Source organism: Somniosus microcephalus, chromosome 1 (assembly GCF_052327205.1).
Source record: "Somniosus microcephalus isolate GS21.2 chromosome 1, FLI_Smic_1.0, whole genome shotgun sequence".
Classification (NCBI taxonomy): Eukaryota; Metazoa; Chordata; class Chondrichthyes; order Squaliformes; family Somniosidae; genus Somniosus; species Somniosus microcephalus.
In genome coordinates this window covers 102,887,902-102,959,990 of record NC_140987.1, presented here as the reverse complement: position 1 = coordinate 102,959,990, position 72,089 = coordinate 102,887,902, and positions in this window count along the sequence as shown.

Genomic DNA, 72,089 nt, shown 5'->3' with positions numbered 1-72,089 from the left:
CATGGACTTAAGTTAGGCTTTTGACAAAGTCCCACATGGGAGACTGGTCAAGAAGGTAAGAGCCCGTGGGATCCAGGGCAATTTGGCACATTGGATCCAAAATTGGCTTAGTGGCAGGAGGCAGAGGGTGATGGTCGAAGGTTGTTTTTGTGGCTGGAAGCCTGTGTCCAGTGGTGTACTGCAGGGATCGGTGATGTGTCCTTTGCTGTTTGTAGTGTACATTAATGATTTAGATATGAATGTAGGTGGTATGATCAGTAAGTTCGCAGATGACACAAACATTGGTGGAGTGGTAAATAGCGAGGAGGGAAGCCTCAGGCTGCAGGACGATATAGATGGGATGGTTAGATGGGCAGAACAGTGGCAAATGGAATTTATCCCTGAAAAGTGTGAGGTGATGTATTTTAGGAGGACTAACAAGGCAAGGGAATACACAATGAATGGTAGGATCCTAGGAAGGACAGAGGATCAGAGGAACCTTGGTGTGCATGTACATAGATCCCTGAAGGCAGCAGGGCAGGTAGATAAGGTGGTTAAAAAGGCATATGGGATACTTGCCTTTATTAGCCGAGGCATAGAATATAAGAGCAGGGAGGTTATGATGGAGCTGTACAAAACGCTAGTTAGGCCACAGCTGGAATACTGTGTGCAATTCTGGTCACTACACTATAGGAAGGATGTGATTGCATTGGAGAGGGTGCAGAGGAGATTCACCAGGATGTTACCTGGGCTGGAGCGCTTCAGCTATGAAGAGAGACTGGACAGGCTAGGGTTGTTTTCCTTAGAGCAGAGAAGGCTGAGGGGGGGCCTGATTGAGGTGTACAAAATTATGAGGGGCATAGACAGGGTAGATAGAAAGGAACTTTTCCCCTTAGTACAGGGATCAATAACCAGGGGGCATAGTTTCAAGGTAAGGGGCAGGAGGTTTAGAGGGGATTTGAGGAAAAGCTTTTTCACCCAGAGGGTGGTTGGAATCTGGAACTCACTGTCTGAAAGGGTGGTAGAGGCAGGAACCCTCACAACATTCAAGAAGCATTTAGATGAGCACTTGAAACTGTTGTATCCGTGTGTTAATGAAGACACGAAATGCAGGAGTTGGTTTACAGGTGTTTACTGAACAAAGTCTGGAGGTGAACTAAAAGATACAAGACACTATACAGGCTTATATAGCCCGAGTGGCCACTACCGGCATTACAGTACACAGGGGCTCGTAAAGGCACATACACCACAATTCCTCCCCTTTTAGACAACCAGTACATAACATTTTAAGTAATCATTAATTAACATGTTTACAAGAACAATAATCTACACATTTGCTGCAGTTAATCAATTATAAGTCAGTCTCTCTGGAGGCTTCCTGACTCGGTCCGGATAACGCCTCGGTGGTGTAGTCGTTTTCGGTGGTGTAGTAGGTTCTTTTGGCAAGGTCGATTCGGCTTGAATGCCAGTGTCGGGTTCATCTGGTTCCAGTATCACCGGATCGGAGGTAGTTACTATGGGTATCTCTGCTTCATCATTAGGCGTATAGAGTTGTGGTGTATGTGGTGTATGTGCCTTTAAGAGCCCCAGGTGTACTGTAATGCCGGTAATGGCCACTCGGGCTATATAAGCCTGTATATTGTGTTGTATCAGTTAGTTCCCCTCCAGACTTTGTTTAGTAAACACCTATCAAACCAACTCCTGTCTTCAGTGTCTCTATCAACACACAGACACAACAGTGGCGACGAATTGGAAACGGACTTACCTGCAATTCGGCACCACCTCAAGGACATCGATTCCTCTGGCGTCCAAAGTTGAAGAAAAATCAAGAAAAAGAAAAAGCTGTGGTTTCACCAGCTAGCCAAGCTGGTGGCAGGTACTGCAATAATCCTTCCTGGGCGTCGGGCTGGGGCTCCAGCAGCTGGCTCTACAGCTAGGCCAAGCACCGAAAGCGGAGGCAAGCAGTAACAGACGGGGAGGGAGCACTCGGGAGACGGCCGGCGCTGCAAGCAGGTCGGCGTTCAGACCTAGAGAGAGAGTCCGGTGGGAACGAGTCTCCAACTGTAAATAAATAAATAAAAAGAACGGAAACCGCGGGAAACAGCGTTGTCATCGGCAGCAGTGGCGGGGAAGCGCGGGAAGCGCCATATCTTTTCTGCAGTAAAAAAAAAATCGCGGGAAGCGCCATTTTATTTCTAGGATGCCTAAGTCTGGCAATATTGATGCTTTTGATAACGAGATAGAGGGTTGGACCACATATGTGGAAAGAGTGGAGGTATATTGCACCGCAAATGGAATAGAAGATGAAAAAAAAGCTTCAGTGCTGCTAAATCTAATGGGCGCAAAGACATGCGGGCTGTTACGAAATTTAATCACTCCAGCCAAACCAAAGGTCAAGAATTTTAAAGAAATTGTTGATGCCCTACAGGAGCACTTAAACCCAACACCGCTGCTGATAGCGGAACGATTCAAATTCTTCAAGAGAAATCAACACAAGAATGAAAGTAACGCTGATTACCTCACCGAATTAAGAAAGCTCTCAAAACACTGCCAATTCGGGGCAGGACTAGCAGATTATCTTCGAGACAAATTCGTCTGCGGTCTCTTAAGTGAAGGAACACAGAAAAGGCTGCTTTCTGAAAAAGATTTAACACTGGACAAGGCTTTCAGTATGGCTGTATCATACGAAGCAGCCGCAAGAGGAGCTGCAGAGATACAACAAAAGACACAGGACTTCGGCACCCATGAAATGACATAGGGTTTCGAGAGATGTTATCGCTGCGGCAGATCCACCCATGACCAGAGGGACTGCTGGTTCAAGGACAAAGCATGCAGGCAATGCGGAAAGATTGGACACATTGCACGGGTATGCCGATCTGGACAAAAAAATCCACAGACAGGAAAAAAACAATCAATAAAGAAAAGTGCAGAAAGGTACAAATGATGACAGACAGTAGCTCCGAAGACCAGAAGAGCGATAGCGACTCCGAAAACAAGAGACTAAGCTGTCTCAAATTACATAATGTAATTGCCAAAGATGATTACCAGACCATTTGGGTTACCCTCACGATAGCAGGGTCCCCAGTTAAAATGGAGCTAGATACAGGATCAGCTCTGACCGTCATAAATTGACGGGATTACGAGCGGCTATTTCCGCATATACCTTTAAAAGACGCATCCATTATCTTGAAAACATATACGGGGCAGAAAGTATACCCCAAAGGAAAAATAAGGGTGCCTGTTGTATACAACGGCAAGGAAATACAAAAGTTGTATTTATACATTCTACAAGATGGTGGTCCACCGCTGTTGGGACGTGAATGGATCAGGAAAATACGTTTAGACTGGCATTCTATTCAGGCACTGACAGTGACCAGTAAGAAAAAAAACGATGATGACGTCATACCTGAACGATTAAAAGACATCTTGGCCAACGCCAAAGAAGTGTTTCAAGAGAAACTAGGAACCTTGAAAGGCATCACCGCCTCAATAAAAGTGGAAGATGCAGCAATTCCCAAGTTTTTTAAGGCAAGACCGGTGCCATACGCAATTTGTCCAGCAGTCGAGGCAGAGCTGCAGAATTTGGAAAAGGCAGGCGTATTATCCAAAATAGATTGGAGCGAGTGGGCAACACCCATCGTTCCAGTCATGAAGAAAGCATTGAATAATGATAAATCTGAAGAACAGAGAAAAATTCGCATCTGTGGAGACTTCAAGGTGACTGTAAACCCGGTCCTTCACACGGTACAGTATCCTCTTCCGAGGATAGAAGATATTTTCGCCTCACTATCCGGAGGGAAACGTTTCACCAAAATTGACCTTGCACAGGCATATCTACAGATGGAGGTTGAAGAGGCCTCTAAAAATATCTCACGATAAATACACACAAAGGTCTGTACCAGTACAATCGACTGGTTTTCGGAGTAGCATCCGCTCCAGCTATCTGGCAAAGAGCTATGGAGCAAGTCCTCCAAGGGATTCCGGGGACTCAATGCTACCTAGACGACATCCTTGTAACAGGAGAAAACGACAACGAGCACCTTGCCAATTTGGAGCAGGTGCTCACTAGGCTGAGAGAACGGGGCCTACGAGCAAGTCGCCCCAAGTGCGAATTTTTCCAAAATCAAATATCATATTGTGGCCACATAATTAATAAGGAAGGGTTGCATAAGTCACCTGAAAAAATTGAAGCGGTCATAAAAGCCCCAGCACCTGAAAATGTTTCACAATTAAGGTCGTTCCTGGGATTAATAAATTACTATCATAAATTTTTACCGAACTTATCAACTCTTCTACACCCTCTTAATGAACTGCTACAAACAGGAGTAATTTGGAAATGGAGCGAAGACTGTAAACGTGCCTTCCATAAATGCAAAGAATTAATCACGTCCAAAGAAGTTTTGGCTCATTACAACCCATCACTGCCAATCAGACTGGCGTGCGATGCATCCCCTTACGGCGTAGGAGCAGTATTATCGCATAAATTCCCTGATGGCTCGGAACGGCCGATAGCTTTTGCGTCACGCTCATTGAACTCAGCTGAGCGTAACTATGCCCAAATCGACAGGGAAGCACTCAGCCTGGTATGGGGAGTGAAGAAATTCAACCATTACCTACACGGACAAAAATTTACCTTGTTGACCGACCATCAACCCCTCATCTCCATATTCAACCCTAAAAAGGGTGTTCTCATTATGACAGCGCAAAGGCTACAGAGATGGTCCCTTTTTCTAGGGGCACACCAATACAACATAGAATACAAAGGATCAAAACAGCATGGGAATGCTGACGGGTTATCGCGCCTACCGTTGCCAACATTAGAAAAAGCACCTACCGTAGACCCAGTGGAGATTTTCCACTCTACCATAGTCGAATGTCTACCAGTAACAAATTCTGCCATTGAAAGGGAAACTAGAAATGACCCGACACTCTCACGAGTCTACGATTTAACAGTGAAGGGATGGCCAGCACATGGCGAACCACTGTTGCCAGCATTCTCGCAAAGAAGAGAACAGCTGTCAGTGTACTGAGGAACGTTGATGTGTGGATCGAGAGTGGTGATTCCACCCAAACTCCAGGATAAAGTTCTAAAGGAGCTTCACGAGGGGCATCTGGGTGGAGTGAAAATTAAGAACCTAGCCAGGGCGTTTGTATGGTGGCCAGGTATCGATGGAGACATCAAAGAAATGACCAAGAGCTGCCTAGGATGCCAGAAGGTCCAAAACGCTCCACCCCAAGCCCCTCTACATCCATGGGAGTGGCCCTCATCTCCATGGCAAAGGGTACACATCAACTTTGCTGGTCCCTTTATGGACTCAATGTTCTTAATCGCGGTTGATGCACACTCCAAGTGGCCGGAGGTAATAAAGATGTCCTCCACCACCACGGAAAAATCCATCACAGTATTAAGGGCCATATTTGCCAGGAATGGGCTGCCTGAACAGATCTGTTCTGATAATGGACCGCAATTTGTGTCCGAAGAATTCAGGAAGCTCTTAAAAAACAATGGGGTTAAGCACTACACGTCCGCCCCATACCATCCCGCCACCAATGGATTGGCTGAAAGGTTTGTCCAGACCTTCAAGAAGGCCATAAAGGCCATGGGTAATGAAGACATAAAACTTCAGCACAAGGTGGATAACTTCTTGTTCGCATACAGGAATGCAACACATATGGTTACAAACCAAACTCCTGCCATGATGTTCTTCAATAGAAGCCTAAGATGCCGGCTGGATTTGATCAAGCCCAACATCAGAAGGGACGTGGAGAACCGACAATTTCAAGGCATGAATGAAAGGCCAACTAGAACCTTCCAGATAGGTCAACAAGTTTTGGCCCGGGACTACCGTACCGAGAAATGGCAGCCTGGAACTATCTGTACACGACTAGGACCGCTGATGTATACCGTGGACATCGGAGAAAGCAAAATAAGGCGCCATGCTGACCAAATCATAGAGTTATCCGAAATGGGACAACCTATACCACAACTCTATACGCCTAACGATGAAGTAGAGATACCCATATTTACCTCCGATCCGGTGATACTGGAACCCGATGAACCCGACACTGGCACTCAAGCCGAATCAGCCTTGCCAAAAGAACCTACTACACCACCAGAAACTACTACACCACCGAGGCGTTATCCGGACCGAGTCAGGAAGCCTCCAGAGAGACTGACTTATAATTAATCAACTGCAGCAATATGTAGATTATTTTCCTTGTAACATGTAATTAATAATTACTTAAAATATTATGTACTGGTTGGCTAAAAGGGGAGGAATTGTAGTGTATGTGCCTTTAAGAGCCCCAGGTGTACTGTAATGCCGGTAATGGCCACTCGGGCTATATAAGCCTGTATATTGTGTTGTATCAGTTAGTTCCCCTCCAGACTTTGTTTAGTAAACACCTATCAAACCAACTCCTGTCTTCAGTGTCTCTATCAACACACAGACACAACAGTGTAGGTTGTCCATTTTCGGATGACTCTATGATCTGGTCAGCATGGCGCCTTATTATGCTTTCTCCAATGTCCACGGTATACAACAGCGGTCCTAGTCATGTGCAAATAGTTCCAGGCTGCCATTTCTCGGTACGGTAGTCCCGGGCCAAAACTTGTTGACCTATCTGGAAGGTTCTAGTTGGCCTTTCATTCATGCCTTGAAATTGTCGGTTCTCTACGTCCCTTCTGATGTTTGGCTTGATCAAATCCAGCCGGCATCTTAGGCTTCTATTGAAAAACATCATGGCGGGAGTTTGGTTTGTAGCCACATGTGTTGCATTCCTGTATGCAAACAAGAAGTTATCTACCTTATGCTGTAGATTTATGTCTTCATTACCCATGGCCTTTATGGCCTTCTTGAAGGTCTGGACAAACCTTTCAGCCAATCCATTGGTGGCGGGATGGTATGGGGCGGACGTGTAGTGCTTAACCCCATTGTTTTTTAAGAACTTCCTGAATTCTTCGGACACAAATTGCGGTCCATTATCAGAACAGATCTGTTCAGGCAGCCCATTCCTGGCAAATATGGCCCTTAATACTGTGATGGATTTTTCCGTGGTGGTGGAGGACATCTTTATTACCTCCGGCCACTTGGAGTGTGCATCAACCGCGATTAAGAACATTGAGTCCATACATAAATGAACCAGCAAAGTCGATGTGTACCCTTTGCCATGGAGATGAGGGCCACTCCCATGGATGTAGAGGGGCTTGTGGTGGGCGTTTTGGACCTTCTGGCATCCTAGACAGCCCTTGGTCATTTCTTCGATGTCTCCATCGATACCTGGCCACCACACAAACGCTCTGGCTAGGTTCTTCATTTTCACTCCACCCAGATGCCCCTCGTGAAGCTCCTTTAGCACTTTATCCTGGAGTTTGGGTGGAATCACCACTCTGGATCCACACATCAAGGTTCCTCGGCACACTGACAGCTGTTCTCTTCTTTGCGAGAATGCTGGCAACAGTGGTTCGCCATGTGCTGGCCATCCCTTCACCGTTAAATCATAGATTCGTGAGAGAGTCGGGTCATTTCTCGTTTCCTTTTCAATGGTAGAATTTGTTACTGGTAGACATTCCACTATGGTTGAGTGGAACATTTCCACTGGGTCCACTGTTGGTGCCTCTTCTACCATTGGCAACGGTAGACGCGATAAACCGTCAGCATTTCCATGCTGTTTTGATCCTTTGTATTCTATGTCATATTGGTGTGCCCCTAGGAAAAGGGACCACCTCTGTAGCCTTTGCGCTGTCATAATGGGAACGCCCTTTTTATGGTTGAATATGGAGACGAGGGGTTGATGGTCAGTCAACAAGGTAAATTTTTGTCCATGTAGGTAATGGTTGAATTTCTTCACTCCCCATACCAGGCTGAGTGCTTCCCTGTTGATCTGGGCATAGTTACCCTCAGCTGAGGTCAATGAGCATGACGCAAAAGCTATCGGCCACTCCGAGCCATCAGGGAATCTATGCGATAATACCGCTCCTACGCCATAAGGGGATGCATCGCACGCCAGTCTGATTGGCAGTGATGGGTTGTAATGAGCCAAAACTTCCTTGGACATGATCAAGCCTTTGCATTTATGGAAGGCACGTCTACAGTCTTCGCTCCATTTCCAAATTACTCCCGTTTGTAGCAGTTCGTTAAGAGGGTGCAGAACAGTTGACAAATTCGGTAAAAATTTATGATAGTAATTTATCAATCCCAGGAACGACCTTAATTGTGAGACATTTTCAGGTGCTGGGGCTTTTATGACCGCTTCAATTTTTTCAGCTGACTTATGCAACCCTTCTTCGTTAATTATGTGGCCACAATATGATATTTTTTTCTGGAAAAATTCGCACTTGGGGCGATTTGCTCGTAGGCCCCGTTCTCTCAGCCTAGTGAGCACCTGCTCCAAATTGGCAAGGTGCTCGTTGTCGTTTTCTCCTGTTACAAGGATGTCGTCTAGGTAGCATTGAGTCCCCGGAATCCCTTGCAGGACTTGCTCCATAGCTCTTTGCCAGATAGCTGAAGCTGTTGCTACTCCGAAAACCAGTCGATTGTATGGTACAGGCCTTTGTGTGTGTTTATTGTGAGATAATTTTTAGAGGCCTCCTCAACCTCCATCTGTAGATATGCCTGTGCCAAGTCAATTTTGGTGAAACGTTTCCCTCCGGATAGTGAGGTGAAAATATCTTCTATCCTCGGAAGAGGATACTGTACCGTGTGAAGGACCGGGTTTACAGTCACCTTGAAGTCCCTACAGATGCAAATTTTTCTCTGTTCTTCAGATTTATCATTATTCAACGTTTTCTTCATGACCAGGACGATGGGTGTTGCCCACTCGCTCCAATCTATCTTGGATAACACGCCTGCCTTTTCCAAATTCTCCAGCTCTGCCTCGACTGCTGGACGAATTGCGTATGGCACTGGCCTTGCCTTAAAAAACTTGGGAATTGCTGCATCTTCCACTTTTATCAAGGCGGTGACGCCTTTCAATGTTCCTAGTTCCTGTTGAAACACTTCTTTGGCGTTGGCCAAGATGTCTTTTAATCATTCAGGTATGACGTCATCATCATTTTTTTCTTACTGGTCACAACAGCGGTGGACCACCATCTTGCAGAACGTATAAATATAACTTCTGTATTTCCTTGCCGTTGTATACAACAGGCACCCTTATTTTCCCTCTGGGGTATACTTTCTGCCCCGTATATGTTTTCAAGATAATGGATGTGTCTTTCAAAGGTATATGCGGAAATAGCCGCTCGTAATCCCGTCGACTTATGACGGTCAGAGCTGATCCTGTATCTAGCTCCATTTTAACTGGGGACCCCGCTATCATGAGGGTAACCCAAATGGTCTGGTAATCTTCTTTGGCAATTACATTATGTAATTTGAGACAGCTTAATCTCTTGTTTCCGGAGTCACTATCGCTCTTCTGGTCTTCGGAGCTACTGTCCGTCATCATTTGTACCTTTCTGTACTTTTCCTTATTGATTTTTTTTCTGTCAGTGGATTTTTTGTTTCCAGATCGGCATACACGTGCAATGTGTCCCATCTTTCCGCATTGCCTGCATGCTTTGTCCTTGAACCAGCAGTCCCTCTGGTCATGGGTGGATCTGCCGCAGCGATAACATCTCTCAAAACCCTGTGTCATTTCATGGGTGCCGAAGTCCTGTGGCTTTTGCTGTATCTCTGCAGCTCCTCTTGCTGCTGCTTCGTATGATACAGCCACACTGAAAGCCTTGTCCAGTGTTAAATCTTTCTCAGAAAGTAGCCTTTTTTTGTTCCTTCACTTAGGAGACCGCAGACGAATTTGTCTCGAAGAGAATCACAGAATCACAGAATCACAGAAACCCCACAGTGCAGATAGAGGCCATTTCGGCCCATCGAGCCTGCACCGACACATATCCCACCCGATCCCCGTAACCCCTACACCAACACATATCCCACCCTATCCCCGTAACCCCACGTATTTAATCCCCCTAACACTAAGGGTCAATTTTATCATAGCCAATCAACCTAACCCGCACATCTTTGGACTGTGGGAGGAAACCGGAGCACCCGGAGGAAACCCACGCAAACACGGGGAGAATGTGCAAACTCCACACAGACAGTCGCCCGAGGCCAGATTCGAACCCGGGTCCCTGGCGCTGTGAGGCAACAGTGCTAACCACTATGCCCCGAACTGGCAGTGCTTTGACAGCTTCCTTAATTCGGTGAGGTAATCAGCATTACTTTCATTCTTGTGCTGATTCCTCTTGAAGAATTTGAATCGTTCCGCTATCAGCAGCGGTGTTGGGTTTAAGTGCTCCTGTAGGGTATCAACAATCTCCTTAAAATTCTTGTCCATCGGTTTGGCTGGAGTGATTAAGTTTCGTAACAGCCCGTATGTCCTTGCGCCCATTAGATTTAGAAGTACCGATGCCTTTTTATCATCCTCTATTTCATTCGCTGTGCAATATACCTCCACTCTTTCCACATATGTGGTCCAATCCTCTACATCACTATCGAAAGCAGTAATATTGCCAGTCTTAGGCATCCTGAAAAAAAAATGGCGCCTCCTGCGCTTTCCCGCCGCTGCCGCTGCTGACAACGCTGTTCTCTGCGGTTTTTATTTATACAGATATTTTTTAATAGTTGGAGACTCGTTCCCGCCGGAGTCTCTGGGACTTTTCCCTCCCTCTGCTTGGTCCGAACACCGACCTGCTTTGCAGCGCTGGCCGTCTCCCGAGTGCTCCACCCTCCGTCTCTGTTTGCCTCCGCCTTCACTGCTCGGCCCCGCTGCAGAGCCAGCCGATCGAGCCCCAGCCCGCCGCCCAGGAAGGATTATTGCAGTACCTGCCACCAGCCCGGCTAGCTGGTGAAACCACAGTTTTTTCTTTTTTTTTCTTCAACCTTCGTCTGAGGAATCGATCTCCTTGAGGTGCTGCCGAATTGCAGGTAAGTCCGTTTCCAATTCGTCGCCACTGTTGTATCCATGTGTTAATGAAGACACGGACTGCAGGAGTTGGTTTACAGGTGTTTACTGAACAAAGTCTGGAGGTGAACTAAAAGATACAAGACACTATACAGGCTTATATAGCCCGAGTGGCCACTACCGGCATTACAGTACACAGGGGCTCTTAAAGGCACATACACCACAGAAACGCCATAGCATACAAGGCTACGGATCAAGTGCTGGAAAATGGGATTAGAATAGACAGGGCTTGATGGCTGGCGCGGACACGATGCGCTGAAGGGCCTCTTTCTGTGATGTATAACTCTATGACTATGACTCTTTACGTGCAATTGGTGTGTGATCATGCCCAGCACATCACGATGGTGAATGCTCGGTATCCTGGCAGCAGTTATGATGCCTTCATCCTGCGCTAGTCCGCTGTGCCAGCAATCTTCCAGCCACCATGTCAAACCCGAGGGTGGCTGCATGGTGACAAGGTATATCCGCTCTACACCAGGCTGATGACATCCCTCCACAACCCCACCACTCGTGGCCAGCAATCATATAATGAGAGCCATGCTGTCACGAGGAACCTCATCGAGCAGACCATCGGGGTTCTGAAGCCTTCACCACTCGGGAGAAGCCCTCCAGTACTCCCCAGAGCGGGCATCCCAATTTTTGGTGATCTGCTGCATCCTCCACAAGTTGGCCATCATGAGGGCACAGCCCATGCCACCACGGGTTCTGTGACCACCTCAGGGGGAGGAGGAGGAAGAGGAAGAGGAAGAGGAGGAGGAGGAGGAGGAAGGGAGGAGGCAGCCTGCAAATCCCCATTACAGATGCGCTGTCCATGATCGCATCATCAGATTCCAGTTCCACTAACTGAAACCCAGATCCCCGTTGTTCAACACTTCCCCATCTTGCCATCCCTCTGTCACAGGTCATCACAGCATCCTTTTGTCACAATGCTGAAATGAAAGCCACCACAAAAGAAACATCCCAAACATAATTTATGAATTTATCATTTCAATATAACAAAGTTACAAAGTCAACTAATCACCCTTCTGCATTCCCTTAATGTCTGTCTTTCATGTTCCTTTGCCTATTCTAGTGCTTCTACGCAGTGCTACCACGCAGTGCTACCCCAGTAGTTGCACATGGCTGGCAGAAGGCTGAGGACTTTCATTGGGGGACACTGCAGATGGCCTTGCAGGATGACCTCGAGCAGCTCTGGGCCTAGAAGGACCGGCTGTAGACTGTGCCATCTTGGCATGGACAGCAGCAATGGCACTGGCAAAGTGACAGGGGTGGGAGTACGAATGCTGTCACCCTGAGAGAGGACAGCAGGTTCTTGCTCCACAGATCAACTGCCACTCCCCTGGGGTGGCGCCGCAACATTCTTAGCCATCAGTCTGAGCTTGCGTGACTGCATGAGAGCAGTCTGAGCATGCGTGCCAGCAAGCTGAGCCTGCATTTCAGAGGTCTGAGCTTCCCCTGCAGCACTCAGACATTGGGTTGCTTCCACTTGTGCTGCAATGGAAGCTACGACATCGACCATCACACCCAACATTATGGTTGGGTCCACAAGTTCTCTTAAGGAGTTGCCCATCACTTCCATCCTGGAAATCATGGGCTCCAAGCTCCGCACAAAACCCCGTGCAATTTTGGAGCCGGTCTCTTCCATGCTCCTTGACAGTGACAAGAGGCTCTCTGGCAGGCCTGCCATTGCACCAAGCATTTCTGCGTGCATGCCGATCACCCTTTTTATGGATGTCGCCCATCAACGTCCTCATCTGAGTCCTTTGCTACAGAACTCGTGTGCGACCTGGCACCTGCGCTACCCTTTCCCCCTGCCCTGGCTGCAGCCCACTCGTGCCCGGTGACTCAACACGTGCAGATCACGCCATTATACCACTCTCTAATGTACACGCATTGCCATTTTCTGAGCTGGTGCCTGTGAGTGTCAGATTGAGTGACGGTGCCTCTTCTTCTCCATCACTCTCCTCCTTCTTGCTGAAGAGGTTGGGCTGCTGGCAGTTCTTGGGTATCTGAAAGGAGAAAGGCACAAGGGTCGGGTTGTAGTGAGGGGAAGGGGGCAAAGCAAGATATCCATGCATTCACCATCAACAGCTTGTAAGTGAGAACAGATTGTGGGATGAGTGGGAAGTGGGATGCGAGAAGAAGGATTATGTATGAGCATACCGTCATCATCAATGGTTTCAGCCTTGCCCTGTGCCACAGCCTCAGTAACTTCCCCTCCATTTAGCTCCAGCACAGCCTCCTCCATGGGGGTTAGGTTGTGCAGCCATGCTTACTCCCTGCCTATTTTTATCTGCTCTCTCCGATTGTGAGTGACTATTACCTGCAAGAGAAAGGGAAGTGAGTCAGTGAGTGTGGTGCAATGTGTTTGGATGATGTGCCTTTCATGGTTGAATAGCTTGTGTGCAAGGTGTGAGATGTCGGTGTGAGGCTTGCAGCAGTGTTAAGTGTGTGAGAGTGAGGTGAAGCTTTGATTGTGAGCTTCAGATTGTGATTGCTAGAGATTGTGGGTAGGTGAGTGATGGGGTGTGGTGCATTGAGCAGTATGTGAGGCTAGTGGTGCAGTTGATAGGATAAGGCATTTGAAGATGCATTCACTCACCTTGACCACTTGAGTGAGGTCATTAAACTCCTTTCAGCACTGGATCCAGGTCCTGGTGGTGACACTCATGGCACTGATGGCTTCTGCTATTTCTTCCCACTGCCTTCTTCCAGTGTGCCTGGAAGACCTCCTGCCCCCATACGGGTGCAGGACCTGTCTCCTCCTGCACACACCCTGCACCAAGGCCTCCAGTGTTGCGTTGGGGAGCCGAGGTGCACGCTCTCTCCCCTGTTGAGACACGTTTAATGCGCTAACTCCATCAACAATGACTACCTCCACCAACAATGAGGTCCTTCTGAATCAGAGAACCTCCCCTTTAAGAAGTGCAGAACAGCCTGTGACTCTGCAGGCAACCTTTAAATGGAGAGCAGACTGCACAGGATTTTATGCCGCCTGTTGAGCACTGAGCCAACCAGCAGTGAGTTTATCACTGAGCTCAGCACTCCAATCATGGTAATGAGCAGGCATCATGAATTTTGCATGCTGCCTGCACTACTTCTAATAAATCACCTCTTAATCTCCTCTTTTCTAATAAAAAAGTCCCATTTTTTTGTCTTTCTTCATACTTGTATTTCCTCATACCAGGCAGAAATGTGTCAACGTCTTTTCTGTAGTGTGGAACCTAAAATTGCACACTGTACTCTATCTAACTAAGTCTTACGAAGGCTTTATATAGATTCATCATTACATCTTTACTTTTATATTCTATACTTCTTGCCATAAGATCCAGTATTTACTTAGCTTTTTTATTACATTATCCATTTGAGGTGCTGCTTTTAATGTTTTATGAACCTGAATCCCCAAATCCCTCTGCTCTTCCGCATCACCCTCCAGTCAAATTATATAATTCCTTTCATTTTCTTTTCCTAAAATGTACCACCTCACATTGGCTGACATTGGAATCGGTGTGCCACTTTTTTGCCCATTCCACCATCTTATCAAAATCCCTTTATAGCTTCTTTTGGTCCTCAGAATTATTTACTAAACCTCCTATTTAGTATTATCGGCAAATTTGGATAGCACTCACTCTAGCCCTATATCCAAATCATTGATGTACACAGTGAACAGAAGCGGTCACAGAACAGAACCCTATTTCCAACCACTTTGAGAAAATCCCTTTAACACCTACTCTCTGTTTTCTCCTAGTTTTTAATTCAATTTTCTACCCTTCTATAACCCTTAATCTTCTCCAATAGTGTCCTGTGTGGTACCTTGTCAAAGGATTTGAAACTCCATGCACAGAACATCCTATGCATTTCTCCCATCCGCCATATCTGTCACCTCCTCAAAGAAATCTATCAGGTTTTTCAAGCGTGGTTCTGTCTGAAATTCTTGTTGGCTGCTTCTAATTATTTTCTCTTCATCTAGATATTTACTGAGTTTATTGTTAATTAAAGATTAAAAAATGTTCTCTACCATGAATATTAAAGTAACTGGCCTGTAATTACCTGGGTTAGCTCTGTATCCCTTTTTGAAATTACATTGGCTACTCTCCAGTTCTCCAGCAAATATCCACTCTTAATAGAACCCTGAAATATTCTAAAGCCTTCACTATTTCTCCTCCATTTCCCTCAAGATCCTTGGCTGTATCCCGTCGGGTCCCGGCACTTTGTCCTCCTTTAGATTAAATAACTTTTCAAATAGTTTCCTATTATTTATTGTAACTCTCATTTCACTTTTAATAACTTTGTGCTTTATCTCCTCCCCATTATACTTCTCTTTTGTACTGGTCACGGATTTATGGACAGGTTTGAGTTTATAGATGGTGGTCTTTGGGAGGCAGCAAGGAAGACAAGGGAGAAATCCAGCCCCATACATACATTTCTTTTGGCTTAAATAGAAGCTTTTCATATGGAACTTAATAAAATCCTTTTGAAAGACCCAATAAACCATATGATAAGAAATTCCACTGCCTACCTTTTGAATCCATTGGGATACTTCTATTGACATTATTTGTGGGTTGAAATGTAATTGTTTGATATTAATAATGAACGTGTTAGTTTGATTGTAAGAAATTCCTTTGTCTCCTATTTTGACAAGGGCGGTAACCTATTTATTCTAAACTAGTATCATACAGTGCAATTTAAACCCACTGCTGTTATAATATCTGAATGGTTTGTGCCTTGTCATACAATGAATAGAGTTCAACATTAACCTGACTTCTATTGTCCAGCATTTACAAATTGATTGCTGTTTGAGCAGCAACATCAGTGATGTTAAGATGTAACTAGTCTCATAGCATCTGAGTACTGTATAAACAGTAGTATCTTTGTTACAAACCAGAAATTCCTGATGAAGGACACGTGTCTTCAAACAGACATTGTCAAACAGAAAGCATGGTATTATTTATAGTAGTTACCACTCTACTCTGTTTATAGATTCCTAAAAAAATCTAGGGTCTTATTATCTTCTATTAACTTTGGTATAAAATCTTAACATATATGGTAAAGAATAAATGTCTAACCATTACTCCCAATTGTTTCAGGGTTGTTTGAAAAAACACTACCTTAAAAGGTAAGGTAAATCCACTAACTGACCAGCTTTAAAAGAAACAGAGCCTGTAAGTATGAAGACAAATGTTACTGGTGTCAGTGTTATTCAGCAGATGAAAGTCACTGTACGAACAAACTACATGGTAGAGCATAGCATCAAAAGTTGGCATACATAACATGTTTCCTTGTTACATCTGCAGTAGTAAACCATGTAACTTTTTTAGCTAAAGTTATAGTGCAGTATTCCATTATTTTTACTGCACTATAACTGGAGAGCTCTGTGCATTGACCCTCGGCATGCATAAAACCTCAGTAGTTTCAGGTCACAATGCACTCTCATGCAGAAGGTTGGGAAGAGGGGTGTGGGGGAGGGGAGTGGGATACTGGACACTATCCACAGATAATTTCTCTATGTGGTAAGCCCATTGGAAAAGCTCATTCAGTTGTGAATAATTGTTTGCTTTGTCAGTCAGAAGGAAGAGACTAGAATTACCCGTTGAGATCTACAGTAACATTTAGGAACTAAACATTTTAAAATGTAACCAGATTATCCAGAATTACATTTTCAAGTCAAGAACGTTCTGTGGCTCTGTCGAATTCTATCTGCCTTAAAATCAGTCAAACATTATCTACAGAAAGCGATTTTGCAGTTGGGTCTGATATAAATAATATACATTATGCACTTTGATAATCATTAAAGAATTCTGGAGTGATAATCTATAAAAGCCCCTAGTACCATTTAATCAATGCGGAATTCCCTGAACTGATAACAAACTTGGAGAAGTTTGGAGCTGGATCATGATTTGGCTGGGGTCAGTTTGAGTCAAGTTGATCCAAAAATCTGAACCAAGGCCACTTCACTCATCCCTACAACTATCTGTTGGTTTGATCTATGCATAAATGTGCTTTATTTTTCAGCGTATTGTGAGGACAAACATATCACTGATTTGCCTGTTCATGATGGCTATCACTCTGTGTATGGACGATTGCACGATTTACTCGCACAACCAGGGGAATTCCTGGCCTTCTGCCTGAACAAAACTTTCAATTTATATTCCCGTTTTTGCTTTATTTCCAGCCATCAAAGTAATCTTGCATTCCCAGTGAATAATGAATACATGAAAAAAAAACACTGAAATGATTTATAATGGAAACAAGAACTTTATGAAGATCACTATAAACTATGTTTAACTCCATTTAAGGGGATCAATGCTCGGGATTTTATAGAAAACAATGAAAGAAAATCAAGATGGCAACTGCTTCCATTTCTTTTGTAGTATTTAAATCTGTTAACATTAATGGACAAAATCAGCTTTTGGCCAATCAGATCACCCCTGTAATAATCTTTGTTTCACATTGCTCCAGTAAATCAATTCCCAATTAAACAGCATAAATCATGAATAATTTGAACATTTGATTGTGCGGTGGCCAAACCTTAGTGGAAATGGAGCAAAGAATTCATGAAGTCTGTTTTAAACTTGACAACCTTTGCAGTGTTCTTCTGAAATGCACTGAGCATTCTGTCTGGGGTGGTGGCTGAGAAACATACTCCAGGTTCAAAAAGCCTGGCAATGCATCACAGGCTGGGTCAACCATTCCCAGGACCCAGGAGAAGGTAAGAAAGAGTCATACGTTGTATGCTTATTTTTATATTTCCATTATAAATTCCTATGTCCACATTTGTAATGGAAACTGCCTATATAAACTTGACACACTAATTACACTGTCCTGTTTGTGCTGGCACTGCAATTCTTTCACTGGGGTGGGGGGGGGAGGTGGTGGAAGGTGCAATTTCAGCGTGACGAGTTTACATAGGCAGTTTCCATTATAGAAGTAGACATTGGAGTTTATAATGGATATAATTGACAGGAAGCACACACTGACATAGAGGGGAAATTCTCCTCCAAATCTCGCCCCACTTGGAATACCCACTATCAGCCACGCCAGGACTGCCACTGATCACTCCTTTCCCACCAGCTACAACAACAACAACAACAACGTGTACTAATATAGTGCCTTTAACATAGTAAAACATCCCAAGGCGCTGCACAGGAGTATTACAAGACAAAAAATTTGACATCGAGCCACATAAGGAGAAATTAGGGCAGGTGACCAAAAGCTTGGTCAAAGAGGTAGGTTTTAAGGAGCTTCTTAAAGGAGGAAAGAGAGGTAGCGAGGCGGGGAGGTTTAGGCAAAGAATTCCAGAGCTTAGGGTCGAGGCAACAGAAGGCACGGCCACCAATGGTTGAGCGACTATAATCAGGGATGCTCAAGAGGGCAGAATTAGAGGAGCACAGATATCTTGGGGGGTTGTGGGGATGGAGGAGATTGTAGAGATAGGGAGGGACGAGGCCATGGAGGGATTTGAAAACAAGGATGAGAATTTTGAAATCGAGGCGTTGCTTAACCAGGAGCCAATGTAGGTCAGCAAGCACAGGGGTGATGGGTGAACGGGACTTGGTGCAGTTTAAAAGTTAAAAAATCTTTTAGCAGCAGAGATAGAGAACAGCAGGTAAGTCTTACAGTGTAATCCAGTGTAGTCCAGTGCAAGAATGTAGTGGTGTAATCCAGTGCAGTTCAAGGCAGAAACATAGTCTAGATGCTTAGAGAAGTCCAGGAGATCGGAAACCAATTTGAGAAAAGAATTCAGCAGCATAAGACTTGAAGTGACTGAAAAACAGAGCAGAGTCACAGCCACTGAGTCAAACAGTGTAGTCAGTAGAGCATCGTAGTCCTGTTGGTAGAGGAATCCAGTGATGGAAGTCAAGTTTCAGCAGAGTTCCGGGTCAGTGAGAACAATGACATGCCGGGACAGGGGATGGGCCGTGGACTCTGCAGGGGTAGCTTTAAACTTGTAGTTTGAACTTGTAGTTTGGACTGAAATGCCTTCACTATCAGAGCCAGGGGCCTAGATTTTCAGTATAGACAGTTTTGGGGCGCTAACCATAGCGCCCGCCCGAAGTTAGCGCCCGCCCCAAAGTAGCGCCCCGTTGCCGGAAATTCAGTGGCTTCGCCCTAAGAGGTTGGTGGAGCGCTAAAAGAGGCGTTCCACTACTATCTTTAGGCGCTAAGCCGGCGGTGCAGAGCGCAACACCCGAGCTCGGGCGCAGCGCACGGCAGACACTCTGGTGCCAGTGAGCTCTTAAAGGGGAAGGGTGCATGTGTTTTTTGCAAAGGCAGAGTCTGGGGGGGAAACGGAGGAGGAGGAGGAGGAGGAGGAGGAGGAGGAGGAGGAGGAGGAGGAGGAGGAGGAGGAGGAGGAGGAGGAGGAGGCCGGAAACATAGATACACCATTCAGAACACACTGGTTCCTTCCATTATAGTGCAGGAGGAGGGCCCTTTAATTTGCGCTCCCCAGGGTGTGTTGCGTTCCATTTTACAAACGCACTGGACGCCAGCCGCACAATTGGGCGGTCCGACTGAAGTTTGTATTCGGGGCGGCCAAAGGGCGTTGCACGAGGATGTGACGTCATGTTCTGCGCGCGCATCCGGCCGGCCGCTAAACTTTGCGCCGGCGCTAACGGGCAAAGGGTAAATCGTGCTTGACTAATCTATTGGAATTTTTTGAGGGAGTAACTGGTAGAATAGATGGGGGAGAGCCAGTAGATGTGGTGTACCTGGACTTCCAAAAGGCCTTCGATAAGGTCCCACATAAAAGATTAGCATGGAAAATTGAGGCTCATGGGATAAAGGGGAAAGTTTTGGCGTGGATAGGGAACTGGCTGTCAGATAGAAAACAGAGAGTTGGAATAAACGGCTCATTTTCTGAATGGCAGGCAGTAACAAGTGGGGTACCACAGGGATCTGTCCTGGGCCCCCAGCTGTTCACAATTTACATTAATGACCTGGATCAGGGAGTCGGATGCAGCATTTCCAAATTTGCAGACGACACTAAACTAGGAGGTGGGGTGGGCTCAGAGGAAGAGACCAGGAAGCTCCAGAGCGATTTGGACAGACTGGGCGATTGGGCGGATAAATGGCAGATGCACTATAATGTGGACAAGTGCGAAGTTATCCACCTTGGGTGCAAGAACGGGAGGGCAAATTATTATTTAAATGGCAATAGATTGGGAGAGGGGGAAGTACAGAGAGACCTGGGTGTTCTTGTACACCAGTCACTGAAGGCGAGCATGCAGGTGCAACAGGCGGTCAAGAAGGCAAACGGTATGCTGGCCTTCATAGCAAAAGGGTTAGAATACAGGAACAGGGATACCTTGCTGCAGCTGTACAGGGCACTGGTGAGACCACACCTCGAGTACTGTGTACAGTTTTGGTCGCCTCATCTGAGGAAGGATGTTCTTGCCATGGAGGGGGTGCAGCGGCGATTCACCAGGCTGATACCAGGAATGGCGGGAATGACCTATGAGGAGAGACTATGTAGTTTAGGGATGTACACACTGGAGTTTAGAAGATTGAGAGGGGACCTCATAGAAGTGTATAAAATTCTGACAGGTCTAGACAGACTGGATGCAGAAGGAATGTTTCCCTTGGCGGGTGAGAACAGAACTAGAGGACATAATTTAAGGATAAGGGCTAAACCATTTAGGACAGAGATGAGGGGGAATTTCTTCACTCAGAGAGTGGTGAACCTGTGGAACTCATTGCCACAGAGGGCAGTGTACGCCAGCTCATTAAATATATTTAAGAGGGAATTAGATATATTTCTACGGGCAAAAGGGGTTAAGGGTTACGGAGAGAAGGCGGGGACGGGATACTGAATTAAAGGATCAGCCATGATCTCATTAAATGGCGGAGCAGGCACGAAGGGCCGAATGGCCTACTCCTGCTCCTATCTTCTATGTATCTATGTATCTATGTAACTTAATTTGGGGCGGGGCACAAACTGCGCTGCGCCCGGGCGCTACACGCATAGCGCCCGAAAATCACTTCTCTTAAGGCGCTAACTGCTGGCGCAAGCAACTGAAAATCTAGCCCAGGGTATCTTAAGCAATGGAAGGAATGAGATTGGGGAAAGAAAGGGCAAAGGATGGCAATGGATGACCAAAGATACAGTTGAAGAGAAGAGCAACTCAGTAAGGAGCTGCCAGCCCAGGAGCTATCTTGAAAAATACATACAACTAGTACCATGGGGAGAGGATCTGGGACACTGGCAGGTTTACCATCTTCCTCAACAGTTACCACCACATCCTGGACCCGCCATAGTGGCAGGTAGCAGCCCCCTCTCCCTCCAGGCAATCCCAGAAACTTACTTGCTGAAGGTCTCGGAGTTGGCCGAGGCCTTCTGTGCGAGCATTGAATCTAATCTTTGGGATGCATCGACCCCTTTAAGGTTCCTCGCCACCACACTTGGTGCTGCAATGACATCCCTGTTGAGTCTGTGTTTACAAGTGCAGTTATGATGAATAACAGGACACAGACAACAGAAGTAAGTAAACAGGTCTTTAGTGATTGAGGGTCAAGGCGGGAACTGAGGTACACTTGCTCCGCAGGGTTTATATACCGGTGTGGTCACCACCGGTACTACAATGTACAGGAGCCATTAAAAAGTAGTCCATCATTTTAAGGTATCCTCTTAAGGTAGTACAGGTTACATACACTACAATTCCTCCCCTATTAGCTTAACAGTGGACACCCCAATTAATACACTACATGAATAATATACATATATACATTTTACACACAAGAACTGTTCAAAGATTCAGTCTCTGAGGAGGCCTCCTGATCCGGCCCGGATAACGCTTTTCAGGGATCTCTGGTTCCCGTTGCTGGGGTGACTAATCCAATTGATCTCCTATGGATTCAACATCATCCAATACGTTCGAGTCTGAGGTAGATGCTACAGGCTCAATAAGTTCTTCAACTGGTGTCTCTGCCGTAGACATGGGGTCGACCCTTGTTCTCGATTCCACAAGTTGGTCAGCATGACATCGTATTACGTTCTCTCCAACGTCTACCGTGTACATCAAAGGTCCCTGTCGTGCACAAACTGTTCCAGGTTGCCATTTATCATCCCTATAGTCCCTGGCCATCACTGGTTGTCCTATTTCAAAACTACGAGTGGCCTTTTTATTTACATGCTGGAATTGCTTGTTTTCGACTTCCCGTCGCACATTGGGTTTTAACAAATCCAACCGGGACCGCAACCTTCTGTTATAGAACGTTATGGCAGGGCTTTGATTTGTCACTGCATGCGTGGCGTTTCGATACGCCATTAGGAAATTGTCCACCTTGTGTTGTAGTGGAATATGATCTTCACTCATGGCCTTTATTGCCTTTTTGAATGTTTGTACAAATCTCTCGGCCAACCCATTTGTAGCCGGATGATATGGGGCAGATGTATAGTGTTTCACCCCATTCTTTTTCATGAATTTCTGGAATTCTTCTGACACGAACTGTGGTCCGTTGTCTGAACATATTTGCTCCGGCAATCCATTCCTTGCAAATATGGTTCTTAGAACTGCAATCGTCTTCTCAGAGGTAGTGGTCGACATCTTAATCACTTCTGGCCATTTAGAATGTGCGTCTACTGCTATCAAAAACATGGAATCCATGAATGGACCTGCAAAGTCGATATGCACATGTTGCCATGGGGCTGAAGGCCATTCCCACGGATGCAGCGGTGCAATTGGAGGTGCGTTCTGAACTTTTTGGCACCCTGAGCAGCTTTTAGTCAGATCCTCTATTTGTTTGTCTATACCTGGCCACCACACGTAAGCCCTAGCAAGGCTTTTCATCTTGACTCCCCCCAGATGACCTTCGTGCAATTCTTTTAGAACTCTCTCCCTTAATTTAGGAGGAATAATCACCCTTGTTCCATACATCAATGTTCCTTGACATACGGACAGCTGTTCTCGTCTGGCTGAGAATGCTGGTAACAGTGGTTCGCCATGTGCTGGCCATCCCTTCACTGTCAAATCGTAGACCCGAGACAGTGTCGGGTCATTTCGGGTCTCTCTCTCAATACCCGCATTGGTGACTGGTAAGCATTCGATGATGGTCGAGTGAAATATCTCGACAGGGTCAACTGCCGGTGCCTCTTCCGCTGTAGGTAGTGGCAGGCGCGACAGCCCATCAGCATTACCATGCTGCTTTGTACCTTTGAACTCAATATCATACTGATGTGCCCCTAGCAAAAGGGACCATCTCTGAAGCCTCTGCGCCGTCATTACCGGAACACCCTTCTTAGTGTTAAAAATGGAAACTAACGGCTGGTGATCTGTCAGCAGCGTAAACCTTTGGCCGTGCAGGTAATGGTTAAATTTCTTAACTCCCCACACGAGGCTGAGAGCCTTCCTATCTATCTGAGCATAATTGCGCTCAGCGGAGGTCAATGATCTGGATGCAAAAGCGACTGGCCTTTCCGAGCGATCTGGAAACTTATGTGAGAGCACTGCCCCGATACCATATGGAGATGCATCACAAGCTAAGCGAATAGGTAGTGTTGGGTTAAAGTGAGCCAACACTTCCTTAGAGGTGATCAATGCCTTGCTCTTTTGAAAAGCCCGCTTACAATCATCGCTCCACTTCCATGGTATTCCCGTTTGCAAAAGAGTGTTTAGTGGGTGTAACACCGTGGATAAATTTGGAAGAAACTTGTGGTAATAGTTAACCAACCCGAGGAACGACCTCAACTGGGATACATTTTCCGGTGCTGGAGCCTTGACTACAGCTTCGATCTTGTCAGGGGACTTATAATTATGGAGCCCCTCCTGGTCAATGATGTGGCTGCAGTACGAGATTCGCTTTTGAAAGAACTCGCATTTCTGGCGATTAGCTCTTAGCCCATATTCTTTCAATCTGATGAGCACCTGCTCCAAATTCGCGAGGTGATCACTATCGTTATCTCCTGTAACCAGGATGTCATCCAGGTAGCATTGTGTGCCTGGGATTCCCTGCAATACCTGCTCCATGGCCCTTTGCCAAATCGCTGGAGCCGATGCCACTCCAAAAACCAGCCTATTATACTGATATAAGCCCTTATGTGTGTTGTTCGGGAGATACTGTCGTGACGCTTCCTCAACTTCCATCTGTAGGTACGCCTGCGCCAGGTCTATCTTGGTGAAGTGCTTTCCGCCAGAGAGCGAAGCGAAGATATCTTCGATCCGCGGAAGCGGATATTGCACCGTGTGAAGAACTGGATTAACAGTGATCTTGAAATCGCCACAGATGCGAACCTTCCCAGGTTCCCCAGGCTTGTTGCTCAACGAACGCTTCATGACAGGAACAATGGGTGTAGCCCATTCGCTCCAGTCCACCTTCGACAGTACCCCTGAATGTTCTAGCCCTTCCAGCTCTGCTTCCACAGCAGGTCGTATCGCATAGGGCACCGGTCTGGCTTTGAAAAATTTTGGGTTTGCTTGTTCTTCAACCTTGATGGTTGCAGTAATTCCTTTCAGTGTTCCCAGTCCCTGTTGGAACACCTCCCTAGCATCGTCTAAGATTTTGGACAGTCGTTTAGGTTTGACGTCGTCCTCCTTACAGGCATCCACAGTCAGTGCTTTTATGGAATGCCAGTCCAATTTTATTCGCCTGATCCATTCCCGTCCTAGTAGTGGCGGACCTCCATCAGGTAACACGTACAAGTCCATTTTCTGACTTTCTTTACCATTGTAGACCACATTTACTTTTATTTTTCCTTTGGGGTATACTTTTTGCCCCGTGTATGTTTTCAATACAATCTTCGTATCCCTCAAGGGAAAATGCGAGAATAACCTTTTGTAGTCTTGCTTATTTATGACCATTAATGCCTACCCTGTGTCCAGCTCCATCTTCACTTGGACTCCTGCTATCTGGAGCATGACCCAGATAGTTTGGTGGTCTGCTGTGTTACCCACATTATGTATTTTCAGACAACCCAGTTCCTTGCTGCTGGAGTCTGAATCCGTCTTCTGTTCATCCGAACTGTTCTCTGTCGCCTTGTGTACTTTTTTGTACTTCTCCTGTGGTGACTTTTTGCTGCTGGTCTTCTTTCCTGACCGGCATACTCTCGCTATGTGACCAAGTTTGCCACATTGCCTGCATTCTTTGTTTTTGAACCAGCACTGGTTCTGGTCATGCGTTGTCCTTCCGCAACGATAGCACTTTACTGCGCCCAATGCCATTTCATTGGTGCTGAATTCCAGTGGCCTTTGCTGTATCTCTGCAGCGCCCCGTGCTGCTGCCTCATGGGATACTGCAATGCTGAAAGCTTTGTCCAGTGTAAGATCCTTTTCCTCTAGCAGTCGCTTCTGGGTTCCTTCCCTTAGGAGCCCACACACAAACTTATCTCTCAGTGCGTCTGCTAGTCCTGTTCCGAACTGGCAGTACTTTGCTAACTTGCACAGTTCTGTTAGGAATTCAGCGTTGCTTTCTGCTTTATGTTGAATTCTTCTGTAGAATTTAAACCGTTCCGCTATCAACAGCGGTGTGGGGTTTAAATGCTCTTGCAGGATAGTAACAATATCCGCGAAACTCTTTTCTACCGGTTTGTCTGGGGTTACCAGGTTCCTTAATAACCCGTACGTCTTCGCACCCATCGAGTTTAATAGGGTTAGTGCTTTCTTATCATCCGGTACATCATTCGTACTACAGTAAACTTCGATGCGTTCCACATAAGTGGCCCAATCTTCCACATCGTTGTCGAAGGCAGTGATGTTACCCGTTTTCGGCATCCTTGCTGAGTTTCTTCTTTCCCTTCGGATATTATTTAATATGATGACTTTTTAAAAAAATTAAAGATGGCGGCTTTTCCCGCGCTTGGCGGCTTTTCCCGCGCTTGTCTTCTTGCCCCGCCGACTCAAGATGGTGATTTCCGCGCTGTTGCTGTCCATGCCTCCCAGCTGTCCTTCCTGCCTTTCTTTTCCCGTGTATACGCTTCCTTGCGCTGCTGCTCTTGTTGCCCCGCTGCTCCCGCAGTCCTTGAGGCAATAAAGCGCCTTCCTGGCTGCTGCGCGTCTCTGCCCCGATTGCAGTTTATTTTAAAACTGCTTTTTAGCGCTTCTTCTGCGCTGTTGCGCTGTTGCCCCGCCGCTCCCGCGGTCCTTGTGGCAATAAAGCGCCTTTCTGGCTGCTGCGCGTCTCTGCCCCGATTGCAGTCCGGCCCCTGACACCGGCTGCGGTCGTATCCTCCGCCCTTTCTCTTTGTTTTTCCTCCCCTTCTCCCTCTGACAACTTGGCTGACTTCCCCGCCGTGCCGCTCGATCGGGCTTGGTAGATCGGAACAGGTAGTTAATAGGCAGTTTGTAGCCTAATCCCTAATTTTATTGCTGGTGTGGGATTCCCGACGGCGCCAAACCACGCCAAGTTAGCAAGGCGGACCATCGGGCTGAAGGGCTTGGAGGGTTCGAGATGTCCGGTGTTCAGGTGAATGATGCGTGCATGAGTTCAGAGGTAAGTGTGTTTGGTGTGTGTAAAGTGTTTAAAGAAGTTTTACTTACACTTACTTACCTTTACAGCCTTCCTTCCTTCAGGTCTCGGGAGTCCCTCATTTCACTGGCACAGAAAGCAGAATGGCCGCGAGCTGTCAAAAGTTGCAGCATTCAGCTTTCTGTTCTGGAGAGATCTCTAAATCAGCCTGAGAGGATGGAATTAACTTGGAGTACAGATTGTCAGTGTGTGACAGCTTCAAACAGCTGTCAAACGCTGATATTTCATCTGTCAAAAGCTTTTGACAAATGAAATGTCAATCTGTGATGTCACCTGTTGCTGGGTGGCCCTCAATTGGCCTGCTGAGCCCGCTGGGCGGGTTCAACAAAGTCAATCAAGTGAAAAATCGTGTGGGTTGGCCACAACTCGATGGAGGCAGGACTACAATCCCGAAAGTTGTAGTCCTGCCTCCTACACGCCTCCTCCATCAAATCCAGCCCTATGCCTCTATTTATGAAGCCCAGGATCCCATATGCTTTTTTAACCGCTTTCTCAACCTCCCTTGCCACCTTCAATGATTTGTACACATATACCCCCAGGTCTTCCTGTTCATGCACCCACTTTAGAAATGTACCCTTTAGCTTATATTGCCTTTCTTCGTTCTTCCTACCAAAATGTATCACTTCGCACTTTTCTGCATTAAATTTCATCTGTCCGTCCATTTCACCAGCCTGTCTATGTCTTCTTGAAGTCTATTACTATCCTCCTCACTATTCACTGTACAGGAAACTCGATTTACCGGCACCCAAACAACCGGAAATCTCGGTTAACCGGCAAAATTCAGGAGTGGGTTCAGTTAAGTTTTTCTTCATATTAGTGGCTGTTTCTTGATTCTTGGCTGTGTAATCGGGGGTTCCTGCACTTGTTGCTAAGCAACAGGGATGCTTGGTCTGTGGCCGGGCTTCTTGCACCTGTTGCTAAGCAACAGGGAAGCCTGGATTTGTTACTGTGTACGGAGCTCTCGTACCTTTTAACTATAACTCTCTGTAATCCGGACTTTTAGATAAACCGGCACCATGCTGGTCCCGTCAGTGCTGGATAAAAAAGAGTTTCCTGTACTTCCAAGTTTTGTATCATTTGCAAATTTTGAAATTGTGCCCTGTACTCCCAAGTCCAAGTCATTAATATATATCAAGAAAAGCAGTGGTCCTAGTTCTGGCCCCTGGGGAACACCACTGTATACCTTCCTCCAGTCCGAAAAACAACCGTTCACCACTACTCTCTGTTTCCTGTCACTTAGCCAATTTTGTATCCATGCTGCCACTGTCCCTTTTATTCCATGGGCTTCAACTTTGCTGGCAAGCCTATTATGTGGCACTTTATCTAACGCCTTTTGGAAGTCCATATACACCACACCAACTGCATTGCGCTCATCAACCCTCTCTGTTACCTCATCAAAATAATTAGAGGGGTGAACAAAAGCTTGATCAAAGAGATAACTTTTATGGAGTGTCTTGAAGGAAGGGGAGAAAGGAAAGATTTTAGGTATGTAAATATAGAGCATGGTGCCTAGACAGCTAAAGGCATGGCCACCAATGGTGGAGCAAAGAATGGGAGAGATGCACCAGAGGCAGCACAGTGGCATAGTGGTTAGCACTGTTGCCTCACAGCGCCAGGGACCCGGGTTCGAATCCAGCCTCGGGCGACTGTCTGTGTGGAGTTTGCACATTCTCCCCGTGTTTGCGTGGGTTTCCTCCGGGTGCTCCGGTTTCCTGCCACAGTCCAAAGATGTGCGGGTTAGGTTGATTGGCTATGATAAATTGACCCTTAGTGTTAGGGGGATTAAATACATGGGGTTACGGGGATAGGGTGGGATATGTGTTGGTGTAGGGGTTACGGGAATCGGGTGGGATATGTGTCGGTGCAGGCTCGATGGGCCGAAATGGCCTCTATCTGCACTGTGAGGTTTCTGTGATTCTGTGATTCTGTGACAGATTCGGGATGCATCAGAAGACAGATACCGAGGACTGGGAGCTTGGGTTGGAGGGGTTGTCGACTGGAAAAGGTTACAAAGATTGGGATGAGCAAGGCTATAAAACGATTTAATAACAAGGATGGGAATTTGAGGCACTGGGGCACTGGGAGCCAGTGCAAATCAGCAAGGACAAGGGTGATGGGTGACCAGGACCTAGTGTGGGATAGGATACAGGCAGCAGTGTTTTTGATAAGCTGAAGTTTATGGAGGGTGGAGGATGGGAAGCCACTGGAAAAGTCAAGTATGCAGAAGACAAAGGTAGCAGAGAGGTTGAGGAAAATGAAAAGGAATAATGCACGACGATGGTTAGGGCCATTTCCATGCTGTGGCAGAGGTGGAAACCTGATTGGAGAGAGTCAAACAGAGGGTTGTGAGAAAGTTGGGCACAGGTTTTGGAGGTGACAGTATGTTGAAGGACTTTGGAAAATGAATAGAGGTTGGAAATGATGCTTTAGATTTCAAGGAAAGAGGGTGGGTTTTTTGAGGAGGGAGGCGGTGACTTTGGTTTTGAAAGCGAAGAGGACAGTTCCTGAGAAGAAGGAACCATTTATAATGTCAGCTAGCATAAAAGGTACAATACAGTCGACATTTCTACTACAGTCACGTTGCAACACAACACTGGTTCCCTGCAACAGCGATTCTGTTGCTCAGATAGATCAGGGAGTGCTACGGTATAGTTCAAGCAAGGCCTCCAACATTATTATTGCCTCGTGCATGATGCGCTACCTTGCTCTGTAAAAGGGCCTAACAATGAAACAGGCAGAAGAAGAAAGACAGTCACAAGCAAATGTAGAAGATGAGGCTGACCAAGAGACAGAGTCATTTGCTGCATGGCAAGCTACTTAGTCTGCCAATTGTCAGACAATGTCTAGTCAACTTTAATTAAGTGCTTTATGACATCAAAGCACAACAGTTACCTCCACATATGCCCAATTCCCTTGTTAAATAACAATTCACCTCCATTGAGTCCAGCATTACACTCATACCCATAAATAATACATAATTTCTTCCCAACAATCTGAATTTGCCTCATACAAAAATAAATATCAGAGCATGTTCCAGTATCAGTCAAGGCTACTTTTATTAAACACAATGCATAGAGCAGATGAATTCTGTATGTTTTGCCCCAGTGCTTTCCCTTTGTGAAAATGTATGGTGTGTGTCTTCTACTTCCTAACTGTGTAGTCCTTCTAGGTGTTCTTCCAGTGGAAGGATGAAGTAAGGTGCTTGGTCAGCAATTACCTCTTGGGATGGAGGTAGTCTAGTTGTGCTGGGTCAAAAGATGACCCTATAATTTCAGGTTTCACACAAGCTTATATCCAATCAAAACATATAACCTGAGTGTCAGAAAGCATGTTGCAAATATTCCAATTACAAAATGTACTGCTGCGTTCCTCTTGCCTATAACTCAGTAAGTGGGGAAAAAGGTGTATAAAGTGCTCCAGGCCTAGATGTCCCCAGTAAGACAAACATTGTTTCCTTATGTCTCTTGACTTCAAAAAGTTTGAACTAATATACAGAAGGAAGTCTCCAACTTTCAGAAGAGGATCACCATCACTTTTCCCTATACTCATGTTGGTATTTCTATGTAATAATCTGTAGTGGTCAATGATCTGGTTTTTGTAATGATATCAGCAAATAGTGATGGTATTTGCCTGTTTGATTATGATGCCTTACCAGCATATTTGCCTGATTGATTACTTATGCCTGACCAGCAGAGGGCATGTGACAGAGACAAGCAGTTTAGTTTTAGTTTCGCTTTTAGATGGATCACTAGCATGGTGTCTCCTGTAATGCTGTTAAAAAGAGTTGAACAGACTTTAGATTAAAAGACATTCTCTTTCATAAATGTCTCGTCATTGAACCCACAAAGAAATCAATACATGGTGTCAGAAGTGATTGAAAGAGATGAAGAGGAAAAATCTGAAGTTAAATCAGCTCTCCACATATTAGCAAGCCAAAAGAGAACATCGTTACTTACCATTGGAGAATAGCTAACGAAGTGAAAAATGGAAGGATTACACCCACCGGCGACGCTTCAGTTGACAGGTAATGTGGCTGAAAATTGGAGAAGGTTCAAACAACGTTTGGAATTGTATTTAGCAGCAATCGGAGCGGACGAGAATCACAGAATCACAGAAACCCCACAGTGCAGATAGAGGCCATTTCGGCCCATCGAGCCTGCACCGACACATATCCCACCCGATCCCCGTAACCCCTACATCAACACATATCCCACCCTATCCCCGTAACCCCACGTATTTAATCCCCCTAACACTAAGGGTCAATTTATCATAGCCAATCAACCTAACCCGCACATTTTTGGACTGTGGGAGGAAACCAGAGCACCCGGAGGAAACCCACGCAAACACGGGGAGAATGTGCAAACTCCACACAGACAGTCACCCGAGGCCGGATTTGAACCCGGGTCCCTGGTGCTGTGAGGCAACAGTGCTAACCACTATGCCACCGTGCTGCAGTGGCAAAAGTGATAAAGTGAAAGCGTCAGTGTTCTTACATGTCGTGGGTGATGAAGCGCTGGATGTGTATAATAACTTCACATTCGCTGCTGATGGAGACAAAATTAAGCTGGATAAAATAATGGAACAGTTTGAGGCCTACTGCATACCTAAACGTAACGTGACGTTTGAGAGGCACAGATTTTTCACATGTGTACAGAAAACGGGAGAGTCTATTGATCAGTATGTGACTGAACTGAGAAACCGAAGCAAAACATGTGAATTTGGGGGACTGACAGGCTCGCTGATAAAAGACAGACTGGTGTGTGGTATTCCAGCACGGTGGCATAGTGGTTAGCACTGTTGCCTCACAGCGCCAGGGACCCGGGTTCGAATCCGGCCTCGGGCGACTGTCTGTGTGGAGTTTGCACATTCTCCCCGTGTTTGCGTGGGTTTCCTCCGGGTGCTCCGGTTTCCTCCCACAGTCCAAAGATGTGCGGGTTAGGTTGATTGGCTATGATAAATTGACCCTTAGTGTTAGGGGGATTAAATACATGGGGTTACGGGGATAGGGTGGGATATGTGTTGGTGTAGGGGTTACGGTGATCGGGTGGGATATGTGTTGGTGCAGGCTCGATGGGCCGAAATGGCCTCTATCTGCACTGTGGGGTTTCTGTGATTTCTGTGATAATGGTCTAAGGGAAAGACTGCTAAGAGAGCAAAATCTAGACCTGGGAAAAGCCATAGCACTGTGTAGGGCTACAGAGACTGTGAAGTCGCAGGCAAAGGAGCTGTTCAGTGACAGTAGCTGCAACGTGGATGCAGTGAGAAAGAACGGACACAAACCGTTTAACAAAAAGAGCGCCAATGTGAAAAAAGAGGCGTGGCCAGCGAACAAAAATGAAAGGGACAATCGAAAGTCATGTAGTCGATGCGGTACACAGCATCCACCAAAAAAGTGTCCAGCATATGGTATAAAATGCAATAGTTGCAACAAAAACAACCATTATGCCCGTTGCTGCAAGAACCAAGCGCAACAAAGCAAGGTCCATGCAATAGATGAAAGCGAGATAGAGGAGTTCTATGTAGATGTTGTGTCTGAAAACAAAGAAGAAAAAAGAGACTGGATGTTGACACTAAAAGTGAATGACATACACATTCCATTTAAATTGGATACTGGAGCACAAATTAATGTGATATCAGAGATTGATTTTAAGAAAATTAGACCCAGACCAAAGATACATGGAATAAAAGTGAAAGTGACAGGATACTCAGGTACTGATATACCAGCGAAAGGAAGATGCATTGTCAAAGTGACACACAAGGACAGAGAGCACACGCTAGCATTAATCGTGGTGCCAAAGGATGTGCAAGCCATACTAGGTTTAATAGCCTGTGAGAGACTGAACCTGGTAAAGAGAGTCCTCGTGGTGGAAAGCGAAGGAGAGACAGTCTATGATGAACTCATGAAAGAGTACAACGACCTATTTCAGGGTCTAGGCTGCCTTCCAGGAGAACACACGATCAGAGTAGATAAAAGTATGCCAACGGTCATACATCCATGCAGAAAAGTTCCATTTGCTCTTCAAAAGCAACTGAAGGCAGAGTTGGACAGGATGGAAAGCCTGAACGTGATTCGGAAGATAGATGAGCCAACTGAGTGGGTGAGTTCCCTCGTCGTTGTGGACAAAAAGAATGGAAAGCTCAGAATTTGCCTGGATCCAAGAGATCTAAACAGAGCAATAAAGAGAGAGCACTTCAAGCTTCCTACACGTGAGGAAATCATGTCACTGTTTGCAAATGCAAAGTATTTCAGCAAGTTAGATGCATCATCAGGATTTTGGCAGATGAAATTGGATGAGGCAAGTTCAAGACTGTGCACATTCAACAGTCCATTTGGCAGATACAGATTCCTAAGTTTACCATTTGGCATTGCCTCAGCTCCTGAAGTGTATCACAAAACTATCCATATGATCTATGAGCATCTGGAGGGAGTTGATACCTCAATGGATGACATCATAGTATGGGGAACCACGAGAACTGAGCATGACGAGAGACTGAAAAAAGTGCTGGAAGCAACAAGGAAAACAAACCTGAAGCTGAATAGAGAGAAATGCCAGCTCGGGGTGACAGAACTGACATTCATGGGAGATATCCTTAGCGGTGAGGGCATCAGACCAGATCCCAGAAAGGTGTCCGCCATTGAGAATATGCCAAAGCCACAATGCAAAAAGGACGTGCAGAGGTTTAATGGAATGATCAACTACATGGGTAAATTCATATCCAACCTCTCAGAAAAGATGGCGCCACTGAGAAGACTAACTGAAAAGAACATAGAGTGGGAATGGAATCATGAGCATGAGAAGTCATGGAGCGATCTAAAGAAACTGCTCACAGAGGAACCAGTTCTGAGGTTTTATGACCCAGCGAGACCCATCAAGATATCATCAGATGCATCACAGAGTGGGCTCGGTGCCGTTCTTCTGCAAAAATATGACTACTGGCAACCTATTGCATATGCATCGCGCTCAATGACAGATGCGGAGACGCAATATGCTCAAATAGAAAAGGAGCTGCTCAGCATCACATACGCCTGTGAAAGATTTCACCAGTTTGTGGCAGGACAACCAATCAGTGTAGAGACTGACCATAAGCCCTTGATTGCATTGTTCCAAAAGCCACTAAATAGCTGTCCGCTTAGAATACAAAGAATGATGATCAGGCTGCAACGCTATACACTGAATGTTGTGTACACACCTGGTAAACTGATGTATACAGCAGACACGTTGTCCAGAGCTGTTGACCCAAGTGAGCCCGCAAACACCAAAATGGATGAAAAAGTGAACGCCTACGTGGACATGATCACAAGTGCACTGCCCATAGCAGATGCAAAAATGGAGCTCATAAAGGCTGAGACAAACAAAGATGAAACAATGAGACGACTGAGGAAAAGCATCTTGGATGGATGGCCCAACATGAAGCAAGACTGCTCACCTGACATGGCAGAGTACTGGAACTGCAGGGCGGAACTATCAGTGGTCGAAGACATCATCTACAAAGGAAGTAAAATAGTTATCCTAAAGAGTCTGAGAAAAGAGATGCTAAAAAGGATCCATGGAGGACATCTGGGAATCGAAAAGTGTAAGAAAAGAGCACGAGAGGTGATGTACTGGCGACGAATCAACCAAGATGTGATAAATGAGGTGTCAAACTGCACAATATGCCTGAAATATCGAGCAAGCAATCCGGTAGAACCACTAAAGCCACACCCAGTGCCAGACAGACCTTACCAGAAGGTAGGCGCTGACTTATTCATATGTCAAGGGAAGGACTATCTTGTAGTTACAGACTATTACTCCCTGTATCCAGAGGTTTGTAGACTGTACACCACCACTGCAGATGCTGTGATAACATGTATGAAAGCCATATTCTCCAGACATGGCGTGGCAAACGAGGTCTTCACAGACAACGGACCCCAGTTTTACAATGCAAGTTTCCGACACTTTGCCAAAGAGTGGGACTTTGTCCACACAACGTCAAGTCCTCACTTTCCACAGTCCAATGGACTAGTGGAAAAATCGGTCCAGACAGTGAAAAGACTGATGTACAAGGCAAAAGACAGTGGAACTGACTTCTACCAAAGCATGCTTGTATACCGCACAACGCCGCTCGAGTGTGGTATGTCACCAGCCCAACTCCTTATGGGACGGCGGCTAAGGTCAAACCTACCCATCCCGGAGAACCTCCTGAAAACAAAAGAGGGGGAGAAAGTGAGGAAGTTCAAAGAACAACAGAAAGAAAAGCAAAAGTACTACTATGACAGAGGAACACAAAACCTACCTGAACTCCACACTGGTGACCAAGTAAGGTTCAAAGACAAAACAAACATATGGACTCAGAAGGGAACTGTCCTGAGTGAAGTCCAACCAAGACCATACACCATTCAGACAGATGAGGGTGCTGTTCTGCGAAGAAATCGTCGAGATCTTCTCATGGGACCAGCCACAGCAAGTCAAAAGACTGATACTGTTGAACAACCTGATCACACAGCAGGTCAAAAGACTGATACTGTTGAACAACCTGATCACACAGCTGAGAACTCATCATCGGAGGCAACAACTCAGATTCAAGGACAATCAATCAGGAAATCCTCAAGACATGTGAAGCCTCCTGAGAGACTCATTGAGCAAGTTTAAGGACTCTTGTTATAGAAGGAAGTAATGTAATCTTATTCTTTCTTCAAGTTCTAGTGTATTTACATATTTCATGTGAACACACAAAGCAAGGTTAAAAAACCTTGATCATGATAATGATAATGTAAGTTCATTAAGTGTTACAGTTAAAATGCAGATTAATACAAAGAAAACATGTTGTTAGTTAAAAGTAAAATACTTTTGTTTTAAGAAAAGGAGATGTAATGATATCAGCAAATAGTGATGGTATTTTCCTGTTTGATTATGATGCCTTACCAGCATATTTGCCTGATTGATTACTTATGCCTGACCAGCAGAGGGCATGTGACAGAGATAAGCAGTTTAGTTTTAGTTTCGCTTTTAGATGGATCACTAGCATGGTGTCTCCTGTACTGCTGTTAAAAAGAGTTGAACAGACTTTAGATTAAAAGACACTCTCTTTCATAAATGTCTCGTCATTGAACCCACAAAGAAATCAATACAGTTTTCAGAGCTGATTATTAAGAAAGTGCTCCAATTGAGTTTTAAAATAAAATAGAAGTCAGGGATAAAGAATGGAAATGTGGGATGAATAGGTATACTAGGGCTATGAATTTCCTCGGAGCTGCTCCCCCTGTGCCACTGTAACTTTGCCGGAAAGGCGGTGGAAACCCCACTTAAACGCGTAAGTGGAGCAGGAAGAGCTCGGAGGAAGTTCCTGGCCTAGGGATTACCTTTAGGAGCCTCAGGCAGAAACAATGCAGATTTTTCCTTCAAGGAATTAAATATGTCAATAGACTCCACAATAAAGCAGATCATATCATATGGAGATACAGCGGGGGAATGGGACTGACTGGATAGCACTACAGAGAGCCATAACGGACTCGATGGGCCGAATGTCCTCCTTCTGTGCTGTTATGACTCTATGACTATGACTATATGTGATCTGTGAAATAAGTGAACCAAATGACCTTCTCTCATTCCATAATTTATGTTCTAGTTAAACTTTTGTATCCTGAAAGCTTGTGTGTCTGGTCCAGGAAGGTAATCATAGGCAGAACACAATCTCTGAGAATGTCCCACCTTTCTGTCATTGTGTTTAAAAAAAATGTTTTAAATATTGTTAGAATGGAAATCAATGGCAGTGTATTGCAGCGATTATTCAATTAGTGGGTAAATAACGGCAACTGAAGACTCCTATAATTATATTGCCTGCTATGGTCAACAAAATTTGATGAGTAACATGTGTATAGAACATACATTGCAATTCCTCCAGATGAGTGTTATATGTGGTATTTTAGGGAAATTCTAAAGCTGGTAGTGTATCCTCAATACCACCTGGAGATAGCATGTGCCTATTCAAAAATTTATATCCATGTCCAAGCATTCTGATACATATCATTTGATGTGGTCTATATGGATTTTAGCAAGGCTTTTGATAAGGTCTCACATGCCAGACTGGTCACGAAAGTAAAAGCCCATGGGATCCAAGGCAAAATGGCAGAGGCAGGAAACAAAGGGTAATGGTCAAAGGGTGTTTTTGAAGACCTGGACTCCAAGGTCTCTTTGTTCCTCTACACTTATCAGTGTCCTACCATTTAATGTGTATTCTATTGCCTTGTTAGCCCTCCCCAAATGCAATGCCTCACACTCCTCCGGATTGAATTCCATTTGCCACTGTCTGCCCACCTGACCAGTTCATTGATATCTTCCTGCAGTCTACAGCTTTCTTCTTCATTATCAACCACACAGCCGATTTTAGTATCATCTGCAAACTTCTTAATCATACCCCCACATTCAAGTCTAAATCATTGATATATACCACAAAAAGCAAGGGACCTAGTAATAAGCCCTGCGGAACCCCACTGGAAAAAGCCTTCCAGTCACAAAAACAGCCATCAACCATTACTTTTTGCTTACTGCCTCTGAGCCAATTTTGGATCCAATTTGCCACTTTGCCCTGGATCCCATGGGCTTTCACTCTCATGACCAGTCTACCATGTGGGACCTTATCAAAAGCCTTGCTAAAATCCATATAGACTACATCAAATGCACTACCCTCAACGACCCTTCTTGTTACCTCCTCAAAAAATTCAATCAAGTTAGTCAGACACGACCTTCCTTTAACAAATCCATGCTGACTGTCCTTGATTAATCCGTGTCTTTCTAAATGAAGATTTATCCTGTCCCTCAGAATTTTTTCCAATAATTTTCCCACCACCGAGGTTAGGCCGACTAGCCTGTAATTACTCGCTCTATTCCTTTCTCCCTTTTTAAACAAAGGTACAACGTTAGCAGTCCTCCAGTCCTCTGGCACCACACTTGCAGCCAGAGAGGATTGAAAAATGATGGTCAGAGCCTCTGCTATTTCCTGTCTTACTTCTCTTAACAGCCTGGGATACATTTCATCCGTGACTGGGGATTTATCCACTTTCAAAGCTGCTAAGCCCCTTAATACTTCCTCTGTCACTATATTTATTTCGTCTAATATTTCACACTCCTCCTCCCTGATTGCAATGTTTGCATCGACCCTCTCTTTTGTGAAAACAGATGCAAAATATTCATTGAGAACCATACACACGTCTTCCGCCTCCACGCACAGATTATCTTTATGGTCTCTAATAGGCCCTACTCTTTCTTTAGTTATCCTCTGTCAAATTAGGTAACCACACCTCGCCCCCCCTGACCCTGAACACGGGGGCCCCACAAGGATGTGTGCTGAGCCCCCTCCTCTACTCCCTCTTCACCCACGACTGTGTGGCTGTTCATGGTTCCAACACCATCATCAAGTTTGCGGATGATACCACGGTAGTAGGCCAGATCACCAACAACGATGAGTCAGCCTACAGGGAGGAGGTCCAGCATCTCGTGAAGTGGTGCGCCGATAACAACTTGGCCCTTAACATCAAGAAAACCAAAGAAATCATTGTGGACTTCAGGAAGTCTAAAGGCGGAAGTCACACCCCCATCCACATCAATGGGGCTGTGGTGGAAAGGGTGGACAGCTTTAAGTTCCTCGGAGTCCACATCACGGAAGACCTCTCCTGGTCCCTCAATACCTCCTCTCTGGTGAAGAAGGCCCAGCAGCGCCTATATTTCCTAAGGAGGCTGAAGGGATGTAACCTGTCACCCCTGATCCTCTCTAACTTTTACCACTGCACAATAGAGAGCATCCTGACGAACTGTATCACAGTATGGTATGGCAGCTGTAGCCACTATGACTGGAAAGCCCTGCAGAGGGTAGTCAAAACTGCCCAACGCATTACCGGCACCCGGCTACCGACCATAGAGCACATATACCAGAAACGCTGTTTACGGAGGTCACGGACCATCATCAAAGACCCTACCCACCCCAGCCACAGTCTGTTCGCCCTCCTGCCATCTGGGAGATGCTACAGATGCATTCGCACCCGTACAACCAGATTTAGGAACAGCTTCTTTCCCAGGGCTGTCATCCTACTGAACTCCACAAATAAACTCTAAAGCCTGCACATCTGCCAATGCACTTTATTATGGGTATGTTTATGTTAATGTATTACAAGCCAAATGAATGTTGAATGTTTAAATGTCTTAATCTAAATGTACACTCTCGGGAGCCGCAAGCCTACATTTCGTTGTACTGCACTTGTGCACGAACAATGACAATAAAGTTGATTATTATTATTATTATATTATTATTAATATATTTATGAAACATCTTTGGGTTTTCCTTGATTTTACTCGCCAAAATTTTTTCATGCTCTCTCTTTGCTTTCCTAAACACCAAAACAAAAGATTTTTTATTCAGTCCATAGAGGCGATGCAGAGAAGAATCACAAGGCAGCTTTTATGACCATTAAAAACAGATGACTGGGAAAGGATGTTCCAGAGCTATAAAAATACTAAATGGTATAAATAATGGCCCAGAAATTTGGGTCGGGGGCTTCCCGTGGGTGTAAGCCCCCGACCTGCACTTACCTTGCGCACCGGCCGTTGTGCTGTGGGCCCCCGTGGAATTGCGATTCTGGGCCTCCTCCAACTGCTGGCGCACAGTGCTTGCATATCCCAGGGGCGCAGTTAGTTCGATGCGTCCCCTGGCATCACGTGGGCCATGGAGAGCCAATCGGAGCAGGGAATGCTTCATTCATAAGTTTGACAAGAAAGGCTGTCAAACTTATAAGTATTATAAGCCCCAAAACATCATGAAATCTTCAAATAATTTTTTTTTTAAAAATCACATTTTTTAAATAAACACTAAATTACATGAAGTAACTATTTTAAACAATAATTTACATTTTTGAAAAAAATAATTTTATTTTCTAACGGGGCTAAAAATAAACTTACCTTTCTTTAAAGTATTTAAAAATAATAAACCTGTGGAAAAAATGTTTTAATTTTAATTAATTCACCATTAACTTGTAAAAAGCAGGCCTTGCGACTGCTTTTTACATGTTTAACTTCTGGAGACTTACCCTCCCGGGAGAACCTGCAAAAAAAACATAAGTTCGATGCGCACGCGCAGCCTCTCCTGCGCATGCGTTCGACCTCTGAACCCCTTCTTTCAGGGGAACAGAAGTTCCGGATTCCCGTGCATGCGCAGTGCATGCAGGAAACCGGCACTTCCATTGGGCCTACGGGTGAGTACCCTGTGCGTACTCACTCGTGGAGACCCGAATTTCTGGGCCAATGCATCTCTATTTCAAGGTAAGCTAAGATACGGGGCATGGGCTACAAGTGGCAAAAGATCAATCTCAGACTCATGGCAGGAATGCCTTCCTGGTAATAGAGGTGAAAAATTTACATTCATTCAAAGTCCAGTTAGGAGTCATGATGGGAGACTTTAGGTATTTTTCCTAGATAAATGAGCTAAGATAAGCCAAATGGCCTCCCTTTATCTTGTCATTTTTGTGACAGGAATAGCAGGATGATATAAATTGGATACATTTAGCTAGTGCGCCAAAAGAAAAATTCCTTCATAAATTCAGATCTCATCACTCACCTCTCTTCAGGGCTGCTAATAACCTCTGAGGTTTGCCATTATTCACATCGGTTGATGTCATTCCACACTTTAATTTTTGGTTAACCACCAAGCTTCACCTTATATGTAAAGCACAGAGAATGCATTGTGGTAGTACTGAAAGATCATGAAACATGATTTCACTTGTTGCTTTCCCCCCATAAAACACTTCTGTGTCATGCTTCCATCATATAAAACATCGTACCAAACCAACCTATAAAAACCCTATCAGTCTGGCTTCTCGTTATGTCTATAGATTGGGAATCTGTTTGGCTTAGATCTAAATAGTTCTGTGCAAACAGAATTTGGAAGCAAATTGCTTTGACAGAATGCTGTGTGGAAAACCGGCAGGCTATGATTCATTACAGCTGTATTTATTTTATTTTCTACCTGAGAGATGAATGCTATGCTATAAAGTCACATAATTACAAACAAACCCAGGGATCATTTCATTTCAGAGTTAACTGAAAGGCCAGCAACTTGCCTTTAAAACTGCAAGAAAAACCTTTTTCTTTATTTTTTTCCTTCTTTTGGAATTACATCATAACTCTAGAATCAGAAATGTCAGCATAGAAGGAGCCAGTACTAGCTCCACTTTACAGCTGCCTACTCAAATTCTATTTCTCTGTCCTTTCCTCATCTCCTTTATTATTTTTCCTTTAAATGTTGTAAAATGTGCTTCAATAGCCACTTGTGGCAATATATTCCATATTATAACAACTCTATGTAAAAAAAATGCTTCTAACCTCATCCTTTACTTTTGATACGAATCCTAAATTGATGCCCCTTCACCCCTTCACTGACCATTGGAAATAATCTTTCACTACTTGCCCTAGCAAACCCTTTCAAAACTTTGTACACTTCTATTAGACACCACACTCCCCCACTTTAACCTTCACTGCTTTAGTGAAGACAGTCCCAGTTTTTTAAGTCTCTCATCGTAATTAGGTCCCCTCATTCCTGACACGCACCTTTTCCATCCTTTCCAAAATAGAGTGCCCAAAATTGTATGCAGCACAGCTAAGTGCTGGCATCATTGCACCGTCATGCACGTAAATAAATTTGATAAGGTTTTGAGTAAATAAGCTGTACTTAGTATTTTAGATCATTATTACATAGACCTAAATACAATAGAAATAACCAGCTCTTCCACACGTTGTAATGGCTCAAACAGCCAGCACATTATATATATTGTTAATGTTATGTAATACCGTTAGTGGTCTACCGAACAATAAAATTAATTGATAAAGACTTTCCAATTCAGCTCCCCCAGTGCCCTAGTGGATAAAGCTGGTGTGGTATGAAGCTATACAGGCCAGAGGGCTCAATTCCTAGAGGACTAAATTGGATAGCATCTGAAAATTGGCGCGGGGATCGCGATGCGTGATTAACCCGCGCCCGTTGATTGCAGTGCAGCCAACACGCCAACTTTGTGCTGCCTACTCATTTGAATGATCTCTGTAGCCAGCCAGTGCTAACCATTCTGTTCATTGGCTGGACACACGGTCAAAAGGCAGTGGGTGCAGATAGCCATGGATGCCAGGAGTCCAGCCCCAAGGACCTGGATGCAGTGCCGCAAGAAGTCCAATGACCTCACATGAGTGGTCAAGGTCAGTGAATGCATCTTCAAATGCCATATCCGACCAATTGCACCACCAGCCTCAGACACACCTCAATTCACTTCACCTCCATCACTCACCTAGCAACAATCTCTATCAATCATGACTCATACCTCACATTCATAGCTTCATCTCACCCTCACTAACTAATTAGTGGGGGGGAGGTTTTAAGAAAGCGAAAAATAAAAATGACAGCGGAGAAGGCAATAGAGCAAGGTAGCAGTGGGGGAATTAAAAACCAGAGCGTGTCAGGAAGGGACAGAATGTATGATGATAAAGGTAAAGTAGTAAAAGGGGTAAAAGCAGGAATAAATTGTCAGAAAACATATTTGAAAGTTCTTTATCTGAATGCACGCAGCATTCGTAACAAAATAGACGAGTTGACGGTACAGAAAACTACACATGGTTATGATCTGGTGGCCATTACGGAAACATGGCTGCAAGAGGATCATGACTGGGAACTAAACATACAAGGGTATTTGACAATTAGGAAGGACAGACAGGAAGGAAAGGGAGGTGGGGTTGCTATGTTAATCAAGGATGGAATCACTGCAATAGTCAGAAATGATATTGGGTCAAAGGATCAGGATAGTGAAACAGTTTGGGTGGGGATAAGGAATAATAAGGGGAAAAAGTCACTAGTGCGCGTAGTCTATAGGCCTCCTAGCAGTTGCAACTCTGTTAGTTGGAGTATAAATCAGGAAATAGTTGGGGCTTGTAATAAGGGAACAGCTATAATCATGGGGGATTTTTGTAATGTATATAACTTTAAGGGAGAGAACTACTTTTTACAGCTCCTGTATACTGTAATACCGGCAGTGACCACACCTGTATATAAACCCTGAGTAGTGATCTGTACAGTTAGTTCTAGAGTAACCCTCATTCAGTAAACACCTGTTGTAGCGTTTCTCCTGCAGTCTGTGTCTTATTATACACAGACACAACAGTGGCGACGAGCAAGTTCGAACCTACCTGCAACTCCGCATCACCTCCCAGGGATTCGCTCCTGGAGAACAGTGGAAGAAGGTCGAGTCCAGAAGCACGGGCGTCGACCACGGGCAACCGCCCATGCATCCAGCGGAGATTTGAGCATCGCAGGGGAGGCTGTCGAGAGCCAGGCTTGGCTTTCCAGTAACGGTGGTCCAGCGAAACGGGCTGGCAACAGGTACTGCGCAGACCCTTCCCGGACAGCGACGGGCTAGAGCCCGACCGAGCGGCACAGAAAAAGGCCGAGCAGCGTCGACGGGGGAGAGAGAGAGGGCAGAGCGCACAGGGCGCAGCTGGTGTTCAGGACTGAGCGGCGTCAATGGGGGAGAGAGACGAGAGAGAGCAGAGCGCAGCCGGTGTTCAAGGGCCGAGCAGCGTCGACGGGGGAGAGAGGCGCGAGAGAGCAGAGCGCACAGGGCGCAGCCAGTGTTCAAGGGCCGAGCAGCGTCAACGGGGGAGAGAGATGAGAGAGAGCAGAGCGCAGCCGGTGTTCAAGGACCGAGCAGCGTCAACGGGGGATAGAGGCGCGCAGGAAAACGTAAGGCGCTGCCATTGCCACGAGGACCGCAGAGAGCGGCATTGGCAGCAGCGCAGGAGCAGCGCACGAAACCCACAGGGCGTTGCCATTTGCCACGAGGACTGCCGAGAGCGGCATTGGCAGCAGCGCGGGAGACGCCATTTTAAGCCGCAGCGGGGAAGAAAGGAAAGCGCGGGAGACGTGATTTTAAGCCGCAGCAGGGAAGAAAGGAAAGCGCGGGAGATGCCATTTTAAGCCAGTCTAACCACACCCAAAAATGCCGAAGAGTGGCAGTATTACAGCGTTCGACAATGAAGTCGAAGATTGGACGACATATGTCGAATGCATAGAAGTATACTGCAAGGCGAATGAAGTGCCAGATGACAAGAAAGCGCTGGTATTGTTGAATTCAATGGGTGCAAAAACGTACGGCTTACTACGAAACCTAGTAACCCCAGAGAAGCCAGTAGAAAAGGATTTTGAAAACATAGTGTCAATCCTACAGGACCACTTAAACCCCACACCGCTGCTGATAGCAGAAAGATTTAAGTTTCACAAAAGGAACCAGCATAAAGATGAAAGTAATGCTGAGTATTTAACGGAACTGCACAAGCTATCGAAACACTGCCAGTTTGGAACGGGACTAGCAGATACTTTAATGGACAAGTTTGTGTGTGGGCTTCAAAGTAAAGGAACCCAGAAACGGCTTCTATCAGAAAAGGATCTTACGCTGGACAAGGCTTTCAGCATTGCAGTATCACACAAAGCAGCAGCACGGAGCGCTGCAGAGATACAACGGAGACCGCAAGAATATAGCACAAATGAAATGTCATACGGAACAGTGAAGTGCTATCGCTGTGGAAGAACAACACACGACCATAAGGATTTCTGGTTCAAGGAGAAAGTGGGCAGACAGTGTGGAAAAGTAGGACACATAGCAAGAGTCTGCAGGTCGGGAAAGAAAACCAGTAGCAAGAAATCTCCACAGGAGAAGTACAACAAGGTACATAAGGTGACGGAGAGTAGTTCAGACGAACAGAAGAGTGATACAGACTCCGGAAGCAAGGAGCTGGGTTGTCTGAAACTACATAATGTGATCAAAATGGAGGATCACCAAACTATCTGGGTCACACTCAAGATAGCAGGAGTCCAAGTGAAAATGGAATTGGACACAGGATGAGCCCTAACAGTCATAAACCGAAGGGACTACAAGCGGCTATTCTCACATATACCCTTGAGAGATACAAAGATTGTCTTGAAGACGTACACGGGGCAAAAAGTCTACCCCAAAGGAAAAATAAGGGTGAACGTTATATATAACGGCAAGGAAACACCAAAAATGGACCTATATGTATTGCCAGATGGAGGACCACCACTACTAGGACGTGAATGGATCCGGAAGATACAGCTAGATTGGCATTCCATACAGGCACTGACTGTGGCTGACAAAAAGGATGACGACGTCACACCTGGGCGACTGTCAAAGATCCTAACTGATGCGAAAGAAGTGTTCCAGCAAGGACTCGGAACACTAAAAGTCATGACAGCGATGAGTAAAATTGAAGAAAACGCAAGCCCAAAATTTTTTAAGGCCAGACCATTACCTTATGCGATCCGCCCAGCCGTCGAAGCAGAGCTGGAGAGTCTGGAACGTTCAGGTGTCCTGTCCAAGGTAGACTGGAGCGAGTGGGCTACACCCATTGTCCCTGTGATGAAAAAGTCATTGAGCAGCACGCCTGGGGAACCAAGGAAGGTTCGCATCTGTGGGGACTTTAAGGTAACAGTGAACCCAGTCCTTCACACCGTACAATATCCACTACCGCGGATTGAAGATATTTTTGCCTCGCTATCTGGAGGGAAATGCTTCACTAAGATTGATCTGGCCCAGGCGTATCTGCAAATGGAGGTAGAAGAAGCATCAAAAAAATACCTCACAGTCAACACCAATAAAGGTCTTTACCAATACAACCGGCTGGTATTCGGGGTAGCATCAGCTCTGGCTATTTGGCAGAGGGCAATGGAACAAGTCCTGCAAGGGATCCCAGGGACCCAGTGTTATTTGGACGACATCCTGGTCACGGGCGAAAATGACAGTGATCACCTTGCCAACCTGGAGCAAGTGTTCACTAGATTGCAGGAATATGGGCTCCGAGCTAACCGCCCCAAATGCGAGTTTTTTAGAAAACAGATCTCGTATTGTGGCCACGTTATCGATAAAGAGGGGTTACATAAGTCCCCAGAGAAGATTGAGGCAGTAGTCAAGGCTCCAGCACCGGAAAATGTGTCACAACTGAGGTCGTTCCTCGGGCTGGTAATCTACTACCATAAGTTCTTGCCAAATTTGTCTACAATACTACACCCACTGAACACCCTACTGCAAACTGGGGTGCCATGGAAGTGGAGTGACGAATGTAGACGAGCTTTCCAGAAGAGCAAAACACTAATCACATCGAAAGAGGTATTGGCCCATTACAACCCGGCCTTACCAATTCGGTTGGCATGTGATGCGTCACCCTACGGCATTGGAGCGGTGCTGTCGCACAAATTCTCAGACGGCTCAGAGTGGCCAATAGCCTTTGCGTCACGATCACTAACCTCAGCCGAGCGTAACTACTCCCAGATTGACAGGGAGGCACTCAGCCTAGTGTGGGGAGTGAAAAAGTTCAATCACTATCTGCACGGGCAGAAATTCACCTTGCTGACTGATCACCAACCACTTGTCTCCATCTTTAATCCAAAGAAGGGCGTTCCGGTGATGACTGCGCAACGGCTACAAAGATGGTCCCTTTTTCTAGGGGCGCACCAATATGAAATCGAGTATAAGGGCATGAAACAGCATGGAAACGCTGATGGGCTATCACGCATGCCACTGCCTACTGTGGAGGAAGCACCATCAGTGGATCCTGTCGAAATATTTCATTCGACTATAATTGAATGCTTGCCAGTAGCTAACGCTGGTACAGGTAGACTATCCTTTATCCGAACTTCCGAAAACCGAAAACCTCTAAAAACCGAAAGTTTTTTCGTTCAGCGTAAGTCGTGCGCACGACATGACCAGAGTGGCGCACAACTTACGCTGAGCAGGGCAGAGGGTCACAGAGTTCCCTCCTGGGTTGGAGATTGCAGGCCGAGCCGGGCAGTGTGAAGCAGGTACCGGGAGAGTGAACCCAACAATACAGCGGCCCGTCCGATAGCTGCAGCAGCCCGTCCGATATTCTTTTCTCCCCCCGACCCGACCCGAACCGAACCGCGGCCCGTCCGATATTCTTTTATCCGCCCCCCCCGACCCGACCCGACCCTTGACCCGAACCGCGGCCCGTCCGATATTCTTTTCTACCCCGCACCCCCCCCACCCCGACCCGACCCCCCCACCCCGACCCGAACCGCGGCCCGTCCGATATTCTTTTCTCACCCCCCCACCCGACCCCCGACCTGATTTGCGGGCCAGCTTAGTAGGAGTCAGCCGATATCCGGCTTTCCAGAGAAGCAGGAAGGGGAATGAGACACGGAACAGTCACAAGAGGTAGCCTGAACTTTTAAAATTTATATTAAATACAAATTTCCCAGTCTTATAATAATACCTTCTGAAATCCGAAAAATTCCGAAAACCGAAACTCAGCTGGTCCCAAGGCTTTCGGATAAGGGATAGTGTACCTGTATAGAGAAGGAGACCCGAAATGACCTGACACTGTCTCGGGTATATGATTTGACGGTGAAGGGATGGCCAGCACATGGCGACTCACTGTTGCCAGCATTCTCATCCAGAAGAGAACAGTTGTCAGTATGCCAGGGGACCTTGATGTGTGGATCCCGAGTGGTAATTCCACCCAAGTTAAGGGAGAGAGTGCTCAATGAGCTTCACGAGGGTCATCTGGGAGGGGTGAAAATGAAAAGCCTTGCTAGGGCTTATGTGTGGTGGCTGGGGATCGATCAGCAAATCGAGGACCTGACAAAGAGCTGCTCAGGATGCCAGAAGATCCAAAATGCACCACCACATGCCCCTCTACACCCATGGGAGTGGCCCTCATCTCCATGGCAATGGGTGCATATTGATTTTGCTGGTCCATTCATGGACTCAATGTTTTTAATAGCCGTGGATGCGCACTCGAAATGGCCCGAGGTCATCAAAATGTCCTCCACCACCACGGAGAAAACTATTGCAGTCCTACGGACCATTTTTGCCAGGAATGGCTTGCCAGAACAGATTTGTTCCGACAACGGACCACAGTTTGTGTCCGAAGAGTTCTGGAGGTTCTTGAAAAAGAATGGGGTAATGCATTACACATCCGCCCCGTATCATCCAGCCACAAATGGATAGGCTGAGAGGTTTGTACAAACCTTTAAGAAGGCAATAAAGGCTATGTACAATGACAACATTCCGCTGCAGCACAAGGTGGACAATTTCCTGTTCGCCTACCGGAATGCGACACATGCAGTCACCAACCAGGCCCCAGCCATGATGTTCTTTAACCGAAGGCTAAGATCTCGCCTGGATTTGCTCAGACCAAACGTACGAAAAGATGTTGAGAGTAAGCAATTCCAGCACATCCATGAGAAGCCAACAAGGAGCTTCAATGTAGGGCAACCAGTCTTGGCCCGCGACTACCGAACAGAAAAATGGCAGCCAGGAACGATATGCACACGGCAGGGCCCACTAATGTACACAGTGGACATTGGGGATAGCATCGTGAGACGCCATGCTGACCAGATCCTAGAGTCACAGGAACAAGTCAACCCCATGCCTCTCCCATACGTACCTGGTGATGAACCCGACGTACAGGTCGCATCTACCCCAGAAACAGTAGCATCGGAAGCTGATGAACCAACCGACGACAGGGGGCCAGAATCGCCTCCGCACCAAGAGCAAGACACTCGGGAAAGGCGCTATCCAGAAAGGATCAGGGAGCCTCCCCAAAGACTGAATTTATAAATAGACTATTTTCAGCTAATGTTGCATGTTAAAAGTGTTAATTGTAATTAGTTTGATATTTAATTGTTAAATGAGTGTTATGGTACTGTTAATCTAAAAGGGGAGGAATTGTAATGTATGTACCTTTAAGGGAGAGAACTACTTTTTACAGCTCCTGTATACTGTAGTACCGGCAGTGACCACACCTGTATATAAACCCTGAGTAGTGATCTGTACAGTTAGTTCTAGAGTAACCCTCATTCAGTAAACACCTGTTGTACCGTTTCTCCTGCAGTCTGTGTCTTATTATACACAGACACAACAATTTTAACTTTCATATTGACTGGGCTAATCAAATTGGGCATGGCAGCCTTGAGGAAGAGTTCATAGAGTGTATTAGGGATGGGTTCCTTGAGCAGTATGTAACTGAACCAACCAGGGGGCAGGCAATCTTAGATCTGGTCCTGTGTAATGAGACAGGATTAATAAAAAATGTCCTGGTAAAGGATCCCCTTGGAATGAGTGACCATAATATGGTTGAATTCCGAATTCAGTTTGAGGGTGAGAGAGTTGGATCTCAAACCAGCATATTGAGCTTAAATAAAGGAGACTATGAAGGTATGAGAGTAGAATTGACTAAAGTGGACTGGGGAAACAGATTAAAGTGTAAGACGGTACAAGAGCAGTGGTCTACATTCAAAGAGATATTTCACATCTTTCAAAAAATATATATTCCACTGAGGAAAAAGGGGAGTAAAAGAAAAGACAGCCATCCGTGGCTTAGTAAAGTAATAAAAGATAGTATCTGACTGAAAACAAGGGCATATAAAGTAGCCAAATCTAGTGGGAGGATAGAGGATTGGGAAGCATTTAAAAACCAGCAAAGAATAACTAAAAGATTAATTAAGAATGGGAAGATAGATTATGAAAGTAAACTAGCAAAAAATATAAAAACAGATAGCAAGAGTTTCTACAGCTATATAAAAAGAAAAAGGGTGGCTAAAGTGAACATTGGTCCCTTAGAGGATGGGACCGGGAAACTAGTGGTGGGGAACATGGAGATGGCAAAGACGCTGAACAAATATTTTGTATCAGTCTTTACAGTAGAGGACACTAAAAATATCCCAACACTGGATAAACAGGGGGCAATGGGGGAGGAGGAGCTAAACATGATTAAAATCACTAAGGAGGTGGTACTCGGTAAAATAATGGGACTTAAGCCGAATAAATCCCCCGGACCTGATGGCCTACATCCTAGGGTCTTGAGAGAAGTAGTGGTAGGGATTGTGGATGCATTGGTGATTATTTTCCAAAACTCCCTGGACTCAGGAAGGGTCCCGGCAGATTGGAAAACTGCTAATGTAACACTCTTATTTAAGAAGGGAAGTAGACAAAAAGCTGGAAACTATAGACCAGTTAGCCTAACATCTATGGTTGGTAAAATGCTGGAGTCCATTATTAAGGAAACAGTAACAGAGCATTTGGATAAACATAATTTAATAGGACAGAGTCAGCATGGTTTTATGAAGGGGAAGTCATGTTTGGCAAATTTGCTCGAATTCTTTGAGAACGTAACATACAGGGTGGATAAAGGGGAACCAGTGGATGTGGTGTATTTGGACTTCCAAAAGGCATTTGACAAGGTGCCACACAAAAGATTACTGATCAAGATAAAAAATCACGGGATTGGGGGTAATATACTGGCATGGGTGGAAGATTGGCTATCTAACAGAAAACAAAGAGTTGAGATAAATGGTTTGTTTTCGGGCTGGCAATCAGTAACTAGTGGTGTTCCGCAGGGGTCAGTGCTGGGACCCCAACTCTTTACAATCTATATTAACGATTTGGAGGAGGGGACCAAGTGCAACATATCCAAGTTTGCCGATGATACAAAGATGGGAGGGAAAGCAGTGAGTGAGGAGGACATAAAAAACCTGCAAAAGGACATAGACAGGCTAAGTGAGTGGGCGGAGATTTGGCAGATGGAATATAAGATTGGAAAGTGTGAGGTTATGCACTTTGGCAGAAAAAATCAAAGAGCAAGTTATTATCTAAATGGAGAGAAACTGCAAAGTGCTGCAGTACAAATGGATCTGGGGGTCCTGGTGCAGGAAACACAAAAAGTTATTATGCAGGTGCAGCAGGTGATCAGGAAGGCCAATGGAATCTTGGCTTTTATTGCAAGGGGGATGGAGTATAAAAGCAGGGAAGTCTTGCTGCAGTTATACAGGGTATTGGTGAGGCCACACCTGGAATACTGCGTGCAGTTTTGGTTTCCAAATTTAAGAAAAGATATACTTGCTCTTGAGGTGGTTCAGAGAAGGTTCACTCGGTTGATTCCGGAGATGAGGGGGTTGACGTACGAGGAAAGGTTGAGTAGGTTGGGCCTCTACTCATTGGAGTTCAGAAGAATGAGAGGCGATCTTATTGAAACATATAAGATTGTGAGGGGGATTGATCGGGTGGATGCGGTGAGGATGTTTCCACTGATGGGTGAGACTAGAACTAGGGGGCATAATCTTAGAATAAGGGGCTGCCCTTTCAAAACTGAGATGAGAAGAAACTTCTTTACTCAGAGGGTAGTCAATCTATGGAATTTGCTACCCCAGAGAACTGTGGAAGCTGCAACATTAAATAGATTTAAAACGGAGATAGACAGTTTCTTAGCAGATAAGGGAATTAGGGGTTACGGGGAGAGGGCAGGGAAGTGGACGTGAGTCTAGGTTCGGATCAGCCATGATCCTATTGAATGGCGGAGCAGGCCCGAGGGGCCGTATGACCTACTCCCGCTCCTACTTCTTATGTTCTTATGTTCTTATGTTCTCACACACTTAGCACTGCTGCAAGCCTCACAATCACATCCCACAGCTTACACACACTGCCAGCTATTAAACCAAGTCAGCCACATCACCCAAACACATTGCACCACACTCACTAACACACTTCCCTCTCTCTTGCAGGACAAAGTGACACATAACCAGAGGTAGCAGGGGCTACCCGTAGGGGAAACCAGGAAGGAGATGCTGCTGGCCATTATTGAAACGACCATTGCTGAGCCTGTAGCTGACGACGGGACTTAATCAATTGTGGTTGACAGGATCTTCATCCATAATCCTTCTACTCACATCCAACTTCCTCCACGTCCCACAATCTCTTCTAACTTACAAGCTGCAGATGGTGTAAGCATGCACCTCTTACTTCCCCGCCCCTCTGGGCCCCTCACCACAACCTTACCCTTGTGCCTTTATCCTTTCAGATAGCCAAGAAGTGCAACCTGGCCAGGCAGTGGAGGAACACCAAAAAGAAGAAGGAAAGACTTGCACCTTTCATGACCACACTGGATGTCTCAAAGCGCTTTACAGCCAATGAACGACTTTTGAAGTGTAGTCACTGTTGTAATGTAGGAAACACAGCAGCCAATTTGTGCACAGCAAGCTCCCAAACAGAAATGTGATAATGACTAGATTGTTTTTTAGTGTTGTTGATTGAGGGGCAAATATTGGTCAGGACACCGGGGATAACTCCCCTGCTCTTCTTCGAATAGTGCCACGGGATCTTTTACATCCACCTGAGAGAACAGATGGGGCCTCGGTTTAACATCTCACCCAAAAGACGGCACCTCCAACAGTGCAGCACTCCCTCAGCGCTGCACTGGAGTGTCAGCCTAGATTTTTGTGCTCAAGTCTCTGGAGTGGGACTTGGACCCACAACCTTCTGACTCAGAGGCGAGAGTGCTACCAACTGAGACACAGCTGACACAGCTGATAACAAGGAGACAGTGATGTTGAAGACGTACCGTCACTCTATTTCACACTCGCAGCCACCAGCTCAGATACTGACACTGCGCGTAATTTAGAGGGTAGGATAAAGGCAGGACCTGTACGTGGTGAGACACCAGGTATGAGTGGCCTATAGCCAGGGCAGAGGCCAAGGATAGTGCAGGTGCCAGCTCGCCAGAGGCAAGGTCGCACACAGGTTCCGCAACAGAGGACTCAGATGAGGACTTCGATGGAACAGCCTACAGAAGGCGATGGGTATGCACAATGAAATGTTTCGTGCATTAGGAGGTCTGCCAGAAAGCCTGCTTTCAATGCCAAGAGCATGGAGGAGTACAGCACCAACTTGGCACAGGGTTTGCACAGAGCTTAAACCCCATCCTTTCCAGCATGGAAGTGGTGGCCAACTCTGTTTGCACACTTATCAAGCAGCACTTACTCACCAATAACCTGCTCACTGATGCCCAGTTTGGGTTCCAGACCTCATTACAGCCTTGGTCCAAACATGGACAAAAGAGCTGAATTCCAGAGGCGAGGTGAGAGTGACTGCCCTTTACATTAAGGCAGCATTTGACCGAGTGTGGCATTAAGGAGCCCTCGTAAAAGTGAAGTCAATGGGAATCGGGGGAAAATTCTCCTCTGGCTGGAGTCATACCTAGCACAAAGGAAGATACCATTGAATGTCAAGGGGAGGGTGTTAGACTCTCGCTTGTTGGAGCTATCATTGCCTGGCACTTCTGTGGCACGAATGTTACCTGCTGTAAAGTCTGTGGGTTATATGGTGAATTAATACACAGACTACAAGAGTAACTTTAACAGGACTTTACTATTCGAAGGTCAGGGCGAATCTGCCCAATAAATCCTTACACAGCACTTATATACCGGTGTGGTCACTCCCGGTATTACAGTATACAGCAGCCAAGATAAAGTAGTGCAACACCTAAAATAGTTCTCTTAAAGGTGGACGGTTACATACAATAGTTCTCTTAAAGGTAGAACGGTTACATACACTATAATCCTCCCTTTTTAGCTTACAACATACTTATTCCCCATTAAACATAACATATATCCAACTTCATGTAAAAACAGTTCACAAATGTAGTCTCTGCGGAAACAGTTCACAGATTCAGTCTCGGTGTAGTCGGTTCACGTTGCTGGAGTGACTCATCCAATAGTCCTTCACTGGACTTAACAGCTTGAACTTCCGTCACTTCTGAACCAGCATTGTTGACTTCTAAAAGCTTGAGGGCTAGATTTTCAGTTGCTTGCGCCAGCAGTTAGCGCCTTAAGAGAAGTGATTTTCGGGCGCTATGCGTGTAGCGCCTGGGCGCAGCGCAGTTTGCGCCCCGCCCCAAATTAAGTTGCCCGTTAGCGCCGGCGCAAAGTTTAGCGGCCGCCCGGATGCGCGCGCAGAAAATGACGTCACATCCTCGTGCAACGCCCTTTGGCCGCCCCGAATCCCAACTTCAGTCGGACCGCCCCATTGTGCGCCTGGCGTCCAGAGCGTTTGTAAAATGGAACGCAACACACCCTGGGGAGCGCAAATTAAAGGGCACTCATACAAAAGGCAGTCTGCATGTGTTGTGTGGAAGTAAGCTGTGTGTTGTTCTGAACGGTCTATTTATGTTTTCGGGCACCAATTCCTCCTCCTCCTCCTCCTCCTCCTCCTCCTCCTCCTCCTCCTCCTCCTCCTCCTCCTCCTCCTCCTCCTCCTCCTCCTCCTCCTCCTCCTCCTCCTCCTCCTCCTCCTCATCGTCGTTTCTCCCCAGACTTTGCATTTGAAAAAAATACATGCACCCTTCCCCTTTAAGAGCTCACTGGCACCAGAGTGTCTGCCGTGCGCTGCGCCCGAGCTCGGGTGTTGCGCTCTCCACCGCCGGCTTAGCGCCTAAAGATACTAGTGGAACGCCTCTTTTAGCGCTCCACCAACCTCTTAGGGCGAAGCCACTGAATTTCCGGCAACGGGGCGCTACTTTGGGGCGGGCGATAACTTCGGGCGGGCGCTAAGCTTAGCGCCCCAAAACTGTCTATACTGAAAATCTAGCCCTGAGTACCTTGGGAAGTTTTTCTACTTCCAACTGATTTGGCTCCGTACGGAGAGACCACGTGCGTGACCTGGTAGAGGTGATAATGGTTCAGATGGTCATCATCTTCTGCTTCGTCTTTTCCTTTTCTGCTTCTTGGAGACTCTCTGGGCTCCACTGTCAGCTGCCAGCTGCATGCACCGCTCCTCCTTCTCGTCCTCCTTTTTCCGTAGTAGCGCCACCATCTCCCGATGTTCCTTAGACTTTAGGTGATTCTTCATGGTTTCTGCACTTTGGGAGTTTTCATCACAAGCTGGGCAGAGCAGGTCATCGTAATATTCGGTGTCGTCCAACAGGTCATGGTAATATTCGGTGTCGTCCTGAGCTAGGCCAGCGAGAGGATCTTCTATTTCCTCCATACCCAGCTGGACGTTAGCCAGCTTTTGTTCCAAATCCAGACATCTTTCCTGAAGAGACTTCTTCATGCGTTCAGTTTCATCCAGCTTTTTCTGGGCTTCCTACAAGTCTTTTACTAATGACCTCATTCGTGATTTCAATACTTCAACTTCATTGGGAGATTGATTGATTGTATTATTCAATCCCTCTACTGGAGCAGCTGTTTCAGCATTCTGTTGTTCAACATTGACGTGAATCAGCGTACTTTTGGCATCCAAGGTTTGCTCTGCTGCCATCTTCTCAGTCTGTGTTGCAACCTCAGCTATTCCAATAACTTTTGGGAGCTCCAAACCCCTCTCCTTTGAAGATTTAGACTCATGTCCAAATTGTTCCCATTTCAGAGTCTTGTCCCTCAGCATATAAAGGAGTTGGCTGACCGTTGACTCTTCTGACCTCATCTGTTTCCCAGTAGCTGCAGGGCTGTTTATAACCTTGCCCTGGGGCTCCTTTGCTGTTTCTACTTCACCATCATCCGCAGCCTCCACCATTCGAATTTCCACAAATGAATCATCCGGTGATGCTGCACCCAACTTCAGTAGGAGCTCGGAATTCATGGTGACCAACTCAGCCTTTTCTGCCTGCAATCTGCTAACAAGCGCCTTCAGTTGCTGAACATCTTGCTCCACCAGATTAGAGCACGCACCTTCAGAAACCGAATCAGCTTTGATTCGTTTGGCCTCCTTGCGCAGACGGTTTGTGTGCTCCTGCTCCCTTTTCTCCCTCAGCTGTTTCTGTTGTCTTTCCAGATTCTCCCACTCTGTGTCAAAGAACGTTTTCATTGCTTTTATCTCTTGCTCAAGACGGCAACTCAATTGTTCTAATTGCTGTTGTAATTTGAAATGGAGTTGAGTTCGAGCCCGGTGTTCCTCAGACTTGTGCATGTCTGTAAACTGGACAGACTCAGAATTCTCTGCCAAACTATGTTGTTGTTGTTCAGTGGAATTCTGTTCTGAAACTTTGTTCTCCTTTGAAGCATTAGTATTTATGCACTCCTTCATTTTTCCAACCTTAGTCAGCAAGTCCATTTTAGACTTGTCTTTCGCACCTGGGCTGGTCTTGTCGTCATCCGTTTCAGAGTCTGAGCTGATTGTCTTCACCGAGTTCTCACTCGTTATTGCTTTTAGGTAGTGCCATTCCATGTTTATTTCCCTGATCCACTCCCGTCCCAGAAGTGGTGGACCTCCCTCAGGTAGTACATATAAGTCCATTCCTTGGTGTTCTTTGCCCCTGTCTCTCACCTTGACTTGTATCTTTCCCATGGGGTATACTTTATGCCCCGTGTATGTCTGCAATACGATCTTGGTATCTCTCAAGGGTATATGTGAGAATAGCTGGTTGTAATCCCTTCGATTTATGACTGATAGGGCTGATCCTGTGTCCAATTCCATTTTCACTTGGACTCCGGCTACTTTTAGTGTGACCCAGATAGTTTGTAGGTCAGCTTCCTTACTCACATTGTAAATTCTCAGACTACCCAGTTCCTGGCTGTTCGGGTCTGAATCCGAATTCTGTTCATCTGAACTCTTCTCAGCCACCTTGTGTACCTTGCTGTACTTTTCCTGCGGTGACTTTTTTCTGTTGTTGGTCTTCTTTCCTGACCGGCATACTTTAGCTATGTGACCAAGCTTGCCACATTTTCTACATTCCTGGTTTCTAAACCAGCATTGGTTCTGGTCGTGTGTTGTCTTCCCACAACGATAACATTTTGTTGTTCCCGAAGTCATTTGATCCATGCTGAGTACCGCTGCCTTCAGCTGCATTTCCGCAGTGCCTCTCGCGGCTGCTTCGTGTGATGCTGCAATAAGGACAGCCTTGTCAAGTGTAAGATCGTTCTCTTCGAGCAGTCGCTTTTGTGTTCCTTCCTTCGACAACCTGCACACGAACTTGTCTCTCAATGCCTCTGTCAGATTTTCCCCAAACTGGCAGTATTTCGCTAGTCTACGCAGTTCGACCAAGTATTCCGCGTTGCTTTCCTCTTTCCGTTGCGTTCTCGCATAAAATTTGAATCGTTCCGCCAACATCAGCGGTGTGGGGTTCAAATGATCCTTCAGGACAACAACAATATCAGCGAAAGTCTGATCCGCCGGTTTAGCTGGTGATAGAAGATGCTTCAATAGCCCGTATTTCTTCGCCCCCATTGCGTTTAATAAGGTGAGAGCTTTATCATCATCTGCTATTTTATTGGCCTCACAATATATCTCGATGCGTTCTACGTACGTGGCCCAATCTTCCACCTCGGAATCGAAGTTGTTGATGTTACCATGCTTAGGCATCTTCACTATCTTTTTGAGAAACCACAACGAATTTGTTAGTTACTTTTTTTTTCCAAAAATGGCGGTTTCCCGCGCTTGTCTTCTTCCCCGCCCACTGGCGGCTTCCCGCGTTTCTTCCCCTGGCGGGAGGGGTAAGCTTTCCTTCGGGCGATGACTGCTGGCTTTCGGAGTTCGCAGCCTGCGCGCCGGCTTCAGTGCGTTCCTTGTTCCCTTTTCTCGGCCGGCAACCGGCGCTGGGGACAACCCGTTTGCGGCGAACAGTTCCAGCCGCTGGGCGGAATCTCGCTCGGTCTCCCTCGCTCGGTCCCGTTCCCCCTTCACTCGGGCTCTGTCTCTCCCTCAGCGACTTCCAATCGCGCCTCCCCGCCCTCTCGCAGTCTGGTCCTTTCCTCCCCCGGCTGCGGCTGAGTTCTCCGCGGTTTTATTTATTTTTATATCTTCCCGCGCCTTACGATCCCGGCCGCAGCGCCTCGTGGCCTCGGTAGCTGCCCGGCCTTTTTCGCCGGTCGCGGTCTAGCTGTCTCACGACGCTGTTGCGTCTCCCAGCCCGCTTGTAGCCCGGTCTCTCACACCGGCTGCGTTCCCGCTTGTAGCCCGGTCTCTCACACCGGCTGCGTTCCCGCTTGTACCGCGGCTTCCGTGCCCTACGCTGCCCCAGTCTCAGCGCCTCTGGGCCCGACTTCTGTCCGGCTCCTTTCCCCCGACCGTGGTCGAGTTCACCGCCCTTATCCTCCGTTTCTTTTTATTTTCCCCCTACTCACAGTCAACGTGGCCGACTTGCTTCTCTTGGCTGATTGGCTCACTCACTGCCGTGGCAGAAGGGACAATAACAGCCTGTTGCTGATGGAAGGCTTCGTGTCTGAATCCTTCCTTCTTCCTTGCTCTGCAGACTCGAGTCTTCTCTCAGCAGAACGACGAGGGCGGGTGCCTCTTCTCGACGCTCGTTAACTGCTTCGGGTGTGTCGCTGCCGCAGGGTAAGATCGAACCCGTCGCCACTGTAAAGTCTGTGGGCTATATGGTGAATTAATACACAGACTACAAGAGTAACTTTAACAGGACTTTACTATTCGAAGGTCAGGGCGAATCTGCCCAATAAATCCTTACACAGCACTTATATACCGGTGTGGTCACTCCCGGTATTACAGTATACAGCAGCCAAGATAAAGTAGTGCAACACCTAAAATAGTTCTCTTAAAGGTGGACGGTTACATACAATAGTTCTCTTAAAGGTAGAACGGTTACATACACTACACCTGCCACTTATCAGCCCAAGCCTGATTATTGTCCAGGTCTTGTTGCAAAGTGGCATGAACTGCTTCATTACCTGAGGAGTTGCGAATGGCACTGAACACTGTGCAGTCATCAGCGAACATCCCCATTTCTGACCTTATGTTGGAGGGAAGGTCATTGATGAAGCAGCTGAAGATGTTTGGGCCTAGGACACTGCCCTGAGGAACTCCTGCCGCGATGTCCTGGGGCTGTGATGATTGACCTTCAACCACCACAACCATCTACTTTGTGCTAGGTATGACTCCAACCAGTGGAGCATTTTCCCCCCGATCCCCATTGACTTCAGTTTTACTAGGGCTCTTTGATGCCACACTCAGTCAAATGCTGCCTTGATGTCAAGGGCAATCACTCTCACCTCACCTCTGGAATTCAGCTCCTTTGTCTATGTTTGGACCAAGGCTGTAACGAGGTCGGGAGCTGAGTGGTCTTAATGGAACCCAAACTGGGCATCCGTGAGCAGGTTATTGGTGAGTAAGTGCCGCTTGATAGCACTGTTGATGCCACCTTCCGTCACTTTGCTGATGATTGAGAGTAGACTGACGGGGCGGTAATTGGCCAGGTGGTTTTGTTCTGCTTTTTGTGGACAGGACATACCTGGGCAGTTTTCCTCATTGTCGGGCAGATGTCAGTGTTGTAGCTGTACTGGAACAGCTTGGCTAGAGGCGCGGCTAGTTCTGGAGCACAAGTCTTCAGCACAATAGCCGGGATGTTGTCGGGGCCCATAGCCTTTGCTGTATCTAGTGCGCTCAGCCGTTTCTTGATATCACGTGGAATGAATCGAATTGGCTGAAGACTGGCTTCTGTGATGGTGGGGACCTCAGGAGTAGGCTGATATGTGTTACAATGTGTTTGGGTGATGTGCCTGTCATGGTTGAGTAGTTAGCAGTATGTGCAAAGTGTGAGATGTGGATGTGAGTCTTGCAGCAGTGGTAAGTGTGTGAGGGTGAGGTGAAGCTAGGATTGTGAGGTATGAGTCGTGATTGCTAGAGATTGTTGGTAGGTAAGTGATGGGGTTTCGTGCATTGAGCAGCGTGTGAGGCTAGTTGTGCAGATGGTGGGATGTGACATTTGACGATGCATTCACTCACCTTGACAACTTGTGTGAGGTCATTAAACTTCTTGCAGCACTGGATCCAGGTCCTGGGGGCAATACACGTTGCACTGACGACTTCTTCTGCCATGCTGCCTGCAAGACTTCCTTCCCCTCTGCGGGTAGAGGACCTGTCTTCTTTTGTGCACCCCTAAGTCCAAGGCCTCCAGTGCTGCATCAGAGAATCTCCTTGCCCTTTCTCTTTCCTGTTGAGCCATGGCTTGCATGCAGAGTGACAATGAGGTGCTTCTGCAACAAAGCACCTCCACTTTAAGAAGTGCAGAGCCTCGACAAAATTTTATTGGCCAGTAGACTACACCCGATATTGGTCCCTGTCTTGAGCGCTAAGCCAACCAGCAGCGTGTTTAGTGCTGAGCTCAGTGCTCCAATCATGTAAATAAGCAGGCAGCACAAATTTTGTGTGCTGTCTGCACCACTTTGAACGGGCGCCGGCAGATCGCGTTTCGTGTTCCCTGTGCCTGTTTTCGGGCCTAATCGAATTTCACTCCTGTAGCAACAGCCCAAAGAAATCAACCAGCACCTAACCTGTAAGTAGCTGATGATCCCTTTAAATAATGCTGTTGGGGGGTCCTTCCTGCTGCTGAACGCATTTTCAGCTGTGCGAGCTTAAGAGACGGCGTTGTCTTGAGCGTTGAGCTCCAAAATGGCGCGGTTGGCGTTAAACCAGTGTTGCATGCTGATTGACATCATGATCTGCCTTCTCTGCATACTGCTGTCAGGGCAAGGCTGGTTCTGGACCCAAGTGCAGACAGACGAGGCGAGAAGCAGGTATGCAGTCTTAAATAAAAGTTCTTTACTAGAATCACACAGGTAAACAGTTACAAACATAGGAGCTCAAGACAAGCTACCACTCGGCAAATGGCTTGTCAAGACTGAGCACAGAGGGAAGAAACCACAGAACTTAAATACAAGCAAAAACAGGTGAAACCAATAAACCTGATAAAAGGCAGTTAAGTAATAAAGACAGGAGAAAGTAGTAACAATTAGCAAAGGGAAGAAAACAAGTGAAGGTGCCATCTAGGGGTTACTGAGGGAACTAACCAGCACCCTCACAGGAGAATGTCTGAGCAGACGAAAGATTGCTGCTCCCAGATAGCGGTAGCCCAGGCGAGAGCTTTTCCCGAGAGTAGTGATATGATGAACGCTACCTTAGAGTGGGGTGACAGGAACATGGAGGGTTGGAGTTCAAAAACTAGGAAGCACTGGGTTAAGAAGCCGCGGCACTTGCCTGGATGACCGTCATAGCGCTCTGGCGTGGGTAGGCGAGGCTCTCGGTGAGTCTGGAGGTCGGCGACTGGTGGGGTAGTACCCAAAGGAACTGACTGAGGAGGAACATCCTGAGCAGAAGCCACAGCGGCTGGGTGTTGAATGGTCTGAGTCCACTTATTTACCTTGTCCGAAATGCTTTGGAGAAGTTGCTCAAGGCGGCTGAGGAAAGCACCTTGATGGGAGAGAATAGAATGAAATTCCTCCATCACTGCCGGGTCCATACTGGCTCAGTCTTGCTGTCAGGGCGAGGCTGGTTCTGGACCCAAGTGCAGACAGATGAGGCGAGAAGCAGGTATGCAGTCTTAAATAAAAGTACTTTACTAGAATCACACAGGTAAACAGTTACAAACATAGGAGCTCAAGACAAGCTACCACTAGGCAAACGGCTTGTCAAGACTGAGCACAGAGGGAAGAAACCACAGAACTTAAATACAAGCAAAAACAGGTGAAACCAATAAACCTGATAAAAGGCAGTTAAGTAATAAACACAGGAGAAACTAGTAACAATTAGCAAAGGGAAAAAAACAAGTGAAGGTGCCATCTAGGGGTTACTGAGGGAACTAACCGGCACCCTCACAACTTCTGGCAGATGTTCACTGCACATTCGCTAATGCCTGCACCAATATGGCATCCGGCACAATTCACCCCACAAGTGTGCGCACATCTCAGACGCCATTTTGGAGCACTAAGGGCACTCATAGCACCCAAAATACGGGCTTTGACGAGCCCAATTTCTCACCCCTAGGCTCTATTAGTTGGTCTCAGCTGGAGCACCTCAGCACACTTGAGCTGGGGAGGAAAAAAACAGCCAAAATTCCAATTCAAATTCAGTCTGCAAAAGGACTACCACCTGAAATATTAACCTGTCTTTTCTCTTTTCGGATGCCGATGTATGTTTTTTTTTAGAAACCAGTAATGTTGTGAGAGAAATTAGATCGAAATCAAATTGAGGTGCAATCCAATAAGAAAAAGGATCTTCTGTTGTAAAGCATTGCTGACTATATTCTTAGAAATTATACCTAAGGTCAGGGGATATATTTTTTCTGCCTGTATGTAAGGGATGGTGTGTGTGGTCAGCTTTGCCTCTGACCCCCTGAGCGGTTCGAATCACTCCCACTCCCTTGGTTCTAGACTTTGGACTTATTTGGGAGTTGTAATGAAAATGCAGCAAACAACTGAATTTGATACAAGAACTTTGGTCCATCTTATTTCTGTCCTCAAAAACAGTGTCTACTGCATCACATCCCTTTTGCCAAGCTCGTGCCACGGTCGCCATTATGTACAGGGTGGTGTGTGTGGGCAGCTTTGCCTCTGACTCCTGAGTGGTTCGAATCGCTCCCACTCCCTTGGTTCTAGACCTGGACTTATTTGGGGGTTGTAATGAAATTGCAGTAAACAACTGAATTTAATACAAGAGCTTTGGTTTTTATTTGAGACAAGAAAATATACACAACACAATAATCTTATCACTCTAAAATGGGGGAACAATTCAGAATATACAAGGGAGAATGACAATAGACAAAATACTTCACCCCTCCCAATCCCACTACACTAACTAGGTTGGATTCCAGAGGACCAGGGAAATGCTCACCAAACGCAGGAATAGTTTGTAGAGTGGGAAAAACTTGCAGATCTTCGGTTTCTTCTGAGTTGGTTTCTTGTTGGTCACGGTGGCCCAATATTACCTAGTTGTTGGTAATATTGTTAGTTGTTTATTTCGTGGGGCCCTTGGTTGCCGCGATTCCTTTCCATTCTCCTTCTGTTGTCCTTCCGTCGATTGATTGTCCCGAGGCTGATGTCTTTCGAATGAGCTGTGCCTCTGTCTGTGTCTGTCCGAACTGTACTGCTGACTTCAATTCACTGACTGCTGTTTCAATTCTCTGACTGAACTGTACTGATCGAACTGATCGAACCCATCGAACTCATTGAACTGATTTCTTGTGGAGACAGGTTTTTAGTTTATACTAAATGAAGCCTACTAATCTTGTTAGATTTTGGGCGGGCTCGTTAATTTTGATTGGTCCCATTTATTTTTATTTGACTTTTAACTGGTTTCGGGATTGCTTCAAAATCAGTTTAAGTGTGTGAAGTGGTTTTGGATGTCTCTCTGAGTGGGTTTAAACTGTTGTTTGATTGCCTTCTCCTGCTGGGGCCAGGGTCTCTTTTGTTGATTAGTGGAATGTATTGTATTAATCAAGTTCTTGATGGCCCTGTAGGTTTTTGGTGGGAACTGTCTTTCCGTGGGCCTATTGTCTTTATGTAGAATGACTGGGATGGTCCAGAGCATTCCCAGACAATCTGGCCTTTTCCAATACTCAAACTGTCTGTCCCACCGTGTCCAACCCAGTTCCTTTGTTGCATGCCTTTTAAAATAGCCAAATCTTCCTGGGGTTTTGACTTTAAGTCCCTTTTGGCCCAATATTCTTTAAAACAGTCCAAAATCTCTCCTTTTCTTGGTTTGGGGGAATCTGTAGAATTTTGCGAGCCTTACAGTAGCATTTGCTATTGCAGTCTCATTGCTGAACAAAAAATTATTTTTGGCACTGGCTGAATATTATTTTTACTGTATGTTGAAATGGTAACCGATTTTCCAGTATTCAGGTAAAGGGACCCAGATATGATGAAAAACAATTTTATATTTACTAAGTATATACAATTAAAAAATAAATAAACATTATTTAAATTTGAACAACATAAAAATAAAAGGTTAGTATTTTACACAACTGGCTATAACTGTAGAAAAAATAAGCAATGCTTGAAGGAGAACTTTAGAAGCAGCCTTCATAAGAGTCCTTCACAAGGTCAGTCTTTTAGAGGAGTAACACATTGGCCACAGTTATACGCAAAGCTAGACCAGTAATGCTAATGGGCTGACTGTCTGATAACTGAAAGGAACTGAGTGTCACATTGATCATGCCGGGCAAACCTCGAAGTGCCATAAAACAATTTTGTACTTGTATTTGAAAGATTGTGAGGTGTCAGTTTTCTTTACATTTCTTGAGATCAAGCCATTGCCTAGGGTTTTGTTAGGTTCTGTCCGGAGATCCCAAGACCCATTTCCTCATATATTTGTGTTGGAAAAATTAACTTACTATCATGACATTGTTTGACCCTTAAGTATCAGAAATTTATGAGGAAAGGTTAAGGGAATTGTTTTGGGAAAATGGTGACATTTTCAAGAGTATAAGAGAATTAACAAAATTGACTCAGGTAAATTGTTCACTATGGTGAAGGGTTCAAATAGCAGAGGACACTTGTAAAACGCCCTGCTCCAATTAACCCTCAAATTCTAAAACTGCTTTACCTAAAGACTTAATTTGGTCTTGTGGGCGTCCTCTGGGGTGGCGAGCCTGTGAGGGCTCGTCAGCAGTCTGCTGCTCCTGCGGCTGTGCAGGGGTTGAGACGTATATCTCACTTGGGCGTGGACTCTGGCGGGGCTCTGACCAAGGGCTTTGCAGTGGCATGGAAGTGTGAGCGCTTGGAGAGGAACCCCCACTTCCTTGAGGCCTGCCACCAGCCTCCCTCTCATGGGTCAGCTCCCCCTCCGTGCCTGCAAATGGCTTGAGAGCACCTTGCTGCACATCAGGGGGGCCATGGGGACCCGTATCTGCAATGGAAGTCTTACTCAGAAGGACTTCCATGAAGGTCTGGTTCTCTATTCAATAGATGCCCATCGCTCCTCAAGAGATGTCATTCTATTCTGAACACTCACCATGTTTTCCATACCCTGGCGACTAACCTCATCCATGTCCGTAGCACTCCTCTCCTCTACCATAGCCAGCCTTACCATGGAGGCAGCAATCATTTCCACGTAGGTAGCCATCCTTTTCGTGTTGATGTGTTCATGCGCCACTGACTCCACAAAGGCTCTGCTCATGTTCGCTATGGACTCCTCCATTCGCTCCACACTCGCAGCGACCCTAGAGACAAAACCTGCCAGAGATTCCTGCATCTGTGCATGGAGTTCCATCACCTCTGATCTTATGGATGGACCCAGAGGCAGAGGGTCGAGATGCAGCTGAGCCGAGCTGGCAGAGTCCTGCGCCCTCCGACGAGGACTCTCCACTGCTGTCCCTGTCTCCACAATCTGCTGATGCTCACTTGTGAGCTGTGATACACCAGGTGACAACACTACTCTATGTCCAGAAGGTCCCCCTGAGGTGTGAGTGCCTGCGCTGGTGCTGGGTGCACTTATTTCGGATGACGCTGCGCCCTCAGAGGTTGCAGATTCCTCTGAGGAGTCTGGAATCTCAGGCTCTTCCTCCTGCATCGTGGGGACGGGGGCTCTCGATGGTCCTGTGGGGGAGTCAAGGAAAAAGTTAGAGATGTGATGCCAAGGTTACATGCACATTGCATTTTGCAGATGATCATAAGTCCATATGATGTCGCTTCAGAATCATTATCGGCGACTCATGCAATGTCAATGAGAGAGATGGAAAACTATTCTGTCACCAGCTTGCAGGGATGCACCTGTCTGTCCTTCCCCAACTTCCGCATCTGTATCAGCCCCGACAATCTCCAGGACGCCTTCCTCCCAGGGGGTGAGCAGGGCTAATGAGGGTGGCCCTCCTCCTGTCCTGGCTCGCTCTCTCCTGTTGTGAGCTCTCTTCTCCCGCAATGAGGGAGACAAGTGGAGGTTGAGTGAAAATGAAGGAGTGAGTGTAGAGATTGCATAACATAGATACTTAGGAGACAAAGATGGAGTGAGGTTGCAAGACCAAGGGCCCTCCCTGTGTGTTGTCAGTTGTGTTTAAAGCATCAGAGTGAGAGGGAGTGTGAGGGCTGCATGGTCGAATAGTTTGGTGAATGTGAGCATAGAGAGAGAGGGAATGGCTAAGGGTGCATGGATAGGAGTGTCAAGTGGGATGTGGAGGAAGAGATTGCTAAAGCTGAGTGCTGGTGAGGAAAGGCAATGGGGATCAGATTGAGGGTGTTGGAAACTTCATACTTACTTTTCCAGTGCGATGAAGGTCATGGAATATTTTCCTGCACTGCATCCAGGTGCGCCATGTGAGCCCCAAGGAGTTGACTTCCCCAGCCACCTGTAGCCACACAGCCTTGGTCTGACTGGGAGGCCTCTTCCTCCCTGAAGAAGGGAACAGGACCTCCCTGTGGGCCCTAGCCCCATCCAACAATGCCTGCAGTGATGCCTCATCAAATTTAGGCGCAGCTCTTGCCCTCCCGCTGGCCATTGTTCCTGCAGGCTCCTGTGCCATCATAAGGGGGAAAGCTTGGAAGCCTGCAGAGGAAGCAAGGCTTGCTGTGGCCCTTAAATGCAGCAGCAATGATGACGTCATCGGAGGGGACTTGCAGTCATGAAATACCCATTTGCAAAGGCTTCCCACACGTTGGAAATCAATTGGCCAACTGAGTTAAAATTGCATCAATCTCACACATCCATTTAGATTTGTGTGGGAATCACGAAATTCGGGGAACCCAACAATTGTCCACACCTGAGTTAAAATCGGCTCCTTAGTCTTGAATCCCCATGTGCAATGTCATGGCAAATTGAATAGAATTCTTAAATATCATCAGTAATAACTATCCTAGGAAAGGTTTGACTTTGGAATTTCCTTCCCCATTAGATCCTTGAAGAGCATTCAGCAGGTTTGACTAGTGGTTCTTGATCATGGTCCTAACAAAATTTGATCAGGGAATAACTTTGAGGAATAAACCATGGTCTTTGTTGCCTCTGGCTATGTTGCTCATCCTGAACTTGAGTTATATGGAGCCATAAGATAGAGTTGTCTCCGGCTCCATTATTGCATGCTCTTTTAATTAAGCTTTTGGGAGGGATAATTAGGACAGAACTGTTGACTGTAGGGATTAAGACAGACAATGCAAATCTAAAAGTTTGCTTTACGTGGATAACCTATATACCTATTTGCATGCTACAATATCTTTTTGCTATACTCACTAATTGCATGCACTTTAAACATTTAGAAATCTAATTTTAAACAGGAGAAACAGGAGCTTGTTTAAAGTGCCATGAGCAGAACACGTGTACACTGCAACACCAGATGATTACTGTAACAGCTGGTAATTTCCTCCAGTTAAGCAGGCTGGGAGAGAAAAAATTCTAGGGTCATTGTTTGTCTGTAATTTTGTTTTATTCATTCATGGGATGTGGGTGGCACTAACAAGGCTGGCATTTATTGCCCATCCCTAATTGCCCTTGAGAAGGTAGTGATGAGCCACCTTCTTGAACTGCTGCAGTCGGTGTGGTGAAAGTACTCCCACAGCGCTGTTAGGGAGGGAGTTCCAGGATTTTGCTGAGTGACAATGAAGGAATGGCGATATAGATCCAAATCAGGATGGTGTGTGACTTAGAGGTGTTCCCATGCGCCTGCTGCCCCGGTCATTCTAGGTGGTAGAGGTCGCGATTTTCGGAGTTGCTGTCGAAAAAGCCTTGGCGAGTTTCTGCAGTGCATTTTGTAGATGGTATACACTGCAGCCACAGTGCACTGGTGGTGGAGGGATTGAATGTTTAAGGTGGTGGATGGGGTGCCAATCAAGCGGGTTACATTGTTCTAGATGGTGTCGAGCTTCTTGAGTGTTGTTGGAGCTGCACTCATCCAGGCAAGTGGAGAGTATCCCATCATTCTCCTGACTTGTGCCTTGTAGAAAGGGTTTGGGGAGTCAGGAGGTGAGACACTCGCTGCAGAATACCCAGCCTCTGGCCTGCTCTTGTAGCCACAGTATTTATGTGGCTGGTCCAGTAATGTTTCTGGTCAATGTTGATTCCCCAGGATGTTGATGGTGGGGGATTCGATGATGGTAATGCCATTGAATATCAAGGGGCGGTGGTTAAACTCTCTCTTGTTGGAGATGGTCATTGCCTGGCACTTCTGTGGTGTGAATGTTACTTGCCACTTATCAGCCCAAGCCTGAATGTTGTCAGGGTCATGCTGCATACGGGCACGGACTGCTTCATTATCTGAGGAGTTGTGAATGGAACTCAACACTGTGCAATCATCAGCGAACATCCCCACTTCTGACCTTATGATTGAGGGAAGTCCTGTGAAGGAATAAGCAATATACCTATTCAGAAAAATACACCATTCTATAAAAGAATTCTGATTTTATTAAAATATGACAAACTGGGTTTGAAAATCTAAAAACCTAACAATGGAAAAGCTGTAAACAGCATACAGGCTATTAAGATAAGATAAGTTGTTGACACTGAATCAATAGCCTTATTGAAGCAGGAGGTTGGAGGTTCCTGAACGTCTGAAGTTTTGGAAAGAACATAATGGTATACCCAGTTAAAGTGTCTTAAACCAACACTTCGGAAAGAAACACATAAATTAAAGAAACATATGCCTTCATAAAAATGACATCAAATGCAACACGGAGACACGAGTCTGTGTTACAACCAGTTGAGGTAACTAAGAAGACAATGGTGCACCCGGTTGAGGTGTTTTTTAATTTACACGTTGTAAAGAGACACAAACAGAAGACTTTGGTAAGAATGACATCAAATAGATGCACCAGCCATCACATTGTTTTTGTGTTAAGCTTGAGACACCTACACAGGAGACATAATTCTTAATGCTACAAGCTGATCCAACTGTAAGAATAGCAGGGGTCAACAGAAAAATGACTACAGATAATTAGCTTACATCAGCAGAAAACTTCAAAGGATATACCACTGCAGAAAGGGTATAAAAATTGAACTTTCAAATGGTAAGATAGATTCGCTGTAAGGGGCAAAGCGATTCTCAGGTTTCAGAGGCAAGCTCTGTAAGTCTACAACTCTTTGAGTCTCGAGGATCAAGATACTTGTATTTGATTTTGGTGGATATCCTGGAATAAGACTAAGAAATGTAAAAATGTAACAAAGTTAAGATTTGAGAATAAGGATGTCTGATAATAGAATTGTAAGACTTTTGTATTTTGAACTGTTAATGTTGCGATTGAAATACTTACTGTAAATACATGTCGGTTCTTTAATAAATCTATATATTTTTAGAATTGTCTCACATAATACTTCTGTAACAAACTCGCAAACTCAATCTCTGTACGCTCCTTGGTGAGGAGTTGCAGAATTCTGGGGGAGTTTTCCGGACCCTCATAATATCCGGAATGTTACAGTCTAGCTAAACTTATTAAAAGTGCTATCTGGAGGACGATAACATCTTCAGGTTGTTCCTTTCCTTTAGGGAGAGATAGTCTGGACCTTTAGACCCAATTAAGTGCCTTTAGGATTCGGCTACCTCTAACTTTAGTTGGAAGTGAACGTCTGGGGAATATGCCTGATCCGGGGTAGCCCTAAAGGGCTAGGACTAGTAATTATCCCTTCAGACCATTGATGAAGATGGTTGGATAATGCCCTGAGAAACTCCTCCAGCGATGTCCTGGGGCTTAGATGATTGGCCTCCAACAACCACTACCATCTTCTTTTGTGCCAGGTATGACTTCAGCCAGTGGAGGGTTTTCCCCTGGATTCCTAGTGACTTCATTTTACTAGGACTCCTTGATGCCACATTCAGTCAAATGCTGCCTCATGGATGCCCAGTTTTGAGCTGCCATATCTGTTCTGAATCTACCCCATTTAACACAGCGGTAGTGTCATATAACATGATGGAGGGTGTCCTCAATGTGAAGCCGGGACTTCATCTCAACAAGGACTGTGCGGTGGTCACTGCTACCAATACTATCTTGGACAGATGCATCTGCGACAGGTAGATTGGTGAGGATGAGGTCAAGTAGGTTTTTCCCTTGTGTTGGTTCTCTCACCACCTGCCGCAGGCCCAGTCTGGCAGCTATACCCTCAGGACTTGGCCAGCTCGGTCAATATTGTTGCTACCGAGCCACACTTGGTGATTAAAATTGAAGTCCCCCACCCAGAGTACATTCTGTGTCCTTGCTACTGTCAGTGCTTCTTCCAAGTGGCGTTCAACATGGAGGAGTACTCATTCTTCAGCTGAAGGAGGGCGGTAGGTGCTAATCAGCGGGAGGTTTCCTTTCCCATGTTTGACCTGATGCCATGAGCCTTCATGGGATCCGGAATAAATGTTGAGGACTCCCAGGGCCACTCTTTTCATTTGTATACCACTGTGCCACCACCTCTGGTGGGTTTGTCCTGCCAGTTGGACAGGACATACCCAGGGATGGTGATGGAGGAGTCTGGGATGTTGGCTGAAAGGTATGATTCTCTGAGTATGACTATGTCAGGCTGTTGCTTGACAAGTCTGTGGGACAGCTCTCCCAATTTTGGCACAAATCCCCAAATATTAGTGAAGAGGACTTTGCAGGGTCAATTGGGCTGGGTGTGCCTTTGTCGTGTCCGAATCCAGTACCTAGATTGATGCTGGGTGTTCCATTCAGTAACATGAGATAGAACCCCAATGTCCAGTCACTCCTGCACTGTATTTTTGCAGTATAGCATGAAAATCTGTTTGTACATTTAAATCTAGAGACCCTAGCCACACAAATAAACTGTAAAAATAAAAGGAAGATTTTGTGTTTATATAGCACCTTTCACAATCTCAGAATGTCCTAAAGTGCTTCATAGCCAATGAAGTACTTTTGAAGATATGTCACTGTTGTAATGTAGGAAACGCGGCAGCCAATTTGCACACAGCTAACTCGCACAAACAGCAATGTGATAATGACCAGATAATTTGTCTTAGTGATGTTGATTGAGGGATAAATATTGGCCAGGACGCCAGGGATAACTCCCCTGCTCTTCTTCGAAATAATGCTAAGGGATCTTTTACGTCCACCTGAGATGACAGACTGGGCCTCGGTTTAACATCTCATCCGAAAGACGGCACCTACTAGACAGTGCAGCACCCCCTCAGTACTGCACTGGAGTGTCAGCCCAGATTTTTGTGCTCAAGTCTCTGGAGTGGGACTTAGAGCACACAACCTTCTGACTCAGAGGTGAGGGTGCTACTGTTAGAATAAAATTTTGCTGGACAAGATTGCTGGACAAGATTTTGCTGGAAAAGACACAAACAACAAATTCGCTGACTGGGACTAATTGAATCACTGCACAGTGAGACATGCCACGCTTACACATGGCCGGAACAAAGTTCGTACCGTGTCCTGACTGGGACTAATTGGATCACTGAGGACTAACAAGGTTCACTGGTATCCTATCATCGAACTAATCACTTGTATCCTATTATCGAACTAATCACATTCCACCGGGGAACAAGACGGAACGAAGACCTGAAGAGGCAGAATTGGCAACACAAGTGTGTAAACACCTGACTGGAGGAAAATAACGATATGCGCTAATAAGCGAATTGATTGGATGAATGTAAATGATCTAAAACCAACTTCTTGGAATTGTATATAAGCTCGGCTAGTACTACAATCGGGGAGAAGGTGCTCTCGCAGACCGCGTGGTTGCAGACTCTTCTCCCAGAGCTCTGTCATTTAATAAAGTTGTCTCTCTTACTCAAAGTCTAGTTTCCGAGGAATCATTTTTCCTACAACAAATTGGCGCTGCGAGCAGGGTGCCACGGAGCTGAACAGTCGTTCGAATCAGTGACCAGGGTGAGTAGTCAGATTTTTGACCGCCCATAAATCAGAGACACTCGACAAGGCGACTGAACGGCGAAGCGGCACCAAAACGAATCTGGGACACAGACTGAGTGGGTAAGAGACACTACTTGATTTGTATGTGTGTATTTGTATTTGTGTAATAGTAACTAAGTAACTAAGAAAAACCTCGGATCAGGAGGACACTTGTCTCAGACACCTAGCCTCAGGCCGGTTGTTAAGAGGGCAAATGCCCCACGCGAAGGCCAGGACCATGAAGTAGGTGCCGAAACTCGAGACTCCAAGGTGTTCTAAAGTCGTGATACTAGTCGAGTACGGTTAACATTTTTCTGCATTATATCATGTTGCTAAGTGAACTAGGAGATTATTAGTGTCGGTGTTGTAGGACCCTGATCAGGTAAACAGACACCGGGGAGGGGTAGAAACCCCATCCAACAAGCAAGCGTTACACGTCCGGGCAGTTTTGAGAGAAAGACAAACCCGGACCTCTGAGAATGCTGGCATAGAGTGTGACAAGAAGCTTGGGTATTCTCGGAAGGAAAGAATAGGGGGGCTCTCTAAGGAACAGATCTCCAGACACGAAGGAACGATCGGTGAAGCAGCGGCGATGTCAGGTGAGGAAGTTAAGAGGGGACCTTCGGGCTCCCTCACATATTCTTATATGACAAACCGACAGTCGTTAATTAAGAAGATGCAGAAAGACGGGTGGGATGTGTCACAGACTTTAGAACTCCAGAGAAGCTGGTTGACTAAATAGACAAAGGATAAAACCAAGAAGGCAGGAGTGTTATTAGTACACCAACTAGCAGGACTCATTGAACAAGTAAACGTAATAAAGAAAGTTGCACAAGACAAAGTACAGATGGTTACGGAACTAGAGACAAAGGCGAAATGTCAAGCAAAGATTATAAAGGAATTAGAGTGTAAGGTATACGAGGGGGGGCGAATGGGGACTTGTCCAGACACCACCTCCCTTCCCCCATATTACAGTGCAGAACCAACAGCCCCTGCAGGCGAGGGGGACGTTGAAATAGTCGAAATGGCTCCTGTGAGTCGGGGCGGGACATTGGCTAATCCCACCGCCAGTACCCAATAAAGGCGGAGGCCAGGAAGGCAGTCGTGGACATAGTGAAGGGGCTAGTAGAAAGGGGTATCCTGAGGGAAACCACAAGCACTACTACTTCCCCCACATGGCCAGTAGAGAAACCTGATGGGAGCTATAGGTTGACTATAGACTATACGGCCCTCAACAGGGTCACTCCTAAATTACTCCCCATCGTTGCCAGCCCCTCAACAATTTTGAATGGGCTATCCCCTGAACAGAAGATATTCACCGTTTTAGACAT